Source organism: Microcaecilia unicolor, chromosome 1, assembly GCF_901765095.1.
Source record: "Microcaecilia unicolor chromosome 1, aMicUni1.1, whole genome shotgun sequence".
Classification (NCBI taxonomy): domain Eukaryota; kingdom Metazoa; phylum Chordata; class Amphibia; order Gymnophiona; family Siphonopidae; genus Microcaecilia; species Microcaecilia unicolor.
Window position 1 is genome coordinate 4,530,934 of NC_044031.1, and position 72,089 is coordinate 4,603,022.

Sequence of the window (72,089 nt, forward strand, 5' to 3'; positions counted from 1 at the left end):
GAGGTTCCAAATGGCTAATAAGCCTAGCAGCAGCTGAGGCTCAGATGCAGCAATCACCAGGCAACTACGGGTGCTGTGTAGGTCCAAACAAAGCAAGCAAATCTGGCAGCCCGGAAGATCCGGACCAGACTGGGCTGAAATCTGGAACGGGTGACAATAACCAGACAGTCCATTGCAGCCACCAGGTGACGAAACATGGGCACAACCGTGACATTATTTTATAGACCTCTTTTCATATCACCCCTCAGCCGTCTTTTCTCCAAGCTGATTTGCCCTAGCCGCTTTAGCCTTTCCTCATAGAGGATGACTGTCTTATCCACTTTATCATTTTCGTCACCCTTCTCTGTACCTTTTCTAATTCCACTATATCTTTTTTCAGATGCGGTGACCAGAATTGAACACAATATTCGAGGTGCGGTCACACCATGGAGCGATATAAAAGCATTATAACATCCTCATTTTTGTTTTCCATTCCTTTCCTAATAATACTTAACGTTCTATTTGCTTTCTTAGCCGCAACCGCACATTGAGCAGAGAGTTTCAACGTATCATCAACAATGACGCCTAGATCCCTTTCCTGGTCGGTGACTCCTAACGTGGAACCTTATATTATGTAGCTATAATTCGAGTTCTTCTTTCCCACATGTATCACGTTGCACTTGCTCACATCTGCCATTTAGATGCCCAGTCTTGTAAGGTCCTCTTGTAATTTTTTCACAATCCTCTTTGATTTAAGAACTTTAAATAACCTTGTGTGTTCAGCAAATTTAATTGCCAAACACAGAAAAGGAAGGTCCGAATCTCCCGTAAAATCAAACACAAACCACAAAAAATTGCGGAAGATGAACCAAAACAGACCAGAAGGAGTACGAGCACCTCATTAGTTACTCCTATCTCTAGATTATTTATAAACATGTTCAAAAGCAGCTGTCTTGGCACAGACCCCTGGGGAACCCCACTATCTACCCTCCTCCATTGAGAATACTGATCATTTAACCCTACTCTCTGTTTTCTATCTTTTAACCAATTTTTAATCCACAATAGGACACTATCTCCTATCCCATCAATATCCTCTGTGGTTTTTCATGAGGTACTTTGTCAAACACCTTTTGAAAATCCAGATACACTATATTGACCAGCTCACCCCTTTAAAGAAATGTAATGGATTGGTGAGACAAGATTTCCCTTCACTAAATCCATGTTGGATTTGTTTCATTAATCCATGCCTTTGAATATGCTCTGTAATTTTGTTCTTATAATAGTCTCTACCATTTTGCCCAGCACCTATGTCGGGTTCACCGGTCTATAATATCCCTGATCTCCTCTGGACCTCTTTTTAAAAATTGGCGTTTCATTGGCCACCCTCCAATCTTCCGGAACCATTCTTGATTTTAAAGAATGGTTGATTTTAAACTAACAAAAGTTCCGCAAGTTCATTTTTCAATTCTATCTGTACACTGGGATGAATACCATCTGGTTCAGTCGATTTGCTACTCTTCATTTTGTCAAATTGAACCATTACATCCTGCAGGTTTATAGAGATGTCATTCAGTTTCACCGACTCGTCAGCTTTGAATACTCTACTACTACTATTTAACATTTCTAAAGCACTACCAGGGTTGCGCAGTGCTGTACAATTAACAAAGAAGGACTAGTCCCTGCTCAAAGGAGCTTACAATCTAAAGGACAGAAAGTGCAGTCAATCAAGACTGAGGCAGTCTAGATTTCCTGGATAGAGGTACAATGGTTAGGTGCCGAAAGCGGCATTGAAGAAGTGGGCTTTGAGCAAGGATTTGAAGATGGGTAGGGAGGGGGCTTGGCGTATGGGTTCAGGGAGTTTATTCCAAGCATAGGGTGAGATGAGGCAGAAAGGGTGGAGTCTGGAGTTGGCGGTGGTGGAGAAGGGTACTGGGAGGAGGGATTTGTCCTGTGAGCGGAGGTTACGGGTAGGAGCGTAAGGGGAGATGAGGGTAGAGAGGTAGTGAGGGGCTACAGATTGAGTGCATTTGTAGGTTAGGAGTATATCAGTCTAGGCGGAAGATAAGACGCGCAGCAGAGTTCTGAACGGATTGAAGGGGGGTTAGATGGTTAAGTGGGAGGCCAGTGAGGAGTAGGTTGCAGTAGTCAAGGCGAGAGGTAATGAGAGAGTGGATGAGAGTTCGGGTGGTGTGCTCAGAGAGGAAAGGGCAAATTTTGCTGATGTTATAGAGAAAGAAGTGACAGGTCTTGGCTGTCTGCTGGATATGGGCAGAGAAGGAGAGGGAGGAGTCGAAGATGACTCCGAGGTTGCGGGCAGATGAGACGGGGAGGATGAGGATGTTATTGACTGAAATAGAGAGTGGAGGGAGAGGAGATTTGGGTTTGGGTGGAAAGACAATGAGCTCGGTCTTGGCCATGTTCAGTTTCAGGTGGCGATTGGACATCCAGGCAGCAATGTCGGATAAGCAGGCCGATACTTTGGCCTGGGTTTCCGCAGTAATGTCTGGTGTGGAGAGATAAAGCTGGGTGTCATCAGCATAAAGATGATATTGGAAACCATGAGATGAGATCAGCAAGCCCAGGGAAGAGGTGTAGATTGAAAAATGAAGGGGTCCAAGGACAGATCCCTGAGGAACTCCAACAGAGAGCGGGATGGGGGTGAAGGAAGATCCATGAGAATGTACTCTGAAGGTACGGTGGGAGAGATAAGAGGAGAACCAGGAGAGGGCAGATCCCTGGAACCCAATTGAGGATAGTGTAGCAAGAAGTAAATTATGACTGACAGTGTCAAAAGCGGCGGATAGGTCGAGGATGGAAGTAGTGATCTTTGGATTTGGCAAGGAACAGTCATTACAGACTTTAGTGAGTGCCGTTTCTGTCGAGTGTAGAGGCCGAAAACTGGATTGAAGTGAATCGAGGATGGCATGAGAGGAGAGAAAAGCAAGGCAGCGGCTGTAAATGGCACGTTCAAGTATCTTGGAGACGAAGGGTAGGAGGGAGATGGGGCGGTAGTTGGAAGGGCAGGTAGGGTCTAGTGATGTTTTTTTGAGGAGTGGTGTGACTACAGCATGCTTGAAGGAGTCAGGGACAGTTGCAGTGGAGAGAGAGAGGTTGAGGATATGACAGATGGGGGGGGTGGCAGTAGGAGAGATGGTGTTTAGTAAGTTAGTGGGGATGGGATCAGAGGAACAGGTGGTGCATTTCGAGGAGGAAAGAAGGTGGGCGGTTTCCTCCTCGGTGATATCAGGAAAAGAGGAGAAGGAGGCCTGGGTTGGTTGGTTGAGGGAGTGGGTTAAAGGGTGAAGAGGAAGAGGTGGCTTGGTAGTGAATTCGAGGTTGATCTTCTGCACCTTGTCGCGGAAGTAATCAGCCAGTGATTGAGGAGAGAGTGAGGGGGGGGGGGGGGGGAGCGGAGGGCACTTTGAGGAGGGAGTTAAGGGTGGCGAAGAGACGACGAGGGTTGGAGCCAAGAGAATTAGTCAATTGGGTGTAATAGTCCTGTTTGGCAAGGAATAGGGAGGACTGGAAGGAGGATAGTATGAATTTGTAATGAATGAATTCGCTATGGGATGCGAGATTTCCTCCAGAGGCGTTCAGCTGATCAGGCGCAGGTGCGAAGGTATCGGATGCAAGGGGTCAGCCAGGGCTGGGGATTAGTACGCCTTGTGGGACGGGAGATGGATGGTGCAAGGGTGTCCTAGAGCAGAGGAGAGAGAGTGACATTGTAAGTAGAGATAGCCTTGTCGACAGACTCAGAGGACATGATGGAGGGGAGGAGATTAGAGATACTAGAGGATAAGGTGGGAGGGTCGACAGCCTGGAGATTCCTGAAAGTAGTGGTTAGTGTTGGGCGGGACTGAGGGGGAGGGTGATGAAGTGTGAAGGTGATCAGGTGATGATCTGAGAGAGGAAGAGCAGAGGTGCAGAAATTGGAGGGTGAGCAGGTAGAGGAGAGGACGAGGTCAAGACAATGGCCAGTTTGGTGAGTAGGGGTGGTGGAGCTCAGCTGGAGATTGAAGGAGGATGTCAGAGTGAGTGAGGAACTGAGAAGCATAAGGGTCGGATGGGTCGCCAGCGTATATGTTAAAGTCTCCAAGAATGAGGGACGGAGATGAGGGTTCTAGAAAAACAGAGAGCCAGGCATCGAAGTCAGTAAGGAATACCATTTCTGGCACCAGTAACATAGTAACATAGTAGATGACGGCAGAAAAAGACCTGCACGGTCCATCCTGTCTGCCCAACAAGATAAACTCACATGTGCTACTTTTTGTGTATACCTTACCTTGATTTGTACCTGTCCTTTTCAGGGCACAGACCGTATAAGTCTGCTGATGATCGCTGCTGTGTACTGTAAGCAACAGCAGCTGCCAAAACAAAGACACGCTCTAGTCTTAAAGTCGCACTTAGATCCGGGGGATCCCGCAGACCCGGCTTCTACATCATCCCGGTGCACAGAGGGAGCACCCACCGGCCGAGTTGCGAGGGACCTACGACGTAGAATGGGCCCACACGTCATCACACTGCATGAGCTGACCATCGCAGCGAAAGCAGCTCCCCCTGAGTGGGACCCAGCCGAGCCACCTATCAAATATACCCATCGAACTACTAACCACAGGAAGTTGATCTGTGAAGATCCCAGCCCAAACGACTGCCACCTGTTAGACAACCAGCTTGCAACTCTACCCCAACCGGTACCACTGCGCCCTTGCTAACGGATCCTCTTTGCCTCCAACCATCAGAACGGTGTCCAAAGCAACAGAGCTCTGCGCCAAGGACATCACCCCCAAGCAGCTGACTGTGAGTGACCTACCTATCACCTACCTATTCCCAAATTGACACCAAAATGAATACAATCAAAATACTAACAATCTACTCCCTTTCACTGATTCACCTATCACCAAAGGCTCATCAAACACACCACACCTCACCAAACTGACACCCATCAAACTAAAGGAAGACTATCTAAATACGGACAACACCAACAAAACGGAAGGAACGATCACAATAAACACACACCACCCAAGGAACGGCAACTAACAAAAATCTACATATCATCAAACCTAGCAGCCCCATACCAAAATATCCAAGTGGGCTACATTAATGCTAGGTCCGTAGTTAACAAAACAACAACAATATCAGACTGGATCAGCTCAGAAAACCTCGATCTTATCTTCATCAACGAAACATGGATTCACGATCAAAAGGACCCCATTATCCTTGAACTATGCCCTCCAGGTTACAAAATCACCCAATGGACCAGAACGGAAAAGAGAGGAGGAGGCATAGCTATAATCTATCGAACTCAATTCACCACAGAAACCATTGCTGAATCCATAACACCCCAACTAGAAATTGCATCATTCAGAATCCATAACAAATCCCTGACCAATCATCTGAACTGCATCCTGTTTTACAGACCACCCGGTAACTGGAACGAAAGCCAACCTATTTTTATGCAAAGACTTCCTACAATCCTGGGATCTCAAATGGCCCCACATGCAAGCTACCCACATTAAAGGTCACACACTAGACTCTTATCACACAAACTGTCCACAGATCATAACCTAATAATAACAGACATCAAATGGACAGAAACACCTTGGACCGACCACTACAAGTTGAACCTATCCCTAAACTGGCGGAAGAAGGGACTAAACCATACACCAGCACACACAACTTACACCACGAGAGGGCAAATATACCCACAATTATTCTGGCAACTGATATATGACAATGAATGGGAAACACAAACGGACTCCATACACTACCTCGATCAGTGGGAAGATAGATGCAGAAGCGTACTAAACGAAATAGCACCACTAAAGACAAGAATATCAAGAAGACAAAACTCGATACCATGTTTCAATGACGAATTTAAAAAATGTAAAACACAATCCAGGAAACTTGAACGAGCATGGAAAAAAACAAAAGATGAACACACACTCAATACATGGAAACAAACACATAGAAAAGACAAACCAAAAGTTCCTATTACAAAACTAAAATAGGACCGGATTACAAAGACTTGAAGAAACTATTTCAAATCAAAAATAAGTTATTAGATACCACTCCTATCACCATGACCAACACAAGACATGCCGCCCGCCGACAAACATGCTAATTACTTTAACGAAAAAATAATAAAATTACGCAGCACACTTCCTTAGCACAACACCGACATCGAAAACTTCTTCAACGACCTGGACCTAATCCCTGGTGGATGCCCAACTGACCGTATCTAGTCAACATTTACTCTCCTCACCATTGAATCAGTTACAAAAGCAACTCATAGGTTTGCCAACACCCACTGCAAACTGTATACATGTCCTAGTCATTTACTCAAATCTTCCCCTGACCGCTTAATGGCAGATCTCACATACCACTTAAACTTCAGACTACAACAAGGTCTCTTCCCCGAGGAATATGGTAACATCCTACTCACCCCAATACCTAAAGACGCTAAGAAAAACACAAATGACCTAACTACTACTACTACTACTACTATTTAGCATTTCTATAGCGCTACAAGGCGTATGCAGCACTGCACAAACATAGAAGACAGTCCCTGCTCAAAGAGCTTACAATCTAATAGACAAGAAATAAAGTAAGCAAATTACCTAACAATTACCGCCCAGTTGCGTCTATCCCACTAGTAGTCAAATTGATGGAGAGTTTGGTGACCAAACAGCTTACGGAATACATGGACAAGTTCTCAATACTACACAACTCACAGTCAGAATTCTGCCCCCACCACAGTACCGAAACTGTCCTAGTCACCCTCTTGGCCAAATTCAAGCAAGAAATAGCCATAGGTAAAAGTATACTTCTACTCCAATTCGACATGTCAAGTGCATTTGACATGGTCAACCACAATATACTACTAAGACTCCTTGGCCACTTTGGGATTGATGGAAATGTACTTAACCGGATAAAGGGTTTTCTAACCACCAGAACTTACCAAGTAAAATCAAACTCAAACATATCACCACCGTGGAAAGCTACCTGTGGAGTACCTCAAGGATCACCATTATCACCAATACTCTTCAACGTGACGATGATCCCACTGGCAAAGTCCCTATCCAACCGAGGCCTCAACCCGTTCATCTATGCAGATGACGTCACAATCTACATTCCCTTCAGTCATGACTTAACAGAAATAACCAATGAAATCAATGACGGTCTAAACATCATGGACTCCTGGGCAAACTCATTCCAACTGAAACTGAACACTGAAAAAACACACTGCCTCATCCTCTCATCTCAACATAACAAGTACAAACCCACAACCATAAATACCCCAGAACACACCCTCCCTACCTCAGACAGCCTAAAAATACTCGGCGTCATAATCGACCGCAACCTTACCCTTGAGAACCAAGTAAACTCTGTAATAAAGAAAATGTTTTACTCAATATGGAAACTCAAACGAATAAAACCTTTTTTTCCCAAGGGAAATATTTCGAAACCTAATACAACCAATGGTCCTAAGCCATACAGACTACTGCAACGGAATCTACATAAGTACATAAGTACATAAGTAGTGCCATACTGGGAAAGACCAAAGGTCCATCTAGCCCAGCATCCTGTCACCGACAGTGGCCAATCCAGGTCAAGGGCACCTGGCACGCTCCCCAAACGTAAAAACATTCCAGACAAGTTATACCTAAAAATGCGGAATTTTTCCAAGTCCATTTAATAGCGGTCTATGGACTTGTCCTTTAGGAATCTATCTAACCCCTTTTTAAACTCCGTCAAGCTAACCGCCCGTACCACGTTCTCCGGCAACGAATTCCAGAGTCTAATTACACGTTGGGTGAAGAAAAATTTTCTCCGATTCGTTTTAAATTTACCACACTGTAGCTTCAACTCATGCCCTCTAGTCCTAGTATTTTTGGATAGCAGTGAACAGTCGCTTCACATCCACCCGATCCATTCCACTCATTATTTTATACACTTCTATCATATCTCCCCTCAGCCGTCTCTTCTCCAAGCTAAAAAGCCCTAGCCTTCTCAGCCTCTCTTCATAGGAAAGTCGTCCCATCCCCACTATCATTTTCGTCGCCCTTCGCTGTACCTTTTCCAATTCTACTATATCTTTTTTGAGATACGGAGACCAGTACTGAACACAATACTCCAGGTGCGGTCGCACCATGGAGCGATACAACGGCATTATAACATCCGCACACCTGGACTCCATACCCCTCCTAATAACACCCAACATTCTATTCGCTTTCCTAGCCGCAGCAGCACACTGAGCAGAAGGTTTCAGCGTATCATCGACGACGACACCCAGATCCCTTTCTTGATCCGTAACTCCTAACGCGGAACCTTGCAAGACGTAGCTATAATTCGGGTTCCTCTTACCTACATGCATCACTTTGCACTTGTCAACATTGAACTTCATCTGCCACTTGCACGCCCAATCTCCCAGTCTCGCAAGGTCCTCCTGTAATCGTTCACATTCCTCCTGCGACTTGACGACCCTGAATAATTTTGTGTCATCGGCGAATTTAATTACCTCACTAGTTATTCCCATCTCTAGGTCATTTATAAATACATTAAAAAGCAACGGACCCAGCACAGACCCCTGCGGGACCCCACTAACTACCCTCCTCCACTGAGAATACTGGCCACGCAATCCTACTCTCTGCTTCCTATCTTTCAACCAGTTCTTAATCCATAATAATACCCTACCTCCGATTCCATGACTCTGCAATTTCTTCAGGAGTCTTTCGTGCGGCACTTTGTCAAACGCCTTCTGAAAATCCAGATATACAATATCAACCGGCTCCCCATTGTCCACATGTTTGCTTACCCCCTCAAAAAAATGCATTAGATTGGTGAGGCAAGACTTCCCTTCACTAAATCCGTGCTGACTTTGTCTCATCAGTCCATGTTTTTGTATATGCTCTGCAATTTTATTCTTAATAATAGCCTCCACCATCTTGCCCGGCACCGACGTCAGACTCACCGGTCTATAATTTCCCGGATCTCCTCTGGAACCCTTCTTAAAAATCGGAGTAACATTGGCTACCCTCCAGTCTTCCGGTACTACACTCGATTTTAGGGACAGATTGCATATTTCTAACAGTAGCTCCGCAAGTTCATTTTTTAGTTCTATTAATACTCTGGGATGAATACCATCAGGTCCCGGTGATTTACTACTCTTCAGCTTGCTGAACTGACCCATTACATCCTCCAAGGTTACAGAGAATTCGTTTAGTTTCTCCGACTCCCCCGCTTCAAATATTCTTTCCGGCACCGGTGTCCCCCCCAAATCCTCCTCGGTGAAGACCGAAGCAAAGAATTCATTTAATTTCTCCGCTACGGCTTTGTCCTCCCTGATCGCCCCTTTAACATCATTTTCGTCCAGCGGCCCAACCGACTCTTTGGCCGGTTTCCTGCTTTTAATGTATCTAAAAAAATTTTTACTATGTATTTTTGCTTCCAACGCTAATTTCTTCTCAAAGTCCTTTTTTTGCCCTCCTTATCTCCGCTTTGCATTTGGCTTGGCATTCCTTATGATCTATCCTGTTACTTTCAGTTGGTTCTCTTCTCCACTTTCTGAAGGATTGTTTTTTGGCTCTAATGACTTCCTTTATCTTACTGTTTAGCCACGCCGGCTGACGTTTAGTCTTTTTTCCCTTTTTTCTAATACGTGGAATATATTTGTCCTGAACCTCCAGGATGGTGTTTTTAAACAGCATCCACGCCTGACGCAAGTTTTTTACTCTGCGAGCTGCTCCTTTCAGTCTTTTTTTCACCATTTTTCTCATTTTGTCGTAATCACCTTTTCTATAGTTAAACGCTAGCGTACTTGATTTCCTAGTTTCACTTCCTTCAATGCCAATATCAAAACCGATCATATTATGATCACTGTTATCAAGCGGCCCTCGTACCGTTACCCCCTGCACTAGATCATGAGCACCACTAAGGACTAAGTCTAGTATTTTTCCTTCTCTTGTCGGCTCCTGAACTAGCTGTTCCATGAAGCTGTCCTTGATTTCATCAAGAAATCTTATGTCCCTTGCGTGTACAGATGTTACATTAACCCAGTCTATATGCGGGTAATTGAAATCCCCCATTATTATTGTGTTGCCCAGTTTGTTTGCGTCCCTGATTTCCTTTAACATTTCCGCATCCGTCTGTTCGTCCTGGCCAGGCGGACGGTAGTACACTCCTATCACTATCCTTTTCCCCTTTGCACATGGAATTTCAATCCACAGTGATTCCAAGGAGTGTTTTGTTTCCTGCAGAATTTTCAATCTATTTGATTCAAGGCTCTCGTTAATATACAATGCTACCCCTCCACCAATCCGATTCACCCTATCACTACGATATAATTTGTACCCCGGTATGACAGTGTCCCACTGGTTATCCTCCTTCCACCAGGTCTCAGAGATGCCTATTATATCTAATTTTTCATTTAGTGCAATATATTCTAACTCCCCCATCTTATTTCTTAGGCTCCTGGCATTCGCATATAGACATTTCAAACTATGTTTGTTGTTCCTAAGTACATCATGCTTAGTACTTGGCAGTATTAATTGGCAATCTTTTGTCTGATTTTTATTGTTATTTAAGGATACCCGATCTACTACAATCTCTTTTGCAACCTCACTATCAGGATACTCTATCTTCCCTGTTATGGTGATATCTTTGAAAGATACCTTATCCCGAACCATGCTCTTTTGAGCGACTGTCGGCCTTCCCCCCATTTCTAGTTTAAAAGCTGCTCTATCTCCTTCTTAAACGCCGATGCCAGCAGCCTGGTCCCACTCTGGTTAAGATGGAGCCCATCCTTTCGGAATAGGCTCCCCCTTCCCCAGAATGTTGCCCAGTTCCTAACAAATCTAAAGCCCTCCTCCCTGCACCATCGTCTCATCCACGCATTGAGACTCTGGAGCTCTGCCTGTCTCTTGGGCCCTGCGCGTGGCACAGGTAGCATTTCAGAAAATGCTACCCTGGAGGATCTGGATTTCAGCTTTCTACCTAAGAGCCTAAATTTGGCTTCCAGAACCTCTCTCCCACATTTTCCTATGTCATTAGTACCCACATGTACCAAGACAGCCGTCTCCTCCCCAGCACTATATAAAATCCTATGTAGGTGACGCGTGAGGTCCGCCACCTTCGCACCAGGCAGGCAAGTCACCAGGCGATCCTCACGTCCACCAGCCACCCAGCTATCTATATGCCTAATGATCGAATCACCAAGTACAACAGCTGTCCTAACCTTTCCCTCCCGGGCAATATTTGGAGATATATCCTCGGTGCGAAAGGATAGTACATCCCCTGGTGGGCAGGTCCTGGCTACAGGAGTACTTCCTACTTCACCAGGGTGATGCTCTCCTTCTAGGAGACCTCCCTCCTCCAAGGTAGCACAGGGGCTACCTGACTGGAGGTGGGACTTCTCTACAACATCCCTGTAGGTCTCCTCTATGTACCTCTCTGTCTCCCTCAGCTCCATCAAGTCTGCTACTCTATGCGGGATGTAAAGAACAACTCGCAAAAAATCTCCAGACTGCCCAAAACACAGCTTCCAGGCTGATATTTGGTAAAACACGCTTCGAAAGCGCCAAACCCCTCCGAGAAAAGCTACACTGGCTCCCAATCAAAGAACGGATCATCTTCAAAATCTGCACCTTGGTCCACAAAATTATCTATGGCGTAGTCCCAGGATACATGACAGACCTCATAGATCTACCAACCAGAAACAGAATCGGATCATCACGATCATACCTAAACCTACATTACCCAAATTGCAAAGGACTGAAATACAAAATAACTTATGTATCCAGCTTCTCCTACCTAAGCGCACAACTATGGAATGGATTCCCAAAAGCTGTGAAAACAATCCATGACCATCTAAACTTCAGGAAATCACTAAAAACCAACCTCTTCAAAAAGGCTTACCTCACCGATCCAACGTAAATCCCCACACCCAGCAACACAACATAACCAATGATCGTACTGGACAATATACAATCTTCATCCCTTCCATCATCATAGTGCCTCATACACACCTACCTCACTTTGACCACAATATAACCTGTATTTGTTATCAACTGACTGGCGAACGCCTTTACGGTACTATGTAAGCCACATTGAGCCTGCAAATAGGTGGGAAAATGTGGGGTACAAATGTAACAAATAAGTAAATCTAATATAATAAAACGCACCGTGAACGTTCTGAAGACAACGTTCTGAAGCCACTCAAACACTCCCTGGCTGTAGGGTTCGTGGATTCATGGTGTGAAGCCAGCCAGCCGTCTCTGCCCCGCCCTCGCGTCAAACGTCATGACGTCGAGGGCGGAAAAAAAAACAAACAATTCCGGCAGCGCAGCGTCAGGGAAGGAGGTGGCGCTCCCGACGTCTCTAGCCTTCCCTTCGCTGTGTTCCGCCTTCTTCTGACGTCAAGGATGATGTCAGAAAAAGGCGGAACACAGCGAAGGGAAGGCTAGACGTCGGGAGCGCCGCCTCCTTCCCTGACGCTGCGCTGCTGGAACCGCCACGGAGGTAAATTTAAAAAGAAGAAAAAAAAAAGGGATGTTGGGGGGAGAGAAGAGGGTGGGCAGTAAAGTTGAACAATGGGAGCGGGAGGGCAGGGGACAAACGACAGCATGGATGCGAAGGGGGGGCATGGATGCGAAGGGGGGGGAGAAGAGGGCGGGCCAGGCTGGGACATGGGAGAGAGAGGAGCATGGATGCGAGGGGGGGTCATGGAAGGGAGAGAGGGGACTTGCTGGGAAAGGATGAATGGAGGCGGCAGGGGACAGAGGAGCATGGATGGGCATGGATTGGGAGGGCAGGGCTCAGGGAGAGAGGGGAATTGCTGGAAAGGGATGAATGGAGGGGGCGGGGCAGGGGACAGAGGAGCATGGATGGGCATGGATTTGGAGGGCAGGGCTCAGGGAGAGAGGGGAATTGCTGGAAAAGGATGAATGGAGGGGGCAGGGGACAGAGGAGCATGGATGGGCATGGATTGGGAGGGCAGGGCTCAGGGAGAGAGGGGAATTGCTGGATAGGGATGAATGGAGGGGACAGATGGGCATGGATGGATATGGATTGCAGGGCAGGGCTCAGGGAGAGAGGGGAATTGCTGGATAGGGATGAATGGAGGGGGCAGGTGACAGAGGAGCATGGATTGGGAGGGCAGGGCTCACACTCTCTCTCTCATATACAATGTCTTTCTGACTCTCACTCTCACACACTCTGTCTCACACTGTATCACATTCACTCTCTATGTGCCACACAGTCACTCACACACTTGCTTGGTCTCATACACTCACTCTCACAGAGAATCTGTGTCTCACACACACTCTCTCTCTTGCCCACACACACACACTCTCTCTCACACTGTGTCTCACATACACACTTGCACACACTCTCATTCTCACACACACACTCTCTCACAAACACACTCACACCCAGACTCACTCTCTCTCTCACACACACACACACACTCACACTTTCACTCTGACTCTCAAACAGTCACTCTCACATACACTCTCCCAAACATACACACTCCGAGGAAAACCTTGCTAGCGCCCGTTTCATTTGTGTCAGAAACAGGCCTTTTTTACTAGTAAATCAATAAATGGTGATTAATTTCCTGCTTATTGTACTAAATCAAATTGTATAAAAATGAGAGAGATCTATGTGGGGTGGGGGGGGGGGGGGGGGGGGAACGCTTCCTTGTTCTCAGGGCAGTGAACTGGCTTGGAGACAAGGGGATCTCTCTAATCATTTCTTTTCTGTATTTCAGATTTGCAGTAGCCTCTGCTTGAGCCACTATTTACTTGTCTCCAGAATAAACTTCTAAGTATTATTTGTCTTATTAGTGTAGGAAATCCAGGGACATCAGCACTCCAGCCGTAGTCAGTTAAGGTAGGTTGTGTGGGATGATTGTCTAACATGTGATAATCATAAGCAGACCCCCACACCCACAAATTTCGGCACACATGTTACAGAATAGCGCCAGTTCTGCACCTAACTTACCCCCAGGGGCGTAGCCAGACTTCGGCGGGAGGGGGGTCCAGACCCCTAGGTGAGGAGGCATATTTTAGCCCCCCCCCGGTGGCACCGCCAACCCTCCCCTGCCACCGCCACCACCAACAACAACTTTGACCCCCCCCCCCGCCGCCAACCCTCTCGACCCCCCCCCCGTCCCGCCGCCAACCCCCAGCCTCCACCAACCGAGGTACACTTCTTCCGGCGCATGGCGACGGCGGGTTGGCGGCAGGAGGGGGGTCAAGAGGGTCATCGGCAGGGGGGTCCAGGGCCAAATCTACGGGATCCCAGGCCCCTGTGCCCCATGTAGTTACACCACTGCTTACCCCACCCCCTTTTACTAAGCCATGGAAACAAACACATAGAAAATACAAATCTATATATATATAAAACTCACCCTCAACGTTCTATTTGCACTGACGTCACTGAAGCCAGGTTCGTAAGTTTGAAGCTCTGAAGCCACACAAAATCACAGTCTGTGGGCCCCGCCCTCGCGTCAAACGTTATGACGTTGAGGGCGGAGCACATTCTCAGCTCCAACGTACTTGACCTTGGTGGCTGTTACTTCAGTTCGTAGAGTCAGTGAGCTCCAAGCCTTGGTAGCCCATGCTCCTTATACAAAATTTCATCATAACACAGTAGTCCTCCGTACGCACCCTAAGTTCTTGCTGAAGGTGGTGTTGGAGTTCCATCCGAACCAGTTAATTTTCTTGCCAACATTTTTTCCCCGTCCTCATACCCGCCCTGCTGAACGTCAGTTGCACACATTGGACTGCAAGAGAGCATTGGCCTTCTATGTGGAGCGGACAAGCCCCTTCAGACAGTCCGCCCAAATGTTTGTTTCTTTCGACCCCAACAGAAGGGGAGTGGCTGTCGGGAAACGCACCATTTCCAATTGGCTAGCAGATTGCATTTCCTTCACTTATGCCCAGGCTGGGCTGACTCTTGAGGGTCATGTCATGGCTCATGTTGTTCGAGCCATGGCAGCGTCAGTGGCCCACTTGAAGTCAGCCACTATAGAAGAGATTTGCAAGGCTGCGACGTGGTCATCAGTCCACACATTCACATCTCATTACTGCCTTCAGCAGGATTCCCGACGCGACAGTTGGTTTGGGCAGTCGGTGCTGCAGAATCTGTTTGGGGTCTAGAATCCAACTCCACCCCCCCAGGCCCATTATTTTGTTCTGTTCCAGGCTGCACTCTCAGTTAGCTGTTTCTTCGTAGGTCAATCTCAGTTATGTCCTCGCCATTGCGAGGCCCAATTGTTTTGAGTGAGCCTGGGGGCTAGGGATACCCCACATGTGAGAACAAGCAGCCTGCTTGTCCTCGGAGAAAGCGAAGATACTTACCTGTAGCAGATATTCTCCGAGGACAGCAGGCTGATTGTTCTCAGCAACCCACCCACCTCCCTTTTGGAGTTGTTGTTTTTTTTTATTCTTTATTTGCTTTTGATATAACTGAGGCGGGAATGGACGCGCGTGGGCTGGAAGATGGCCGTGCAAGCGCAGTGCATCAGTCCCGCGCTTTGCTGGCTGTCGCAAAGCTCTTTATTTATTTATTTATAACATTTGTATCCCACATTTTCCCACCTATTTGCAGGCTCAATGTGGCTTACATAGTTCCATAAGTGGTGATTACCAGTTCCGGATAGGAGAAATACATAGTTGAGGTAGAGGGACAGAGTGGGTTAGGTTACAGGAGGAACGTTCATCTTATGATAAGAGCTGAAGGTAATAGTTTAAATTTCATTCATGACAAAAATTAACTTGAACAATTAGGAACATTAAACAACAAATCAAGATAATTTAGCAAAAAACAGTTAAGATATAAAGAATACATGTTGTATACGTTTTATTAATTTGCATTTAGGATGAATTGTTATTGTTTGCTTCCTTAAATAAATAAGTTTTCAATAGTTTACGGAAGTTCACTATCCAGCTCATTTTCGAAAGAGAAAGGCGCCCATATTCCGACCCAAATCGGGAGATGGGCGCCTTTCTCTCATGGGCGCCCAAATTGGTATAATCGAAAGCCGATTTTGGGTGCCTCCAACTGCAGTCCGTCGTGGGAACGAACAAAGTTGATGGGGCGTGTTGGAGGCGGGACTGGGGCGTGTTTATCGGCCGAGGAGAGATGGGCGCGCTCGGCCGACAATGGAAAAAAGAAAGGCGTTTTTAGCAAGAATTTAGGGTACAACTCGTTCTATATGCCTTAGAGGGGAAAATATGCCCTATAAAGCGCTGTTATGTTTTTTTAATCTGTGGATAAATAAGAAATCATCAACAATCTCAGGATTCAGTCTAGCTCTCCTGTCTTCCACAGTCCTTCCTGGAATAGAAGTTGTCTTCTTAGAAGATGTGTTGGTAGCAGGATGTACAGGATCCCCCATGCAAAGTTTGCTACTTGTGGCCAGTATGTTTGCTTGTTTTTCCGAAAAATCAAAATATCTTTGTAGGCATCACTCAAACATAAATAACAGTCCAGTTCATTAACAGGCTTCAAAGTAGAAAATGACACGGGGACAAAGTTTGTCCCCTGTCCCCGTCCCTGTGGGCTCTGTCCCCGCCCCATCCCTGCGGTTCCCGTCCCCGTGTCATTCTCTAGTCCAGGGATCAAAGAGCAATATGAGAAAAGAAATTATTACAAGTTTTTGTAGAGTAAATTAAATTCAATGTCATGGAGAATTTTCCACAGGTTTCCATGTTTTACTCACAGACCCACATTTTCTTATTTTTATAAATTATACATATTGGACTAGATTCAATATCTAGCACCCAAAAAAATCAGTGCCAAAAAAAAAGCATGTACAGGTATTCTATAAGTTGCGTCTAAAGTGAGGCGTGTTTTATAGAATTAAAGCTTATGGCCGGGAATCGTGCCTCACTTTAAGCGCAGCCATTTGCCTAAATTAAACGCCCTTCCCCCCCCTTATTTATAAGTTATGAGTGGAAATTCTCAGAATGCTCTTGAACCACCCGTGACCTTCCCAATCCCAAGCCCGCAGTTCAGACTCATGCGTACATTAGAATTAAAGCCAATCAGTGCCAATAATCATTTGTTTGGAATCGGGTGCCAATTATCAGCGCTAATTAGCTAGTTATTCAATTACAGTGTGCACACAACTTGGAAGCGCCATATAGACAATCAGGGGGATTGCGCTCCACCAGAAGGTTGGATTCAAACATGTTCCCCCAGATTCTACAAAGTTGCACACCCAAATTTCCGACTAGCCCATGTGGGAAGCTTTAAGGGGGCTTGGGCCCTGATGTTTGTATGTTCGGAGCACCCCTCTGAATAATGAAACAAGGTTTACCTGTAAGATTCATTTATTCCCCCCCCCCCCATAACTATTCTGTGTGCTGATTACAGCCCTTGCTCACAGGCTGCAGGGTGAAATTGTGAAATAACCTAAAATATCTACAGCTCCCACACTTCCCTTATCAGACTGGGTCCAAACATGTTTATGCACCAAAGTGTGACAAGATGGGCAGTCATGAGAGGGAAAATTGGGAGGGGTTAGAAATCTTCTTGAGACCAGGGAGAAGGAAAAACAGGATGTGAAAGGAAACTGTTCATTCATGCATTTCTGCTTATGACAATAGCCCCTCAACAATTCATAACAGACCTCACGAATCACTTGAACTATATGTTACAAATTGGACTCTTCCCAAAGGAGAAAGGAAACATTCTACTCACCCCATACCCAAAGACGTAAAGAAGAGTGCTAGTGAACTAACCAACTACAGGCCAGTAGCATCCATCCCCTTAATAACCAAACTAACGGAAGGGATGGTAACCAAGCAACTCACAAATTATTTAAACAAATTCTCAATATTACATGATTCCCAATCAGGATTCCAGGTCTAACCACAGTACGGAAACGGTACTAGTTACTCTCATGAACAAATTTAAACAAACGATCGCAACTGGCAAAAACATACTACTTCTACAATTTGATATGTCTAGCGCCTTCGACATGGTTGATCACGGAATACTACTACATATCCTCGAGAATTTCGGAATTGGAGGCAATGTTCTTAATTGGTTCAAGGGGTTCCTAACCACACGATCATACCAAGTGACATCTAACTCGACTACTTCAGCCACATGGATAGCTGAATGTGGAGTCCCACAGAGATCCCCCCTCTCACCGACCTTATTCAACTTAATGATGATCCCCTTGGCAAAACTACTATCAAACCAAAACCTCAACCCGTACATATATGCAGATGACGTAACGATCTACATCCCATTCAAACAAGATTTAAAGGAAATTTCCAATGACATCAACCAAAGCCTACATATCATGCACACATGGGCGGATACATTTCAATTGAAACTCAATGCAGAAAAAACCCAATGCCTAATACTCACCTCACAACACAACACGAACAAATTCACTACCATTAACACACCAAAATTGAATCTTCCAATTTCGGACACCCTAAAAATTCTTGGAGTTACCATTGATCGACACCTAACACTTGAGAATCACGCGAAAAACACTACCAAGAAAATGTTCCACTCAATGTGGAAATTAAAAAGAGTAAGACCTTTCTTCCCAAAGAACGTCTTCCGCAACCTGGTACAATCAATGGTTCTCAGTCATCTAGATTACTGCAATGCACTCTACGCTGGCTGCAAAGAGCAAATAATCAAAAAACTTCAGACAACTCAGAATACTGCAGCTAGACTCATATTCAGCAAATCAAAATATGAAAGTGCTAAACCCCTATGAGAAACGCTACATTGGCTCCCACTCAAAGAACACATCACATTCAAAATATGTACCCTAGTTCACAAGAATCATCTACGGAGACGCTCCAGCCTAAAAGTCAGACCAGATAGACCTACCACCCAGAAATGCCAAAAAATCATTCCTTAATCTTCACTTTCCCAACTGTAACATAGTAACATAGTAGATGACGGCAGAAAAAAGACCTGCACGGTCCATCCAGTCTGCCCAACAAGACAAACTCATATGTGCTACTTTTTGTGTATATTTTACCTTGATTTGTAACTGTCATTTTCAGGGCACAGACCGTATAAGTCTGCCCAGCACTATCCCCGCCTCCCAACCACCAGCTCCGCCACCCAATCTCGGCTAAGCTCCTGAGGATCCATTTCTTCTGAACAGGATTCCTTTATGTTTATCCCACGCATGTTTGAATTCCGTTACCGTTTTCCTCTCCACCACCTCCCGCGGGTCTAAAATACAAACTAACACATGCGTCAACCTTTTCCTACCTGAGCACACAATTCTGGAACGCGCTACCGCGCAACTTAAAAACGCACTATGAACTAACTAACTTCAGCAGACTACTAAAGACCCATCTCTTTAGCAAGGCATACCACAAAGATCAACAAATATGAACCCAATACAAATATCCAGAACTGTCTTACAATTTTTTGCTTGTAAACTACTAAAATGTTTTATCATGATCATGTTTACTTGTTAAACTACTATTATGTTCTATCATTGTCATGTTACCCAAAATCCTTCTATAATGCTAAATGTATCTTTTCCTACATGCTTCCACTATTCATGATGTATTGTACGCCACATTGAGCCTGCAAAGAGGTGGGAAAATGTTGGGTACAAATGTAACAAATAAATCAATCAATCAATCAATAAATGGTGATTAATTTTCTGCTTATTGTACTAAATCAAATTGTATAAAAATGAGAGAAATCTATGTGGGGGGGGGGGGGGCGCTTCCTTGTTCTCAGGGCAGTGAACTGGCTTGGAGACAAGGGGATCTCTCTAATCATTTCTTTTCTGTATTTCAGATTTGCAATAGCCTCTGCTTGAGCCACTATTTACTTGTCTCCAGAATAAACTTCTAAGTATTATTTGTCTTATTAGTGTAAGAAATCCAGGGACATCAGCACTCCAGCCGTAGTCAGTTAAGGTAGGTTGTGTGGGATGATTGTCTAACATGTGATAATCATAAGCAGACCCCCACACCCACAAATTTTGGCACACATGTTACAGAATAGCGCCAGTTCTGCACCTAACTTACCCCCAGGGGCGTAGCCAGACTTCGGCTGGAGGGGGGTCCAGACCCCTAGGTGAGGAGGCATATTTTAGGCCCCCCCCCCCCGGTGGCACCGCCAACCCTCCCCTGCCACCGCCACCACCAACAACAACTTTGACCCCCCCCCCCGCCGCCAACCCTCTCGACCCCCCCCCATCCCGCCGCCAACCCCCAGCCCCCGCAAGCCGAGGTACTCTTCTTCTGGTGCATGGCGACGGCGGGTTGGCGGTAGGAGAGGGGGTCAAGAGGGTCATCGGCAGGGGGTTCCAGGGTCAAATCTACGGGATCCCAGGCCCCTGTGCCCCATGTAGTTACACCACTGCTTACCCCACCCCCTTTTACTAAGCCATGCTAGTGGCTGCCATGCGCTAATGCCAACACAGCCCATTAACTTTGAATGGGCAGTATCAGCGTTGCGTGCGGCTTAGTAAACAGGAGAATTAATTGTTAAATTAAGCACCAAGGCCTTTAGTACTGATAATAGCTCTTAAGAGGCATTAATCAGTACTAATTAGCGCTAACTTGTGGTTACAGCATACAACTACATAAGAATATAAGAACAGCCATACTGGGTCAGACCAGTGTCACAGTCTTTCTCGGTTGGTCATAAGTACATAAGCATCGCCATGCTGGGACAGACCAAGGGTTCAACGAGCCCAGCACCCTGTCACCGACAGCGGCCAAAAGAACAAGCAATTTGTCCCGCCCATCCTAGAAATACTGTATTATTCCCTCGTCCATTCAATAACATTCTATGGCTTTTTCCTCCAGGAAGCCGTCCAACCCTTTTTTGAAGTCCGCTAAGTTAACCGCCTTAACCACCTTTTCTGGCAGCGAATTCCAGAGTTTAACTACGCGTTGAGTGAAGAAAAATTTCCTCTGATTCGTTTTAAATTTACCACATAACAGAAAAGGTGTCAACTGAAATGCATCTGCCCAGGAGTGCATGATATGTAGACTTTGGTTGATGTCGTTGGAAATTTCTTTTAGGTCTTGTTTGAATGGGATGTAGATCGTTACATCATCAGCGTATATGTATGGGTTGAGGTTTTGGTTTGATAGTAGTTTGGCCAAGGGTATCATCATTAGGTTGGTATTGGCGTGCTTTATCTTAGGCTGGTATAAATGGGCATGCCAAAATTTGCCGAATGATGTGTGTAACTGACAGTATTCTATAACTTATGCCTGTTACTTGGCCCATCCATGCTGCTTTCATGTACCTGCCCACCTTGAAGTTACACGCTATAGCACATAGGTGTTACTTGAATAGCACCTACTGCATTACACACGAAACATGCAATTAAAGGAGCCTTTGAAATGTGTAAGTGGCACATAACTAGGCATGAACTTATAGAATTGTCCCTATAATGCCATAATTTGAAGATATTCAATACTAATTCAATGAAGATACAGTCAACACTCAATTTAATGAACTAATTGGGGAGAGGTGGTGTCTTAAATCAAAATGTAATACAATCAGTGTAATACAATCAGTTTTCATATTCAAAACCACAAATGTAGCTATATGTGAACAAATTACATATCATGCATTAACTGCTCTTACTTATGGGGTCCCTTGCTTCTAAATCTATCTCTATAATATTATGCCAAGAGGAACTCAAATGTTGTTCTCCCAGCATGTGTCTGCCTTGGAATCCAAACTTCACTTATTTTAATTTATTTTAACTGGACCTCAATGCATCCACCCTTCAGGTGAACAAGAACGCCAAAGTTGTCAATGGAGCTGATCCTATCACAGGTCCTTTTTTCGGGCCGCAAGGGAGTGAGTCAGATGGCAGACGAAGTGGGCTGGAACTCCCCAAATGGTGGGGACCTAATTTGGGTGATAAAATCCATCATTGTGGAACCAGCAGAGCTGGAATCGGGTCAAGAAGGGCCTCCAGTGCTAAGCTAAGTGGAGTTGCCTGATGATGTAGAGAAGCCCAGCAATCAAGGAGGGGACTGGATGTCAGGTGACAGGCCAGTCCATAAGATTTTTACATAAAGAAAGAGTGGTGAGCGGGGAATTGACAGAGGCCACAGAGACACTCCTGTGTGCAAGGGAGGATCCTTCTTTGGCCAAAAGGGACTGAATCACTCCTGATTGCTGTAATCAATGTAATCCTTAGGTATGGAGGGAGTCCTTGGCAGGGCCTGGGTATATCTACAGGAAGATTGGTGGTGGAATGAGGACTTTGCTGACTTCAGCAAAATGAGGGAATACCTGAAGAAAGAGCCGATGGGATGGGAAGACATATGAGAAGTGGAAAGGTAGTGGTCCAGGCTGAAAGGAGCTATAAATATGGCTACTAACCTTTATGTAAAGAAAGTAAATAAAAGCAAGAGAAAAAGGAAACCGATATGGTTCTCCAAGCAAGTGGCTGAGAAAATAAAGGCTAAAGAGTTGGCGTTCATGAAATACAGAAAAACACAAGAAGAGGAACACGGGGAGGAATACTGAATGAAACTGAAAGAAGCCAAGAGAGAGATACGTCTGGCAAAAGCGAAAGAACAAATGGCTAGAAATGTAAGGAGGGGTGACAAAAATTTGTTCAGGAATATTAGTGAAAGGAGGAAGACTAAAAATGGAATTGTGAGATTGAAAGATGCTGTGAACTGCTATGTGGAGAATGATGAGGAAAAACAAATACTTCTGTGTTCATGAAAGAAAATTCTGGAGAAGGACCACAATTGACTGGCAAAGATACATTTGAGAATGGAGTGGATATAGCATCATTCATGGAAGAAAGTATTTATGAACAACTTGAAAAATTGAAAGTGGGCAAAGCCGTGGGACCAGACGGGATCCATCCCAGGATATTGAGGGAGCTCAGAGAAGTTCTGGCGGGTCCTTTTAAAGATTTGTTTAATAAACCCTTGGAAATGGGGGAGTTTCTGGCGGGTCCTTTTAAAGATTTGTTTAATAAATCCTTGGAAATGGGGGCGTTTCCTTGGGATTTGAGAAGAGCGGATATGGTTCCTCTTCACAAAAGTGATAACAGAGAAGCAACTGGAAACAACAGGCTGGTAAGCCTCACTTTGGTTATTGGAAAAGTAATGGAAGTAATGCTGAAGGAAAGGATAGTGAATTCCCTGGAATCCAGTAGGTTGCGAGATCTGAGACAACATGGTTTTACCAAAGGTAAATCGTGCCAAATGAATCTGATTGAATTCTTTGACCGGGCGACCAGAGAATTGGATCAAGGACATGCGCTAGATGTAATCTACTTAGATTTCAGCAAAGCTGACACGGTTCCTCATAGGAGGCTCTTGAATAAACTTGACAGGCTGAAGTTAGGACCCAAAGTGGTGAACTGGATTAGGAACTGGTTGATAAACAGACGCCAGAGGGTGGTGGTTAATGGAATTCACTCAGAGGAAGGAAAGGTGAGCAGTGGAGTGCCTCAAGGATTGGTGCTGGGGCCGATTCTGTTCAATATATTTGTGAGCAACATAGGCGGTCGGTGGCCCAACTGTTTGGGGAGGCTAAAGGGGGCAGGGTTAGGGGTGGGGCTAGGGGTGGAGCTTAAATCCATAATTGTCTGATAACACAGAAAAAAATAAATAAATACAAATAAAAGTCACAATTAATACCTTTTATTAAATTTAGATATTAGATATGTATCATAAGTCAAAGAATAAAGTGGTTGCTCAAAGCATATTCTTAGCACAATCATTCAACTGCAAAACACTATGCACAACTTTGTGCAAAAACACACTCAGAACCTTACTGTACCATAAATATTACACTGGGCAGAACCTAATACACCAATATACCACCCATACGGAAAATGCAGATCGTCAACAATATGAAACAAGGGATCATATCATCACAATTCTCATGTACAGCCACAAAACACCCTAATTCATGTTTAATGTGGGATAAAATGCCATAAATAAGTAAATAAAAATAAACTTTTAATGTTGAGCACCTGATTCTCAAAGTGGACATATTCCAAACACTATAATGAAAATAAAACAATCGTTTCTACCTTTGTTGTCTGGTTGTCCGATTCTGCTGCTATCTGTTCTCAGTGCAGGTCAGGAAGTCATCCTCCTTAAATATCTCCCTGGCACCCAGCCAACCCCCCCCCCCCCCCTGCTATCCCAGCAGTAAGGTAAACAAACCATAAACCAATTTCTACAATTGGTTACACAAGGCTAGATGGCTTTCACTGCAGCTCCTGCTGTGAGGATGGGGGTAAATCAACAATTTAAACCTCTCAGAGCACAGCAGGGGAGGCTTAGCCTGTCCAAGCCTCTTATACCGGGCGCCTATGCCTCTAGGCAAGTCTCCTACTCTTGTTATTCTCCAATAATTTCTAGGACACTGGGCCACACTCCCAGGAGTCCCACAGTTCCTAGAAAGCACCCACATACCTAAACCACAAACCGCCAGGATTCTTAGTCCAGGACAACAAAGCCAATAAACTGACAGGTTTATTATCAAAGTGGAACAGTGAACTAGGAAAAAATAGTGGTGAAATCAGCAAGCAATAACTGGTAACAGAATAAGGATCAATATTAAAGCAATCTAAACACTTTGTCACTACCTGGGCAGCACCTTGGGAGTTTCAGGAAAATAACTGCTCACAGATCTGAACAGGGTCTCAGGGCAGAGAGGTTCACCTTCTACACTCCCTAGCTGAGACGGGGGGGAAAATCCAGTACCTCCTGGCTGGATTGTGAACTACAGGGCTCATCAGAGCCCAGACCATTAACTTTTGAAAGAAACTGGCCAATAGCGGGGCAGGATACCTTTTCCTCAGGGCTTAGGCTAAAAAGAAACAGTCTTCTCTGCAACCGCCTTAGAACACAGAACAAACACCACCTGCTGGCTAAACAAGAGAAATACACGGCATGAAAATTATTACAATTCACAGGCTTGAAAACCCGCTGTTTCGCCACACTTGTATTTTAAATTTTGCAGAAAAAGCATGACTTATAGCACATTACAAGAACAAATGAGGCATTGAATATGAGGGGCATAAGCTTTGTTTATTTCAAGACTATTCAGCCGATGTGGCAGGGCACTGGAGGGCCATGGAACCATATTGCACTGAGTTATTTCAGAGAGGGATGAAATTTGCTTTGCAATTCCTGGTGAAGGTACGCCTTACTCATCATAACAAACAAATGTATTTTAACTAGTTCTGTACCGAAAAGAATATTTTACTATTCAGCTGAATACAAATGAAAAATGTTATTCCACAAAATACCAAATACAAATAGTGGACTTTGAGCTTTAACACAATAAATAATAAAAGAAGCAACATGAATCAGAGATCAACAGGCTTATTTTCGAAAGAGAAGGACGCCCATCTTTCGACACAAATCGCAAGATGGGCGTCCTTCTCACAGGGTCGCCCAAATCGGTATAATCGAAAGCCGATTTTGGGCGTCCTCAACTGCTTTCCGTCGCGGGGATGACCAAAGTTCACGGGAGCGTGTCGGAGGCTTAGCAAAGGCAGGACTGGGGCGTCCCTAACACATGGGCGTCCTCGACTGATAATGGAAATAAGAAGGGCGTCCCTGATGGACACTTGGACGACTTTACCTGGTCCTTTTTTTTCTTATGACTAAGCCACAAAAATGTGCCTTAAATGGACCAGATGACCACTGGAGGGAATCAGGTATGACCTGCCCTTACTCCCCCTGTGGTCACTAACCCCCTCCCACCCTCAAAAGGTTTTCTTTTCCAGCCTCAAATATCATACCCAGCTCCAGGGAATGCTGGAGGCGAGATGATGTCAGGAGGAGAGAATCGCGGGACATCGAGGGGAGGAAGGGGAGGGCAGGGCAGAGGAGAATTGATGGACATGGGTGGGATGGGAGGACAGTCATAGGCGCCCCGTATAAGAGGCTTGGGGAGGCTAAGCCTCCCCAGCCCAACCATGACCTTCCCCTGGCTGCTGCGCCCCCAAACACAGGGCTGCAGCAATGCAGCCAGGCAGCTCTCGGACGGTCCCTCCGCTCCTTCCCGCCCTCAGCTCCCTGATCGACAACCCTCCTCTCCGTTCCTCCCCCCCCCCCTTGCTCGTTTTTAACCTTTTTACTTTCAGGCGCAGTGACAGCAGTGAAGAGGACAACACAGCGGGCTTGCCTCCAGCTTCTCCCTTCCCTCACACAGTGTCTTGCCTTCTGCGATGATGCATTTCCTGTTTCCGCGAGGGTGGGACACTGTGTGAGGGAAGGAAAAAGCTGTGTTATCCTCTTCACTGCCATCGCTGCTCCTGAAAGTAAAAGGGTTAAACGCGTGGGGGGGGGGGAAGGACAGGGAGCTGAGGGAGGGCAGGGAGAATCGCAGGACATGGATGGGACGGCAGGGGGAGAGAAGAAGTGGCTGAAATTGGAGAGGAGGGCAGGGGGAGAAGAGATCGCTGGACAGGAGAGGAGGGGAGGGCAGGGGGAGAGAAGAGATTGCTGGTGTATAATTATGGTACAGCTAGAGACCCCCCCACTGGAATGGTGGAGGGCCCAGTCATAGAGCTCAGGCTATTACAGAACTTGGCTGAGTCAGAAGTCTGATGGCTGACATAACTGGGAGCTTACTGGAAAAGTATGGCCTAGTTTGTAGCCCAGATTGAGGCCTAAAAGTTAAGTTAATAGATATGGAAACAAAATGGAGGATTTCAACACAAAATGGAAGCCCGTATCTGTTACAAAGTGGAATTTTCTCTAATGTAAGTTAGAAAAACAAGTTGAGCAATGAGTGAGTCATAGCAGGTGCAGAGAAAATAGGGAACTAGCTGTTCCAGAGAGGAGGGAGACTTTCCTGTGAGCAGGGTCTTGCTTAAGATTTGTGGTTAAGCGAGCTAAAGACAAAACCATGTTAGCAAGATAGAAGCTACTCATTAGCATGAGCCAATCAGTGACAACCATGACATTAGCATAGATCCAATCAGGTATATCTACTGTCATATTATCCATATCCTGAGGGTACCTATAAAAATCCGGGTATTTCCTGGTTTAAGTTAGAGAGAAAAGGGTTGCCACTCTCTCTCCAAGGGAAACCAATGTGTCCAGCAGAATTAACAAATTACCTAATTGCTTTCCCTTGTAAAACCTCTAATTGGTAAAAGAAATTATAAAAGATTAGCAAATAATTAACACCTGTTTGCAACTTATTATATTCCTATAATTAATTGATTGTACATGCCTGTTGTCAATCACTGATTTGACTTATACCTTGGCAAATAAACTCCTTATCCCAAATGATGATTTGTGGGCTTCACTTAATGATGAAAGGCTGTAAGTATAAATGCTTTTGCTATATCAGGCTATCTTTCGCGGCATTGTATAACTTGTAACCTAAATCCAGTTTGTCATAAGGGTGGTGTCTATTCCTTGCCAGTGCTGAGAGGCGGACTAATGCGGGTCCCTTAGACCTAACGTCTCTCTCAGTGGCAATTCCTCTTAGAACTTCACAACTCCCTGATTGCCCCAGTACTAGTGCTATTTAGAGATGGAGTCAGACTAAGGTCACTCTAGCCTTCTTGGAGGGGGCTTGGGACCCCCCAATTCTCAACATTGGTGACCCTCCGTTCGATTTCAACACGCCACCAGAATTTTTGTCAAAGTGGGGGTTACTTATAGCTCTTGACTAAAATTCTGTTGTTTTATCTTCCAATTGAATCCCCACTGAGCCCCCACCTCCTTTCCTGCCTCTACACTTCTGCTTTTCTATTTTTCTCTGTAATACAGACTTTAGATCTCGTACGGAGAGAGTGTCCCTTCCCTGCCCTCCGAGAGATCTGGGTTTATTTCCTCTGTGCTGTACTTAAACCTCTGAGAGGTACTTAACCTCTACCTTTCATGGTCTCTGATTCTGTTTCTGGCCAATATTGATTTCTCCCCATCCCTGTTAGAAACTTTCCTGATGTGTTTTTGTGAAAGATTTACAATTCTTTACCAGCTTCTTAGCTGCACGTTGCCATTTCCTGCTTCACATTTAAAACTGCGTAGTAAGTCTTGCTTCCTTATCTTTCTGTTACTGTAAGCCTCTGTGGGCACTCTTTTACCCCCCCTTTTTTTCCTTCCTGTCATACAGCTTTATTCCTATGCCTGCCTGCCTGTTTTGGAGACCCCCGTCTGAAACTTTCATAATATTATAAAAACTGTTTCTGTTGCCCGGTTTCGTTTAAACTCAGAGATAGATTTTTTTTTTTTTATGCTGCAAGAGACAGCTTGGTAGATCTTATCGTGTTCCACAATGTAGTTATAAAGTTTTGATATTGGCATTGAAGGAAGTGAAACTAGGAAATCAAGTACGCTAGCGTTTAACTATAGAAAAGGTGATTACGACAAAATGAGAAAAATGGTGAAAAAAAGACTGAAAGGAGCAGCTCGCAGAGTAAAAAACTTGCATCAGGCGTGGATGCTGTTTAAAAACACCATCCTGGAGGTTCAGGACAAATATATTCCACGTATTAGAAAAAAGGGAAAAAAGACTAAACGTCAGCCGGCGTGGCTAAACAGTAAGATAAAGGAAATCATTAGAGCCAAAAAACAATCCTTCAGAAAGTGGAGAAGAGAACCAACTGAAAGTAACAGGATAGATCATAAGGAATGCCAAGCCAAATGCAAAGCGGAGATAAGGAGGGCAAAAAGGACTTTGAGAAGAAATTAGCGTTGGAAGCAAAAATACATAGTAAAAATTTTTTTAGATACATTAAAAGCAGGAAACCGGCCAAAGAGTCGGTTGGGCCGCTGGACGAAAATGGTGTTAAAGGGGCGATCAAGGAGGACAAAGCCGTAGCGGAGAAATTAAATGAATTCTTTGCTTCGGTCTTCACCGAGGAGGATTTGGGGGGGACACCGGTGCCGGAAAGAATATTTGAAGCGGGGGAGTCGGAGAAACTAAACAAATTCTCTGTAACCTTGGAGGATGTAATGGGTCAGTTCAGCAAGCTGAAGAGTAGTAAATCACCGGGACCTGATGGTATTCATCCCAGAGTATTAATAGAACTAAAAAATGAACTTGCGGAGCTACTGTTAGAAATATGCAATCTGTCCCTAAAATCGAGTGTAGTACCGGAAGACTTGAGGGTAGCCAATGTTACTCCGATTTTTAAGAAGGGTTCCAGAGGAGATCCGGGAAATTATAGACCGGTGAGTCTGACGTCGGTGCCGGGCAAGATGGTGGAGGCTATTATTAAGAATAAAATTGCAGAGCATATACAAAAACATGGACTGATGAGACAAAGTCAGCACGGATTTAGTGAAGGGAAGTCTTGCCTCACCAACCTAATGCATTTTTTTGAGGGGGTAAGCAAACATGTGGACAATGGGGAGCCGGTTGATATTGTATATCTGGATTTTCAGAAGGCGTTTGACAAAGTGCCGCACGAAAGACTCCTGAAGAAATTGCAGAGTCATGGAATCGGAGGTAGGGTATTATTATGGATTAAGAACTGGTTGAAAGATAGGAAGCAGAGAGTAGGATTGCGTGGCCAGTATTCTCAGTGGAGGAGGGTAGTTAGTGGGGTCCCGCAGGGGTCTGTGCTGGGTCCGTTGCTTTTTAATGTATTTATAAATGACCTAGAGATGGGAATAACTAGTGAGGTAATTAAATTCGCCGATGACACAAAATTATTCAGGGTCGTCAAGTCGCAGGAGGAATGTGAACGATTACAGGAGGACCTTGCGAGACTGGGAGAATGGGCGTGCAAGTGGCAGATGAAGTTCAATGTTGACAAGTGCAAAGTGATGCATGTGGGTAAGAGGAACCCGAATTATAGCTACGTCTTGCAAGGTTCCGCGTTAGGAGTTACGGATCAAGAAAGGGATCTGGGTGTCGTCGTCGATGATACGCTGAAACCTTCTGCTCAGTGTGCTGCTGCGGCTAGGAAAGCGAATAGAATGTTGGGTGTTATTAGGAAGGGTATGGAGTCCAGGTGTGCGGATGTTATAATGCCGTTGTATCGCTCCATGGTGCGACCGCACCTGGAGTATTGTGTTCAGTACTGGTCTCCGTATCTCAAAAAAGATATAGTAGAATTGGAAAAGGTACAGCGAAGGGCGACGAAAATGATAGTGGGGATGGGACGACTTTCCTATGAAGAGAGGCTGAGAAGGCTAGGGCTTTTCAGCTTGGAGAAGAGACGGCTGAGGGGAGATATGATAGAAGTGTATAAAATAATGAGTGGAATGGATCGGGTGGATGTGAAGCGACTGTTCACGCTATCCAAAAATACTAGGACTAGAGGGCATGAGTTGAAGCTACAGTGTGGTAAATTTAAAACGAATCGGAGAAAATTTTTCTTCACCCAACGTGTAATTAGACTCTGGAATTCGTTGCCGGAGAACGTGGTACGGGCGGTTAGCTTGACGGAGTTTAAAAAGGGGTTAGATAGATTCCTAAAGGACAAGTCCATAGACCGCTATTAAATGGACTTGGAAAAATTCCGCATTTTTAGGTATAACTTGTCTGGAATGTTTTTACATTTGGGGAGCGTGCCAGGTGCCCTTGACCTGGATTGGCCACTGTCGGTGACAGGATGCTGGGCTAGATGGACCTTTGGTCTTTCCCAGTATGGCACTACTTATGTACTTATGCTTCTTTTCCCTCTCAATACCCCCCCCCCCCCCTCCTGTTGGAGACTGTAAGTTTCTCTGTTTTCAGTCACCATACTGTTACAGGGCTTTCAAATTTATTTTGTGTAAATCTCATGGACTACTTATTGATTGCTATGCTAAATTCTTTTCTCTGAACTATCTGTCAGCGTTCAGTTTAGCTCAGCCTTATACAACTGCTTACTCATTGGTTAGCAATGCTTGTCTATCAATCTCTAAGTCCCACCCACTTCCCCATTTTCTGCATGTCAGATATTTTTTCAGACTTTTATGCTTGCACTGCGGTGCTCAAGTTTCGTGTTTTAAATTTGTGGTCATAGCTACACAACTTTTTTATTTCTCCACTTTATCTTTAAATACAAAATGCTTTCCTGTATCTTTCCTGTTGTACTCCAGGTATAACTGTATGAATGAATTTATTTTTATTGTTCGCCCCGGCCTTGCTCATTTTTTTTTTGTTGTCACTGCTCCTCTTTAATGCTCTTGAGTTTCCTTCTCGTGGGTTGTTGAGTGGAAAATATATTGTCTAGTGAATGATGAACGTGAAATTTTTTCACATTTTTGGTTCTGGCTAATGAGTTCCAACTTATGACTTTTTTTTTACCACTTCTATGATAACTCTCAGGGGTTCTTCCCTGGGACATGCTATACTTTTATTGTTTTTTTCTTATATAACAGTGTTATGCTATCACCATTGGCTTTGATACCGATGCCCGGGGCTTACACCCATTTGAGGGTCACAAACCCTTTAATGGATGACGGTATCTCAATTAGTAGGAGCAGACTTCCATTCCATTTTCGGAGTGGCCTGCGGATTCGGCATTATTGCCCACGTAGGAGTTGCTTATACACATGACCGCTGGGGACAATAAAGAGACGTCTAAGACTTTGGTTGCGATTGTGTATAGGTTGACTAGGGCCTTTCCATATTTTGGGACGGTTAGGTAATGTGGGATGCTGCCTACCCATAAATTCTTTTTAGGTCGGTTAGGTTATGTGAGACGCTGCCCAGCCATGAAATTTTTGCATGCTTTGTAGTTGTGTGGGATGCCGCCAAAGCTTTAAAGGTCCATTGGAGTGGTTAGTCGCGCGAGATACCCTAATCAGCGGAACTCCGTTGGACCGCTGCTCTTCAACTCATGAGACCTGGTTCGCTGGTTTTTTGGGTTCTTTTTGGGAGTGTTTGCAATGTCCCTTTTTGGGGGCTCTATCATGGGTTGATACTCATGGCTGACAACTGGGAACTTGGCAAGCAGGGAAACCGGGTTTCTTTATGCTTTTAGAAGCACACTCTGGGGAGTAGTTTTTATTAATTAGGGGTAGAGTAGTATAGATATATAATAGTTGACACCATTCACCTTTGGTACTTTTTTCTTCAACTCTCCTTTCCTTTTTGTGACTTTCATTTGTCTGTTAATTTAATCTGCGGTAAAAGCATTGAGCTTTCCGCCAATTAGTAATTTTTATTTTGGGTCCCTATGTTGGAGTACATTAGCAGATGCGTGCGTATGATTGTGTTATGTCTCTGCATGTTCTACTATCAGGATAATCATTGCATGTTTTTGTAAACTGTTAGCACATTATCATTTCTAGATCTCCTTGTTATCCCTGAAGCTGCCTTTTGAACCACTAACCTTGTACCAGGTTCTAGGTCTGGTCAATATATATATTATTACTCTAGTTCATTTTTCTATAGCATGTTACAGGTCTGAAGCTTATTTGTAGACCACTTGCTCACTAGGTCCCGTTATTATACATATTGGGTGAGGTTGTTCACTACCCATTATATCATATCTTCCTCTCCGCACCCAACACCAGATACTGGTGATCTGACATCTATTCTGATCTCTGGTAAGGACTTTCCGTCTGAAACAAACCTTTCTATTTTGCGGTTAACCTCCCTATGCCACCGAGAGCTCGGAAGGGCATAGTGATCCCGCCAACGGTTCTCTTTCTCAATTGATTTTCTGCACTGGAGATTACATTGCACGAATCGTGAGTATATTTTCATTTATTGCATGTGTTACTATTAAGCTTGCCGTTGTATACTTTCATGGCCTGTTAGATTAGCTGTAATTTAAGTGTTTTATTTTGCCAAATTTAGGATTAAGATTTTGTCCTCAGTACACAGGGACACCTCTGTATGTGGGACAATAACTGTGTCTGTGTATGAGTGTGGTTTTCCTTTTCTGTCTGTGTGCTGTGACTTGTGATTGGCTACTGGAATATTTATTTTTATGTTTTTTGTTTTGAAACCCTAAACAATTCCTTAACCGTGCACAATTCCAATGATTGGTTTTAAACTACATTTAGAAATATCTCGCTTCCTCTTCTGAACTTTAAGTTTTCTACGTATCAGGATTAGGTTACAGTTTTAATTTTACGTCTGTATGTCTGTATGTTTCTGTGTGTCCTGTGATAAATAGCATAAACTAAACCACCTAGTTATTAAGGAATCATTTCTTTTAAATTAGTGCTTTAAGGTTACTCTGCGAGATTGCCTATCAACTGCAGTGGTAGTAAATCTCAAAGGAGTGTTTTTTTTTCCAGGATTGTATATTATTTCATTTAAGCAATGTTGTTTGATTTGTGACGTGATGTTAAATACCTGATTGTTTTTGACTTCTGGTAAATTGCTTTCACTAGAAATGCAAGCACTTTTTAGTTTTAATTTTATAGGTGTGTGTCCGTGTATGTGTTCTTTGAAAATTGCATAATTATTCCAGATATTTCCTATGAAAGGTTCTATATTATATGCCATCTAAAACACTGTTTATTTGTGACGTTGTTTAAAATAACTAGTGCTGATGTTCACTTCCTGGCTCTCTATTGGGGATGTGTTCCGTAAGAATGAATTAACTGTTTTAATTTTTCTTTTCACGTCTTATCTACTACTTTCAAACTTCCTTCCCTGCCTCTTAAAGATTTATAGTTTTCAGATACGGCGCAGTTAAATTTCATTTCTGGATTCCATAATACTACAGTGCCTGCCTTATTATCTATGCAATAGGGTTCAGAGATTAACCCTTGCATAACATAACTAACTGGTAAATCAGAACTAAAGAAATTCAGGTTGCTATTATTTCAGAGCTATGTTCAGATAAGACTGGTTACAATTGCCAATTTCCTCTTCATTGAGAACCGTACCTCTGGAAGCAGATAAAGTAATAACCTTCTTTTTCCTCTCCTGAAGTATTAATTCTATGAAGACTAATCACACCAGCATGAAGTTTTAATACGAAAACTTAAACTTACAGTTTTTGTCTGATGTATAGTCCTATTTTCAGTCACCATAATGTCCAATGCTTGCAGTGAGCAGTAAACTCAAATTAGACACAGGAAGCACCGTTATTTCATGATTTCCTTAGGACCGAATGACAGAGATTAACCCTTGTAGTTCTTATTTTCTCTTAAGTTCATCTTTACAAATGCTTTGAACTCAGTATATGATACAGGAATTCATTACGTGTTTCAGATTTTTAATAACTAGATGGGTTTTTCTGTGGTCCTGTGTTATCCTTGCTACTCTTTGTTTAGAATTCAATTTACAATGTAGGCTTACAAGCTGTTCCATTTATCATACTGGTCTATATGAACATATCCTAATGGTCAATTTGTGCATTTATTACATTAATAAAAATTGTTATTATATCCTTGATTTTTGAATTTTACTAAAATGTTTTAAGAAATGTTCCTACTTGTCTCCTGCTTATAAAGCTGCTCCTCCTCTGTAATTTAAAATATACTCCAAATTGTAAATTGATTCCTGGGAATATATAAGCTTATTTTTAGCTATCCCTCTGAATGTGAATCTTGATATGCTGTCATAATTTAGGGCCCAAATTGTGAAAGCATAGAAAGGATCAGTTTCGAATTTAATATAATTTTCATTTTCCAAATTGGCTGTGAACTATTACAGAGGACTATAGGTTATTGTCCTTCTCAATTGACCTATTTAAACTTTGTAAAGGTCACGTGAGGAGGCCTCATAGAAATATATAGTTTCTACATTTCTGATATTGGCTTTTCTCTATCTCTCTAAATATCATATTTTCCTGGAGCAGACTCTGACCACAATGTTTCCTCAGACTCTGCTGACTTCCTGTGCCAGCAAAATCTAAACTACAGAGAGAGAAAAAAAATTGTTTTCTATTTGTAACTTGTGATTTTATGTATTGAGACTATGCTCCACCTACTGGTGCCCCAAGGAACTAACAATGCATTCTTTGATTTTTCTTTCTAATGGTCCTGTACTGAGATTTGACCACTAGATATTACTTCTTGTATTAGCTCTATTTATTAGGTTTTGTAGGTTGAGTGAAGACTGCTAATCCAAATCCTGATCTACCGCCTCTATTCCAGTTTGGTACTTCTGCTAACACTGACCTCTGGCAAGGAAAAGAAGTGCTAACTTCTCCAATGAGAATTTTCTTTTGTCCAAATGATGTCATTAACTTAGACCTTCTTGGTTATGCTCTTAAATATTCTGCTGTATTAAATATTTTTACAGGCTCATCTTTTCCAGAACATACATGTCCCTTTACGTATGAGCTATCTATTACAACAAACAGCGACCGTGATTCCAGAAGATACTTCCATCACCTGGACTAGTTATGAGTTTTAAATTTCCGCACATTAGTCTTCTGCTTTGACTATGATTATTTCCTAAGCTACCCTTCTTTCTGAATCATCTAACTCGTAAGTCCTGCTGGCCTCCTGCAGCTGAGGGCCCAACCCTTGGTGAATGTTAGTCATCGCAGGTGAAGATTCCATACCTATTGGCGATAGATTTCAATGCATTGCCCGTGCCTTTTGCCTATTTTTGTTCACCATATTTTTGACCCTCCATACATCACTAACTCGAACAATCAATTTTTATTGTTAGTTTTTTTGTACCCTTTTCTTTTGTTTCATAAACTTTACCATTGTTATTGGATCATCTCTTCGTAATAATTACCAATCTGTCTTGCACATTATACAAGCCAGAAGTGGGGATACATTCTGCAAATCCTAATTCCTTGTATTAAGACTGTCACTTCTACTGATTCCTTGCCCAAGCTGCTGTGAAAATCCAGCCCTGTTAGATCTTCCAGATCTCCGTCCAGATTCTTCTGCACTTCCACCACCTCAACCATGATCGATGAAAGAGAATTCAGAACTGATACTTAATTTGAGATTTACAGTTGCTGTTTATGGACATTATGGACTCATATTTTGTTTTATTTCCAGTTTAGCAATAATCCTGAATGAAAAGTTCAATTTTATTTTTGTTTTTTTGTTATTCCCTTTCTAGCTAATGACACACTCTCTATTATGAATGGACAGTCAGAATTGAACTATAATTGTCTTTATTTTCTCTTGTTGTATTGGTTTTGAAACTCTTTTCTGTCATTTCTGTTTATGTAATTTAAATTGAGGTTGATATTGCTCAGATACAAGGGTAACATCAAACCCTAATACTGGCTATGATATCATAATGTAGGTGTAAACCCTGTTAGTATCAACCAGTTATGCAATTGTTTAACTCTGGTATAGGCTTACTTAAGTTGCATGTCTTTCTGTAGGTTTGACTAAGCTCCAAGTGGGGTAACGGATATATAAAATGCTTCCCATACTTCCAGGTCATTATGCATACAGTGGGGGAAATAAGTATTTGATCCCTTGCTGATTTTGTAAGTTTGCCCACTGACAAAGACATGAGCAGCCCATAATTGAAGGGTAGGTTATTGGTAACAGTGAGAGATAGCACATCACAAATTAAATCCGGAAATCACATTGTGGAAAGTATATGAATTTATTTGCATTCTGCAGAGGGAAATAAGTATTTGATCCCTCTGGCAAACAAGACCTAATACTTGGTGACAAAACCCTTGTTGGCAAGCACAGCGGTCAGACGTCTTCTGTAGTTGATGATGAGGTTTGCACACATGTCAGGAGGAATTTTGGTCCACTCCTCTTTGCAGATCATCTCTAAATCATTAAGAGTTCTGGGCTGTCGCTTGGCAACTCGCAGCTTCAGCTCCCTCCATAAGTTTTCAATGGGATTAAGGTCTGGTGACTGGCTAGGCCACTCCATGACCCTAATGTGCTTCTTCCTGAGCCACTCCTTTGTTGCCTTGGCTGTATGTTTTGGGTCATTGTCGTGCTGGAAGACCCAGCCACGACCCATTTTTAAGGCCCTGGCGGAGGGAAGGAGGTTGTCACTCAGAATTGTACGGTACATGGCCCCATCCATTCTCCCATTGATGCGGTGAAGTAGTCCTGTGCCCTTAGCAGAGAAACACCCCCAAAACATAACATTTCCACCTCCATGCTTGACAGTGGGGACGGTGTTCTTTGGGTCATAGGCAGCATTTCTCTTCCTCCAAACACGGCGAGTTGAGTTCATGCCAAAGAGCTCAATTTTTGTCTCATCTGACCACAGCACCTTCTCCCAATCACTCTCGGCATCATCCAGGTGTTCACTGGCAAACTTCAGACGGGCCGTCACATGTGCCTTCCGGAGCAGGGGGACCTTGCGGGCACTGCAGGATTGCAATCCGTTATGTCGTAATGTGTTACCAATGGTTTTCGTGGTGACAGTGGTCCCAGCTGCCTTGAGATCATTGACAAGTTCCCCCCTTGTAGTTGTAGGCTGATTTCTAACCTTCCTCATGATCAAGGATACCCCACGAGGTGAGATTTTGCGTGGAGCCCCAGATCTTTGTCGATTGACAGTCATTTTGTACTTCTTCCATTTTCTTACTATGGCACCAACAGTTGTCTCCTTCTCGCCCAGGGTCTTACTGATGGTTTTGTAGCCCATTCCAGCCTTGTGCAGGTGTATGATCTTGTCCCTGACATCCTTAGACAGCTCCTTGCTCTTGGCCATTTTGTAGAGGTTAGAGTCTGACTGATTCACTGAGTCTGTGGACAGGTGTCTTTCATACAGGTGACCATTGCCGACAGCTGTCTGTCATGCAGGTAACGAGTTGATTTGGAGCATCTACCTGGTCTGTAGGGGCCAGATCTCTTACTGGTTGGTGGGGGATCAAATACTTACAGTATTTCCCTCTGCAGAATGCAAATAAATTCATATACTTTCCACAATGTGATTTTCCGGATTTAATTTGTGATGTGCTATCTCTCACTGTTACCAATAACCTACCCTTCAATTATGGGCTGCTCATGTCTTTGTCAGTGGGCAAACTTACAAAATCAGCAAGGGATCAAATACTTATTTCCCCCACTGTATGTCAAAATCCATGCATGACCTTTGTTAATATAAATTTTCCTAGGATTGACCATTTTTGCTGTATTAGGCAACCTCATACTTGCTATCCACTTTTTAGTGCTCATGATTGGATGCTAATGATGCGTAATAGTAAGGTCCAGGCATTCCGACCTGTTTAAGGATTCTGAATACCTACAACCTAAAACAGCCTGCAATCTGAGTGCTAACCATATATTTGTTGAGCCACCATAACAATGCTTAATCAAAACCACTATTCCTTCCGAGGACCACTGAAATAGATACATTAGATTATCTCCCCATGCACTATGCAACAGATACAATAGGAGCCATAGAAAGACCTGAAAGTATTTATTTGCATGATCCACCTGAAATTGCCATTACCCACATACCTATACTTCATGAGATTTTGTAGATGAACTCATGGATTTGTCCCATTCATAAAACCTTTCTCACTACAGGTTTGAGTGAGTCGCAAGAGAGATGACATCAGGATTAAGGCCCAAGGGATTGGGTAATATAAAGGGAATTCCATATGCCCCAAATAATATATCACCTGAGAATGAAGTTTCCTATCTTGCACCATACCTTCTAGCAATTTGTAAGACCAAAAGTCGCCCTCTCATTTGATAGCTTGCCACCTTCTGGAATGGATGATGACAAGCTTGACGAGCTTTGTGTCACCCCTCCCCAGAGGGGGTGACAAGTGGGGAATGTATAATTATGGTACAGCTAGAGACCCCCCCACTGGAATGGTGGAGGGCCCAGTCATAGAGCTCAGGCTATTACAGAACTTGGCTGAGTCAGAAGTCTGATGGCTGACATAACTGGGAGCTTACTGGAAAAGTATGGCCTAGTTTGTAGCCCAGATTGAGGCCTAAAAGTTAAGTTAATAGATATGGAAACAAAATGGAGGATTTCAACACAAAATGGAAGCCCGTATCTGTTACAAAGTGGAATTTTCTCTAATGTAAGTTAGAAAAACAAGTTGAGCAATGAGTGAGTCATAGCAGGTGCAGAGAAAATAGGGAACTAGCTGTTCCAGCGAGGAGGGAGACTTTCCTGTGAGCAGGGTCTTGCTTAAGATTTGTGGTTAAGCGAGCTAAAGACAAAACCATGTTAGCAAGATAGAAGCTACTCATTAGCATGAGCCAATCAGTGACAACCATGACATTAGCATAGATCCAATCAGGTATATCTACTGTCATATTATCCATATCCTGAGGGTACCTATAAAAATCCGGGTATTTCCTGGTTTAAGTTAGAGAGAAAAGGGTTGCCACTCTCTCTCCAAGGGAAACCAATGTGTCCAGCAGAATTAACAAATTACCTAATTGCTTTCCCTTGTAAAACCTCTAATTGGTAAAAGAAATTATAAAAGATTAGCAAATAATTAACACCTGTTTGCAACTTATTATATTCCTATAATTAATTGATTGTACATGCCTGTTGTCAATCACTGATTTGACTTATACCTTGGCAAATAAACTCCTTATCCCAAATGATGATTTGTGGGCTTCACTTAATGATGAAAGGCTGTAAGTATAAATGCTTTTGCTATATCAGGCTATCTTTCGCGGCATTGTATAACTTGTAACCTAAATCCAGTTTGTCATAAGGCTGGTATCTATTCCTTGCCAGTGCTGAGAGGCGGACTAATGCGGGTCCCTTAGACCTAACGTCTCTCTCAGTGGCAATTCCTCTTAGAACTTCACAACTCCCTGATTGCCCCAGTACTAGTGCTATTTAGAGATGGAGTCAGATTAAGGTCACTCTAGCCTTCTTGGAGGGGGCTTGGGACCCCCCAATTCTCAACACTGGGCAGGACAGGAGGAGAGGGGAGAGAGGAGAATTGCTGGACATGGATGGATGGAGGGGAGCCAGAAAACAGCAAGGCAAGCGATCTGCAAAATCCAACGTGGAAAACAAACCAGCAGATCAATATAATGTCCAAACAACTTTATTGAAGATACCGTATGTAAGACAAATGCCCGACACAGGCCGTGTTTCGCCCAACAATAGGGCTGCATCAGGGGCTATAATAAACAACAAACATATCGGATTATAAAACATAGAGAATCATAGAAAATATGTTTGTTGTTTATTATAGCCCCTGACGCAGCCCTATTGTTGGGTGAAACACGGCCTGTGTCGGGCATTTGTCTTACATACGATATCTTCAATAAAGTTGTTTGGATGGAGGGGAGGGCAGGGGAGAGAGGAGAATTGCTGGACATGGATGGATGGAGGGGGCACGGGAGAGAGCAAATTTGCTGGTTATGAATGGATGGAGGAGAGGGTAGGGGAGAATGGAGAATTGCTGGACATGGATGGATGGAGGAGAGGGCAGGGAGATTGGAGAGTTGCTGGACATGGATGGAGGGGAGGGCAGGGTAGAGAGAAATTTGCTGGATATGAATGGATGGAGGAGAGGGTAGGGGAGAATGGAGAGTTGCTGGACATGGATGGATGGAGGAGAGGGCAGGGGAGATTGGAGAGTTGCTGGACATGGATGGATGGAGGGGAGGGCAGGGGAGAGAGGAGAATTGCTGGACATGGATGGATGAATGGAAGCAGGGGAGAGAGGAAATTTGCTGGATATGGGTGGATGGAGGAGAGGGCAGGGCAGGGGAGAATGCAGAGTTCCTGGACATGGATGGAGGGGAGGGCAGGGTAGAGAGAAGAATTGCTGAACATGGGTGGATGGAGGAGAGGGCAGGGGAGATTGGAGAGTTGCTGGACATGGATGGATGGAGGGGAGGGCAGGGGAGAGAGGAGACTTGCTGGACATGGATGGATGAATGGAAGCAGGGGAGAGAGGAAATTTGCTGGATATGGGTGGATGGAGGAGAGGGCAGGGGAGAATGGAGAGTTCCTGGACATGGATGGAGGGGAGGGCAGGGTAGAGAGAAGAATTGCTGAACATGGGTGGATGGAGGAGAGGGCAGGGGAGAATGGAGAATTCCTGGACATGGATAGAGGAGAGGACAGGGGAGAGAGGAGAGTTGCTGGACATGAATGGATGGAAAATCCACACAGGAGTGAAACCGTTTATCTGCACTGAGTGTAATAAAAGCTTCAGTCGGAAGGGACACCTCACAAAACACCAAAGAATCCACACAGGAATGAAACCACTTAACTGCACTGAGTGTAATAAAAGCTTCAGTCGGAAGGGACACCTCACAAAACACCAAAGAATCCACACAGGAGTGAAACCTTTCATCTGCACTGAGTGTAATAAAAGCTTCAGTCATAAAACAAACCTCTCAAAACACCAGAGAATCCACACTGGAGTGAAACCGTTTATCTGCACTGAGTGTAATAAAAGCTTCAGGGAGATGGGACATCTCGCAAGGCACCACAGAGTTCACACAGGAGTGAAGTCATTTACGTGTACTGAGTGTGGTAAGACCTTCATTGACAAGGAGACACTCACTATGCACCAGAATAGCCACTGAGGAGTAAAACCATTTCCATGTTCTGATTGTGGGAAAAGCTTCACTGATAAGGGAAATCTCACAAGGCACCATAGAATTCACACGAGAGTGAAGCCATTTACATGTAGTGAGTGTGGTAAAAACTTCAGTGATAAGGGAAATCTCATAAAACACCAGAGAATCCACACAGGAATTAAACCATTCATCTGCACTGAGTGTAATAAAAGCTTCAGTCATAAAACAAGCCTCACATTACACCACAGAATCCACACAGGAGTGAAGCCGTTCATCTGCACTGAGTGTAATAAAAGTTTCAATCAGAAGGTAAACCTCACAAAACACCAGAGAATCCACACTGGAGTAAAGCCTTTTGCATGTACTGAGTGTGGTAGAAGCTTTACTGTGAAAGAAGCACTCAGAAGACACTGGAAAATCCACACAGGCATCAAACCATTCATTTGCATTGAGTGTAATAAAAGCTTCAGTCAGAAGGTAAACCTCACAATACACCAGAGAATCCACAAAGGAGTGAAACCATTCATCTGCACTGAGTGTAATAAAAGCTTCAGGCAGAAGGTAAGCCTCACAATACACCAGAGAATCCACACAGGAATAAAACCGTTTATCTGCACTGAGTGCAATAAAAGCTTCATTCATAAAACAGGCCTCACAAAACACCGGAGAATCCACACAGGAATGAAACCATATACATGTAGTGAGTGTGGTAAAAGCTTCAGTGATAAGGGAAATCTCATAACACACCAGCGAATCCACACAGGAATTAAACCATTCATGTGCAGTGAGTGTAATAAAAGCTTCAGTCAGAGGCACTATCTTACCAGACACCAGAGAATCCACACATGAATGAAACCATTCATCTGCACTGAGTGTAATAAAAACTTCACTCATAAAACAAGCCTCACAAATCACCAGAAAATCCACACAGGAGTGAAACCATTAATTTGCACTGAGTGTAATAAAAGCTTCCGTCAGAAGGGACACCTCACACAACACCAGAGAATCCATACAGGAGTGAAACCGTTTATCTGCACTGAGTGTAATAAAAGCTTCAGGGAGATGGGACATCTCGCAAGGCACCACAGAGTTCACACAGGAGTGAAGTCATTTACGTGTACTGAGTGTGGTAAGACCTTCGTTGACAAGGAGACACTCACTATGCACCAGAATAGCCACTGAGGAGTAAAACCATTTCCATGTACTGAGTGTGGCAAATGCTTCAGGTTGAAGAAATACATGATACAGCAGCAGAGAATCCACACAGGAGTGAAGCCATTTTCATGCACTGAGTGTAATAAAAGCTTCTGTTAGAAGGTAAACCTCAAGAACCTATAGAAATGATAAGTAGTAGTAGTAGAAACCACCGAATGATCCACACAGGAAGGTACATATAAATATCTAGGAGTGGAGGAAGAAACGACTAGAAAGCTGAAATGGCCGAGAAAAAATCAGTAATGACTATTCTAGGAGACTTCCTGCACTCTCATATTGTTTTGGTATTTCAGACTGGCCTCTTAAACACCTGCAAAAACTAGGGGGCCCTTCTACTAAGTTGCGTAGACGCCTACGAGCACCCAATGTGCATCAATTTGGAGTCATCACCCGGCTACCGCGTGGCCTGGGCGGTAATTTCAAGAGCCACGTGATAGTCCATTTGCTCACGGCTTAGTAAAAGGGGCCCTCAATCTTTATATTTTTTACACCACAGAGCTCATTGGACTCCTATTAAATCCTTTAAAAGAAAATGATCTCTCAATGATTTATGTTGGTCTTGCTATATCAGAAAGGTACATTTTGGCTGGATATGTGGCCTAAAATATTAGATCTCTTACAACTTTCTATCTCGTTATCTATCTTTTAAGCATTTGGGGGCCATTTTACAGAGCGGCAGTAAGCCCAATGCAGGCTTACCGCTCACTCTTCCGGGACTGCCTGTGGTAGTCCCACCCTGAGGAAAAAGAAAACCCCCGGAAATGACTTGCTCAGCGGTAATTGGGCATCACCGTGGCATCACCAGCAGAGGGAGACTGAGAACACTAAAACTTAAACCAGTATAAGGTAGCAGCCAACCCCCAAGCAGAATTCCTACAATTGGAACATTCTATAAACCATCTCCTCAATTCCCACAAATCCTTCCTTAAAGAACGTACAATGCTCTCTCATTACGCTTCGATCTACTACAAGACATTTCAATTAAATAAAAGAAACTATAGTCTAGCCACTCAACAAGTATGGGAAAAGGATTTGAACACCCAAATACCAGAGGAATTATGGAACTCATTTTGGATCCATGGCCCTAGAGCCTCTGTCCGCTTCAATCACACAATCCTTGTATTTCATTTCTCATCGTTCACTTTGGACTCCGTCGGATGAATGTTCATGTTCAAAGCAATTGGTTCACTTTCACATATGTTATTTGGAGTAAAATATCTGCTATCCTTCACTTGCCAACTACTATCTCCTTGAAATTTATTATCTGGAAATCAGTTATCCTACCTGAAATATCTGCTGAATCAGACAAATTACCATTTGAATTTCTAATATCTGTTGCCTTTAAACTCGTTAATCACTGGAAGGATAACTCACCTCTTTCTTTCCAAATGTGGTGGAATTGAGTTATGTGGAGGGGCATAATCGAACGAAAACGTCTATCTCCATGGGCGTTTATCTCCGAGAACGGGTCCGTGAAGAGGTGGACCGAACCGTATTTTCCAAAAAAATAGACGTCCATGTTTTATTCGACAATTTGTGAGCTGGGCGTTTTTGTTTTTCAGCGATAATGGAAAATGAAAGCGCCCAGCTCAAAAACGAATAAATCCAAGGCATTTGTTCGTGGGAGGGGCCAGGATTCGTAGTGCACTGGTCCCCCTCACATGCCAGGACACCAACCGGGCAACCTAGGGGGCACTTTTACAAAAACAAAAAAAAGGTAAAAGAGTTCCCAGGTGCATAGCACCCTTCCCTTGTGTGTTGAGCCCCCCAAATCCCCCTCAAAACCCACTGCCCACAAGTCTACACCATTACTATAGCCCTAAGGGGTGAAGGGGGGCACCTACATGTGGGTACAGTGGGTTTGGGGGGGTTGGGCGACTAAGCATTAAGCAGCACAATTGTAACAGGTGGGGGGGGGATGGGCCTGGGTCCACCTGCCTGAAGTCCACTGCACCCCCTAACAACTGCTCCAGGGACCTGCATACTGCTGCCAGGGAGGTGGGTATGACATTTGAGGGTGAAAATAAAAAGTTGTGAAACATCATTTTTTTGTGGTGGGAGGGGGTTAGTGACCACTGGGGGAGTCAGGGGAGGTCATCCCCGATTCCCTCCGATGGTCATCTGGTCATTTAGAGCACTTTTTTGGGACCCGTTCGTGTGAAAAAAGGGTCCAACAAAAGTGTCCTAAATGTTCGCTAAAAACGCCTTTATTTTTTCGATTATCGCCCTAACGCGTACATCTCTCCTCGGCCGATAACCACGCCCCAGTTCCACCTTCGCCTCACCTCTGACACGCCCCCATCAACTTTGTCCGCATCCGCGACGGAGTGCAGTTGAAAACATCCAAAATCGGCTTTCGATTATACCGATTTATTCGTTTTTGTGAGATAAACGTCTCTCTCCCGATTTGGGTCGAAATCCAGGCGTTTTTCTCTTTCGATTATAAGGTGGATTGTATAATATGATGAAAACCCACCTTTTCACTGCTGCTTTTAGCCCTTAGCCACTACTCAGTTACCCTCCCCTTGTCCCTTCCTTCCTTCTCACCCAGTACTTCCCTCACCCGTAACTGTCTTGTCTGTCTGTATTATTTAGATTGTAAGCTCTTTTGAGCAGGGACTGTCTCTTTGTGTCAGGTGTTCAGCGCTGCGTGCGTCTGGTAGCGCTATACAAATGCTAATAATAATAATAAGAAGAACTATGAAAATAATTTAAGATGTACTTTCCAGAAATCTAGTAAGTTGTTAAGGAAGGGATCCTCAGGAGCTTAGCCTAGAATGGGTGGCAGAGCCGGTGGTTGGGAGGCGGGGCTAGTGCTGGGCAGACTTATACGGTCTGTGCCGGGGCTGGTGGTTGGGCGGCGGGGATAGTGCTGGGCAGACTTATACGGTCTGTGCCAGAGGTGGTGGTGGGAGGCGGGGATAGTGCTGGGCAGACTTATACGGTCTGTGCCAGAGCCGGTGTTTGGGAGGCGGGGCTGGTGGTTGGGAGGCGGGGATAGTGCTGGGCAGACTTATACGGTCTGTGCCGGGGCTGGTGGTTGGGAGGCGGGACTAGTGCTGGGCAGACTTATACGGTCTGTGCCGGGGCTGGTGGTTGGGCGGCGGGGATAGTGCTGGGCAGACTTATATGGTCTGTGCCAGAGGTGGTGGTGGGAGGCGGGGATAGTGCTGGGCAGACTTCTACGGTCTGTGCCCTGAAAAGGACAGGTACAAATCAAGGTAAGGTATACACAAAACGTAGCACATATGAGTTTATCTTGTTGGGCAGACTGGATGGACCGTGCAGGTCTTTTTCTGCCGTCATCTACTATGTTACTATGTTTAGTATATAAATCACAAAGGTCAGCCACTTTGTTATTTGAGAGAGTATTTATACTTGGAATCCTGGATATACATTCACTGTGGTCATGCTTTCTCTGTGACTTTTTTATATCTGAATTTAGCTATATATTTTTGTATTTTCAATTATATTCAATAAAATATTTAAAAAAGCCTCCATTGCATTAGAATCTCTCACCTGCATTATTATTAGCATTTTAATAATAATATATTGATATTCTGAAAACGTATGGTTTATTACAATTTTTCTATACAGAGAAGGGTGACGAAAATGATAAAGGGGATGGGACGACTTCCCTATAACAATAAGGAATGACAACTTGGATAGAGCAGCTGATAGATTTGGCTGCTTTGTTTTGGGTGAACTGGGATGACGACTGTGCTGAGGAGAGGGAAAGGGAGTCTAACCTAATTGGGTTCAGCTTTTTGACGTCATTGTGTTCCTGAGGGGAGGGAGAAGGAGGGCTGTGGTGGTGCTGCATAGGAGAGATGAATAGGGGTCTTGCAAGGAGAACTGCAGCTGGAGTGAGTGATGGACCTGGGGAGGCAAAAGACAGGAGGGAATTTCAGGCTTTAGGATGGGGATCATTCTTTGCAAAAACACTACAATATGCACACTCACACTCACAATGTCCTCCACTATCCTTCCTCAGGAGTCTTTTGACCAATCAATGCAAAAACACTACAATATGCACACTCACAGGCAGGTACAGACACATGCAATGTCAGACTAAACACACACACACTCATTTCTGTTACTGTCCTGGAAGCTGTTTTCTCTGCAGCATCTGAGTGAAACATCCGGCCACAGGTGGCAGCAGCTGATGTGTCTCAAGATAAAGAGGGAGTTGGTGCTGCAGCCCAGGAAGAGACTCTATGATGTCACTCACAAGGAGGGTAGATTGAGAACAAGGAGGTTAGATTGAGAACACAGCATGAGAGGGAGACCACGCCCCTTCCATTGTTTGGTCACAAGACTCAGGCAGGAGGAGTGCAGGACAAGATCCCGCCCCTCCGACACTGTGATTTGTCAGATTCCACCTAGGGCGGTCCTAATGGTCCAGGGGTTCCTTCCTGCTTCTCTCCACGTGGAGACCCTGAACCTGATTCCCAACAAAGCCCAGGGATAAAGGGAGGGAGTCAGGGCTGGTGGTGTAGAGAAGGGACCCTGGGCTGCAGCTGGAGAAGGGCACTTGGGGTTTGTGCTGAGCAGGTAGGAGACTGGCAGGAGGTGGGCAGCAGGGGATGCAGTGCCAGGCAATGCCACACACAGAAGGCTCTTCTTCCTCATTCTCCTCCCCTCACTGGCACTGCTCAATCCATTCCTGGGGCTCTTTATTCTCTGCAGCTTTTCTTCCTGATTTCCTTCTCACACAGCAGCTGCTCCTTTATTTGATATGTAAACTGCTTTGATTGTAACCACAGAAAGGTCGTATATGAACTCCTGGCCCCTTCCCCCTTTTGCAGTTTGTTTTCTTGTGGAGCAGAGATGAATCACTTGTTTATTCTTTCCAAAAATGCAAGATCTTGCCAGGTACCTATGCCCTGGATTGGCCACTGTTGGAAACAGGATGCTGGGCTTGATGGACCTCTGATCTATTGCAGCATGGGAATGCTTATCTTACAGTATGTTATAAATAAAAGACAAAACAGCAGATCATAGGGGTTCAAAATAAAACTATCTAAAATGTATTCACTACCCATAAAATATTAAATACATAAATAGTTAAAAGCTTGACAGGGACATGTTTTACACTACCAGGGTCTTCGTCAAGGAATACAGAAAAATATTTAATATGGATCATAAATATATAAATTGTACTAACACAGCTACAAATGGTGATTCAAATCATTTAAAATATGTGCTAAAACCCCCCCTGGCAACTATAAACCACAGAGCTCAGCCAAAAAACAGGCATATAAAGGTCTCCATCAACTCCATGCAAAAAACACACCTAACAGTATTGAAGAATAGCCAATAGCCATTTAACACAGATGCCAATGGTGACTCTGCAGAATTCGTACACTGAGCCCTTCTCCCCCCCCCCCCCCCCCCCCACCCCCAGTGTGCACCTGCCCTCCTGTGGCACCGCTCTCCTTGTTCCATTTCATTTCTTGTCCCCTACCTCCCTGGGGCTCATCATGGTATCAGGCGAGTTCCCACCTGGAGGACAGGTCCCACCAAGGACTCCCCCTCCTCCCACCCTCCCCGGTCATTTCCCACCCTCTCTGGCTTTTTTACCGATCGTCTCTTCTTTCTTACGGCTGGAACGAGGAAGTTAGAGCAGCAAACGGATGTGCACAGAGGACAGAATCACTTGTCATAGGTAGAGCATTTGTTATAAATCGTAATCAGCGTGTCATTTTGAAGGACTGAATTAGGTTGAAATCTAGTTTGGGGGATGTGTGGGGGTCATTTCCCCCCCTCCCCCACATGAACTACACTTTAATTTTAACTATTTGTTTACTTATGACATTTAGATCCCGGATTAAACATGAATGAGGTTGAAACCTAGTTTGGGGGCTGGGGGGGCATTTGTGCCCCCCACATGAACTGCATGTCTGGAAGGGGAAAAGGATGTGTAAAAGATAATGTTGAGGGGGGGGGGGGTGAAGGGGTACGATCTGGAAGAGAAAAGAGAGGGAGATTACTTTACTTATGTGTTTTGTATTTTTTGAGATATGGGTGGGAATTGTCCACAAGAGAATTGGTGGGTGGGAACTGTCCAGGCGGAACTGACCTAGAATCCTCATCACAAACAGGAGGAGGAGAGCATCTGCATGTTGGTCTGTGTCCTGTTCCTTTGCCGCACTGGCTCTGACTGCTGAATTTGAGCCTTGGGGGACACCGTAGAACCTCACGGTTCAAATTCAGCAGTCAAAGTCGTTGTGACAGAGGCGCAGGATCTAGCCGGCATCAATCTTCTTGCTTCTTCATCTGTGTAGAGCATTGGGGAAGAAGGGAAATGAAAGGTAATGAACAGGACAAGTTAGGTGGTGCAGCGAGAGGGCAGGTGCATACTAGGGGTGGAGGGAGAGATTGGGGAGTGAGGAGAGAGAGAGAGGAGATGAAAAGGGCAAGTTGAGGAGGGGGTGCTGCAGGAGGGATAAAGAGGAAAAGCTGGGGGTGTCACGGGTGAAACATGGCTGAATTTTGGGGATTCCATAGGACGGGAGGAGTTCTGTATGGGAGGGAGGGAGACAGCTGGCGATATGTATTGGCAATATTCACAAATGGGCAGATGATCAAAGAGCAATTCTCTCTGTTGCTGGGCGAGGGGTTGGGTCAGGGTTCCTGCGGGGGCTGCTGCATTGGGGGGGAATGGGGACCTGCTAGCATGCAAATGTTTAGCGTGCTGGTCGCATAGGTTTAGCATGCATTTACATGTTACTTATGCTAAGAGCCCTGTTTTGCATGCTAGTTGCGTTCAGAGCCTGCAAGCGCGTTGTTTCACTCGCTCGGTTGCTCTGATCATGGGGTGTGTATAATTATAGTACAGCAAGAGGCCCTCACTGGATGCCCACCGGAAGGGTGGAAGGCCAGATTTTAGGACTCAGGCTGGAAAAATACCAGCTAGGTTTAAAAATCTATGACTGGCTGAGCAAGGACTTGCTTTTCCTGTAAGTTAATATGTGTTCTAGCTTAAGACCTATCCACTGGAATAGTGGTGGGCCAAGCTACATAGCTTTAAACAGCTGAAAAGCACTGACTAGGCCTGATAACAAGCTGATGGCCTTATAGCAGAGAGCCTGCAAGAGCAGGACTGCTTGGTGAGTCCTAATGAAACCTGGTGCAACTTCCAAATTGAGTGTAACACACATGATGTAGAAATTAAAGACAGAAATGATAAGAAGATTGGTTCATAACACGGAGTCTGTCTTTATAAGATGGCACTCAGATCACAAGATGATATGAACCTGATATATCCAAATTTAGATATCTTCATAAAAAAAAGTTGTTTTGTTCATGTTTGGATGTTTGGATACCCGTATCTAAGGAAGTGTTTACAAAAAGGGAAATTGCACAATAACTTGCAATAGCTAAAACGGAAAGATGGGCACCTGGCCGGAGGGCATGACTCATAGATTAAGCAAGATTAGAGAAAAAAAGTGTCTTGCCATAGACTTGTATTAGGACCAGATACTATATAAGAGAAGGGCATCTAGGACGCAGAGCTCCGGTCAGTTGAACCCAGAATCTGTCTGCTGAATGTACCTGATGAAAGCCTGATTTGGGTAAGATTAAAAAGACTATTTCTGTAACTCAACTGTTTCTGTCTTTGCTTCAATTTATTCTCTATCTTCCATCTGTTTTACAGAATAACACACACATAAGTAAGACTTCTCACTGTAACAGTTTTATAGTCATTTTATAGATTTTAGGTGGGAACATACATGGCCAACTTAGATCCTAATAGACAGAAAGCTGTGGTCATGGGAATTAGATTTGAACTAAGCCTTCTGATGCCTCCTCAATACCAATTCCCTTGGGAAGGGATACCACCGGAATTCAGGGAGGCGTTCAAACAGACTGTGGAGGCACAAACCTTCTCTATACCTCCGTGGAAAAGGGTCTCCCCGGGGCGTAGAGAGGGACATTAAAACAGGTGGTAGCAGTGGAGGGTGTGAGCTGGGGACTATGAGGGTTGGGGGGTATTCTGAGAGAGCTGTGGAAGTATATGTGCTAAGGACAAGAGAGATTTCAGAAAGAGAACCAGTGTGTGCAGTATGAGAGAGCTCTGGGTGTTTTTACTGCTGGGGAGGGGGGCTGCAGATTGACAGAGGTATGGGATTTGTGTGCTGTGGGAGGAATGGGGAGGTGGGATTCTTGGAATGAGTAAAAAAAGAAATAAAGGTTGGGGCAGAGAAACCTGCTGGGTGTAAGGGGGGGGTCAGCCTTCTTAGGGAGGGGTTCATACTAGTTGGAGACTGAGATTACTGAGGGGATGGGGTAATCAAGCCTGAGCTGGGAGACAACTTAGGCAGAGTCAGTCCTGGAGAACAAAAGAGATGGATGTTAATGCCGGGGGGGGGGGGGGGGAATTCTACACAAAAAGATAGATAAAGCTGAATTTTTAAAAATCTGCACAGTTACAACCCCAAAAACAAAGGCAGGAGCTGAAATCTGACTGTATTTCTGGTTTGTGTTTCAGATGCGGGTGACATTTGAGGACGTCTCTGTCTCTTTCTCCCAGGAGGAGTGGGAGTATTTAGATGAGGAGCAGAAGCAGCTTTGGAGGGAGGTGATGAAGGAGAACTATGAGATCCTGATGTCTCTAGGTAAGGGTTTCCCGTTATTCTTACTGACTGGCAGTGGGTGAGTCTCACTACAGGAAGCCGGTGTGACTGATAATGAGTGATGGCGAGATGACATTAGTACCTGGGGTGGGTCTGTTTCTAAGATTCTTCTGTTTTTATTGGAGTATTGTTTAGATTCCTGTCTGTAAAACCTTCAATAACTATGACTCTGGCATTCTTAGGGTATCCTATACTTTGTTTTTCACAATTGCTCACTTGGTGGGACTTGGGTGTGATTGTGTTTGATGACCTTAAGGTAGCCAAACAGGTAGAAAAGGCAACGGTCAAAGCCAGAAGGATGCTTGGGTGCATAAGGAGAGGGATGCAGTTCTGGAGACCACACCTACAGAAGGAGTGGAGGAGTAGCCTAGTGGTTAGTGCAGTGGACTTTGAACCTGGGGAACTGGGTTCAATTCCCACTGCAGCTCCTTGTGACTCTGGGCAAGTCATTTAACCCTCCATTGCCCCTGGTACAAAATAAGTACCTGAATATATGTAAACCGCTTTGAATGTAGTTGCAAAATACCACAGAAAGGCGGTATATCAAGCCCCATTTCCCTTCCCTTCCCTACAGAAGGATATAAACAGGATGAAGTCTGTCCAGAGGGCGGCTACAAAATTGGTAAGCGGTCTCCGTCATAAAACATAAAGAGACAGGGCCATGAACTTCAACATGTATACGCTGGAAGAGAGGAGGGAGAGAGGGGATATGATAGAGATGTTTAACTACCTCAGTGTTGTCGATATACAGGAGGCGGTGAGCTTTTTTCAAATGAAGGAAAACTCTGGAATGAGGGGACATAGGACGAAGAAGAGGAAACAGGCTTAGGAGGAATCTACGAAAGTATTTGTTCACGGAAAGGGTGGTGTCTGCTGTTTGGGCCTGTTGGTGCTGGGTCTCAGAACCAAAAACCCAACGCCTCACCCCCACAAATTCCCCAACTGATTTCTTAGCACCACCGGCTGGGAAAGTACCAAAAACAACTGTATAAACAAAAGAAGCTTCTTACATTACCCAAGAACATGAGAAGCAGAGTAGTGAGGGAACATAAAAGGGGGGAGCCATGGAAAATGGTCGCATATTCCTTAATCTATTGAGATAGACTTAAGGAAGATGTTCATCGACCCCCCCCCCCCCCCCTTGTTCCAGACCAGGCAGTTATATATGCTGAAGTACAAAGAACTGGTTCTCAGGAACACATCACTACTACTACTACTTGACATTTATAGAGCGCTACTAGTGTTACGCAGCGCTGTACATAATAACGAAGAAGGACGGTCCCTGCTCAGATGAGCTTACAATCTAAAGAACGAAATGTCAAGTTGGGCAGTCTAGATTTCCTGGGTAGAGGTTAGGTGCCGAAGGCGACATTGAAGAGGTGGGCTTTAAGCAGAGATTTGAAGATGGGCAGGGAGGGGGCTTGGCGTATGTGCATGGGGGGGGGGGGTGAGGCGAGGCAGGATCATCATACAGGATGTCATTTGTTTCTTACAAAAGGCACATAAACATTTATATATTGCATTTCCTTAAAAGGAACATCCTCAATAAAAGCAATCTTTACTCCCTTCCCATCCGACCCCCCTGCAATTCTCCCATCCTGTCCTGACTACAGGATTCTTGTCTCTCTCTCTCCTCTGCCAGGTACTCCGCCCCCCTGTCATATGGAAATTAGTTAAAAGTCTCCTAGAGGAAGGTAGGGGAGGGGTGAGATACTTGCAGATGGCCTGCTTAATATCATTGTACAAAGACCAAAAGGTGCTTTGAAATATCAACTTGAATATAATCATATATTCTGTATTCATCCCTGGTAGTGATTAGCTTGGAAATGTATTCCCAACAGGGAGGGGGTGGAAAATTTACAATTAATTATACAGATTTTTTTATTGAACTCGTTAAACTGCTGTTCTCCTACAGTACTATACAATGCTCTGTTTTTAAATTTATTTAGAAGAAGATGACCCTAAGAACAGTAATGCAGAGACACATAAATGGAAGCTCAGTGAGAAGCCTGAAGAGGAAAAGATGTTCTCAGAAAGAGAGAAAGAAGAGACTTCGTCCTGTTCTGACTGGGGAGAAAAGGGAAAAAATCAAAATAAACTAAAACCTTCAACAGGAAGCTCAGCTCCGTGTGAACATTTTACCAGTAATATCACACAAACAGTGGAAGAACAGACAAACCAGATGAGAGTTCAGAAATGTTTGTGTGATGGATGTGAGATATTCCTTAATGATCATTTAACTCTGAAATCACATCAGAGATCCGATACTGAAGAGAGACCATATACAGGTACGGACTGTGGGAAAACCTTCAGTCAAAAGAGAGAACTACAGCAACTGCAGAAAACATGCATAAGAGAGACACACTGTATAGGTTCTGAGTGTGGGAAAGATTTCAGTAGGAAGAAAGAGAAACATGAGAACAATAATACAGAAACTAGAGTGTGTACAACGACAGTAGATGAGAAAACCTTTATCAATAAAGGAAGCGTTACAAAATACCAGAAAAATGACACTGATGAGGGATTATCTGCATGTTCTAGTCGTGACAAAAGCTTCAGTCAGGAAGAAAATGTCATAAGAAATGCAAAATTCCAGCCAGAACAGATACTAGTTTCAAGTGCTGAATGTAAGAAGAAATTCAGCCATAGAGAAACATTCACAGATCATAAAACACCTCAGACTGGTGAAGAATCAATGACTACTACTAAACCTGAAAAAGTCTTTTGCAGAAAGACAGACCTCTCAAACTACCAGAAAATTCAGAAAAATGAAAACTTGTGTACTTCTGCTGACAGTGGAACAAGTGCTTGCTGGAAAAGAAACCACCCAATGCACAAGAGAAACCACAAAGGAATGAAACTACTTAACTGTACTGAGTGTAATAAAAGCTTCAGTCAGAAGGGAAACCTCACCAGACACCAGAGAATTCACACAGGAATGAAACCATTCATCTGCAGTGAGTGTAATAAAAGCTTCAGTCAGAAGGAATACCTCACCAACCACCAGAGAATCCACACAGGAGTGAAACTGTTTATCTGCACTGAGTGTAATAAAAGCTTCACTCATAAAACAAGCCTCACAGAACACCAGAGAATCCACACAGGAGTGAAACCATTCATCTGCACTGAGTGTAATAAAAGCTTCACTCATAAAAGAAACCTCACAAAACACCAGAGAATCCACACAGAAATGAAACCATTCATCTGCAGTGAGTGTAATAAAAGCTTCAGTCAGAAAACAAACCTCACAGAACACCAGAGAATCCACACAGGAGTGAAACCATTCATCTGCACTGAGTGTAATAAAAGCTTCACTCTTAAAAGAAACCTCACAAAACACCAGAGAATCCACACAGGAATGAAACCATTCATCTGCAGTGAGTGTAATAAAAGCTTCAGTCAGAAAACAAACCTCACAGAACACCAGAGAATCCACACAGGAATGAAACCATTCATCTGCAGTGAGTGTAATAAAAGCTTCAGTCGGAAAACAAACCTCAAAGAACACCAGAGAATCCACACAGGAATGAAACCATTCATCTGCAGTGAGTGTAATAGACGTTTCAGTCATAAAACAAACCTCACAGAACACCAGAGAATCCACACAGGAGTGAAACCATTCATCTGCACTGAGTGTAATAAAAGCTTCACTCATAAAAGAAACCTCACAAAACACCAGAGAATCCACACAGAAATGAAACCATTCATCTGCAGTGAGTGTAATAAAAGCTTCAGTCAGAAAACAAACCTCACAGAACACCAGAGAATCCACACAGGAGTGAAACCATTCATCTGCACTGAGTGTAATAAAAGCTTCACTCTTAAAAGAAACCTCACAAAACACCAGAGAATCCACACAGGAATGAAACCATTCATCTGCAGTGAGTGTAATAAAAGCTTCAGTCAGAAAACAAACCTCACAGACCACCAGAGAATCCACACAGGAGTGAAACCATTCATCTGCACTGAGTGTAATAAAAGCTTCACTTATAAAATAAGCCTCACAATACACCAGAGAATCCACACAGGAGTGAAACCGTTTATCTGCAGTGAGTGTAATAAAAGCTTCAGTCAGAAAACAAGCCTCACAGAACACCAGAGAATCCACACAGGAGTGAAACCGTTCATCTGCACTGAGTGTAATAAAAGCTTCACTTATAAAACAAACCTCACAGGACACCAGAGAATCCACACAGGAGTGAAACCGTTCATCTGCAGTGAGTGTAATAAAAGCTTCACTCATAAAAGAAACCTCACAGTACACCAGAGAATCCACACAGGAATGAAACCATTCATCTGCAGTGAGTGTAATAAAAGCTTCACTCATAAACCAAGCCTCACAGAACACCAGAGAATCCACACAGGACTGAAACTATTCATCTGCACTGAGTGTAATAAAAGCTTCACTTATAAAATAAGCCTCACAATACACCAGAGAATCCACACAGGAGTGAAACCATTCATCTGCAGTGAGTGTAATAAAAGCTTCAGTCAGAAAACAAGCCTCACAGAACACCAGAGAATCCACACAGGAGTGAAACCGTTTATCTGCACTGAGTGTAATAAAAGCTTCAGTTGGAAAAGAAGCCTCACAGAACACCAGGGAATCCACACAGGAGTGAAACCATTCATCTGCACTGAGTGTAATAAAAGCTTCACTCATAAACCAAGCCTCACAAAACACCAGAGAATCCACACAGGAGTGAAACCGTTTATCTGCACTGAGTGTAATAAAAGCTTCAGTTGGAAAAGAAGCCTCACAGAACACCAGAGAATCCACACAGGAGTGAAACCATTCATCTGCACTGAGTGTAATAAAAGCTTCACTTATAAAATAAGCCTCACAATACACAAGAGAATCCACACAGGAATGAAACCATTCATCTGCACTGAGTGTAATAAAAGCTTCACTCATAAAAAAAACCTCACAGTACACCAGAGAATCCACACAGGAATGAAACCATTCATCTGCACTGAGTGTGATAAAAGCTTCACTCATAAAATAAGCCTCACTATACACCAGAGAATCCACACAGGAGTGAAACCATTCATCTGCAGTTAGTGTAATAAAAGCTTCAGTCAGAAAACAAGCCTCACAGAACACCAGAGAATCCACACAGGAGTGAAACCATTCATCTGCACTGAGTGTAATAAAAGCTTCAGTAGGAAGGGACACCTCACAATACACCAGAGAATTCACACAGGAGTGAAACCGTTCATCTGCAGTGAGTGTAATAAAAGCTTCAGCCGGAAAACAAGCCTCAGAGAACACGAGAGAATCCACACAGGAATCAAACCATTCATCTGCACTGAGTGTAGTAAAAGCTTCAGTCAGAAATCAAGCCTCACAGTACACCAGAGAATCCACACAGAAGTGAAACTGTTCATCTGCACCGAGTGTAAGAAAAGCTTCAGTCATAAAACAAGCCTCAGAGAACACCAGAGAATCCATACAGGAAAGAAACCATTCATCTGCACTGAGTGTAATAAAAGCTTCAGTCAGAAATCAAGCCTCACAGTACACCAGAGAATCCACACAGGAATGAAACCATTCATCTGTACTGAGTGTAATAAAAGCTTCAGTCGGAAAACAAGCCTCACAATACACCAGAGAATCCACACAGGAGTGAAACCGTTTATCTGCACTGAGTGTAATAAAAGCTTCAGTTGGAAAAGAAGCCTCACAGAACACCAGGGAATCCACACAGGAGTGAAACCATTCATCTGCACTGAGTGTAATAAAAGCTTCACTCATAAACCAAGCCTCACAAAACACCAGAGAATCCACACAGGAGTGAAACCGTTTATCTGCACTGAGTGTAATAAAAGCTTCAGTTGGAAAAGAAGCCTCACAGAACACCAGAGAATCCACACAGGAGTGAAACCATTCATCTGCACTGAGTGTAATAAAAGCTTCACTTATAAAATAAGCCTCACAATACACAAGAGAATCCACACAGGAATGAAACCATTCATCTGCACTGAGTGTAATAAAAACTTCACTCATAAAACAAGCCTCACAGAACACCAGAGAATCCACACAGGAGTGAAACCATTCATCTGCACTGAGTGTAATAAAAGCTTCACTCATAAAAAAAACCTCACAGAACACCAGAGAATCCACACAGGAGTGAAACCATTCATCTGCACTGAGTGTAATAAAAGCTTCACTCTTAAAAGAAACCTCACAAAACACCAGAGAATCCACACAGGAATGAAACCATTCATCTGCAGTGAGTGTAATAAAAGCTTCAGTCAGAAAACAAACCTCACAGAACACCAGAGAATCCACACAGGAATGAAACCATTCATCTGCAGTGAGTGTAATAAAAGCTTCAGTCGGAAAACAAACCTCAAAGAACACCAGAGAATCCACACAGGAATGAAACCATTCATCTGCAGTGAGTGTAATAGACGTTTCAGTCATAAAACAAACCTCACAGAACACCAGAGAATCCACACAGGAGTGAAACCATTCATCTGCACTGAGTGTAATAAAAGCTTCACTCATAAAAGAAACCTCACAAAACACCAGAGAATCCACACAGAAATGAAACCATTCATCTGCAGTGAGTGTAATAAAAGCTTCAGTCAGAAAACAAACCTCACAGAACACCAGAGAATCCACACAGGAGTGAAACCATTCATCTGCACTGAGTGTAATAAAAGCTTCACTCTTAAAAGAAACCTCACAAAACACCAGAGAATCCACACAGGAATGAAACCATTCATCTGCAGTGAGTGTAATAAAAGCTTCAGTCAGAAAACAAACCTCACAGACCACCAGAGAATCCACACAGGAGTGAAACCATTCATCTGCACTGAGTGTAATAAAAGCTTCACTTATAAAATAAGCCTCACAATACACCAGAGAATCCACACAGGAGTGAAACCGTTTATCTGCAGTGAGTGTAATAAAAGCTTCAGTCAGAAAACAAGCCTCACAGAACACCAGAGAATCCACACAGGAGTGAAACCGTTCATCTGCACTGAGTGTAATAAAAGCTTCACTTATAAAACAAACCTCACAGGACACCAGAGAATCCACACAGGAGTGAAACCGTTCATCTGCAGTGAGTGTAATAAAAGCTTCACTCATAAAAGAAACCTCACAGTACACCAGAGAATCCACACAGGAATGAAACCATTCATCTGCAGTGAGTGTAATAAAAGCTTCACTCATAAACCAAGCCTCACAGAACACCAGAGAATCCACACAGGACTGAAACTATTCATCTGCACTGAGTGTAATAAAAGCTTCACTTATAAAATAAGCCTCACAATACACCAGAGAATCCACACAGGAGTGAAACCATTCATCTGCAGTGAGTGTAATAAAAGCTTCAGTCAGAAAACAAGCCTCACAGAACACCAGAGAATCCACACAGGAGTGAAACCGTTTATCTGCACTGAGTGTAATAAAAGCTTCAGTTGGAAAAGAAGCCTCACAGAACACCAGGGAATCCACACAGGAGTGAAACCATTCATCTGCACTGAGTGTAATAAAAGCTTCACTCATAAACCAAGCCTCACAAAACACCAGAGAATCCACACAGGAGTGAAACCGTTTATCTGCACTGAGTGTAATAAAAGCTTCAGTTGGAAAAGAAGCCTCACAGAACACCAGAGAATCCACACAGGAGTGAAACCATTCATCTGCACTGAGTGTAATAAAAGCTTCACTTATAAAATAAGCCTCACAATACACAAGAGAATCCACACAGGAATGAAACCATTCATCTGCACTGAGTGTAATAAAAGCTTCACTCATAAAAAAAACCTCACAGTACACCAGAGAATCCACACAGGAATGAAACCATTCATCTGCACTGAGTGTGATAAAAGCTTCACTCATAAAATAAGCCTCACTATACACCAGAGAATCCACACAGGAGTGAAACCATTCATCTGCAGTTAGTGTAATAAAAGCTTCAGTCAGAAAACAAGCCTCACAGAACACCAGAGAATCCACACAGGAGTGAAACCATTCATCTGCACTGAGTGTAATAAAAGCTTCAGTAGGAAGGGACACCTCACAATACACCAGAGAATTCACACAGGAGTGAAACCGTTCATCTGCAGTGAGTGTAATAAAAGCTTCAGCCGGAAAACAAGCCTCAGAGAACACGAGAGAATCCACACAGGAATCAAACCATTCATCTGCACTGAGTGTAGTAAAAGCTTCAGTCAGAAATCAAGCCTCACAGTACACCAGAGAATCCACACAGAAGTGAAACTGTTCATCTGCACCGAGTGTAAGAAAAGCTTCAGTCATAAAACAAGCCTCAGAGAACACCAGAGAATCCATACAGGAAAGAAACCATTCATCTGCACTGAGTGTAATAAAAGCTTCAGTCAGAAATCAAGCCTCACAGTACACCAGAGAATCCACACAGGAATGAAACCATTCATCTGTACTGAGTGTAATAAAAGCTTCAGTCGGAAAACAAGCCTCACAATACACCAGAGAATCCACACAGGAGTGAAACCGTTTATCTGCACTGAGTGTAATAAAAGCTTCAGTTGGAAAAGAAGCCTCACAGAACACCAGGGAATCCACACAGGAGTGAAACCATTCATCTGCACTGAGTGTAATAAAAGCTTCACTCATAAACCAAGCCTCACAAAACACCAGAGAATCCACACAGGAGTGAAACCGTTTATCTGCACTGAGTGTAATAAAAGCTTCAGTTGGAAAAGAAGCCTCACAGAACACCAGAGAATCCACACAGGAGTGAAACCATTCATCTGCACTGAGTGTAATAAAAGCTTCACTTATAAAATAAGCCTCACAATACACAAGAGAATCCACACAGGAATGAAACCATTCATCTGCACTGAGTGTAATAAAAACTTCACTCATAAAACAAGCCTCACAGAACACCAGAGAATCCACACAGGAGTGAAACCATTCATCTGCACTGAGTGTAATAAAAGCTTCACTCATAAAAAAAACCTCACAGTACACCAGAGAATCCACACAGGAATGAAACCATTCATCTGCACTGAGTGTGATAAAAGCTTCACTCATAAAATAAGCCTCACTATACACCAGAGAATCCACACAGGAGTGAAACCATTCATCTGCAGTTAGTGTAATAAAAGCTTCAGTCAGAAAACAAGCCTCACAGAACACCAGAGAATCCACACAGGAGTGAAACCATTTATCTGCACTGAGTGTAATAAAAGCTTCAGTAGGAAGGGACACCTCACACAACACCAGAGAATCCACACAGGAATGAAACCATTCATCTGCACTGAGTGTAATAAAAGCTTCAGTAGGAAGGGACACCTCACAATACACCAGAGAATTCACACAGGAGTGAAACCGTTCATCTGCAGTGAGTGTAATAAAAGCTTCAGCCGGAAAACAAGCCTCAGAGAACACGAGAGAATCCACACAGGAATCAAACCATTCATCTGCACTGAGTGTAGTAAAAGCTTCAGTCAGAAATCAAGCCTCACAGTACACCAGAGAATCCACACAGAAGTGAAACTGTTCATCTGCACTGAGTGTAAGAAAAGCTTCAGTCATAAAACAAGCCTCAGAGAACACCAGAGAATCCATACAGGAAAGAAACCATTCATCTGCACTGAGTGTAATAAAAGCTTCAGTCAGAAATCAAGCCTCACAGTACACCAGAGAATCCACACAGGAATGAAACCATTCATCTGTACTGAGTGTAATAAAAGCTTCAGTCGGAAAACAAGCCTCGCAATACACCAGAGAATCCACACAGGAGTGAAACCATTCATCTGTACTGAGTGTAATAAAAGCTTCAGTCAGAAAACAAGCCTCACAGTACACCAGATAATTCACACAGGAATGAAACCATTCATCTGCAGTGAGTGTAATAAAACCTTTACTCACAAAATAAGCCTCACAATATACCAGAGAATCCACACAGGAATGAAACCACTTAACTGTACTGAGTGTAATAAAAGCTTCAGTCGGAAGAGAAACCTCACACAACACCAGAGAATCCACACAGGAGTGAAACCATTCATCTGCACTGAGTGTAATAAAAGCTTCACTCACAAAATAAGCCTCACAATACACCAGAGAATCCACACAGGAATGAAACCATTCATCTGCACTGAGTGTAATACTAGCTTCAGTCTGAAGCAAAACCTCACAAAACACCAGACAATCCACACAGGAGTGAAACTGTTCATCTGCACTGAGTGTAATAAAAGCTTCAGTCAGAAAACAAGCCTCACAAAACACCAGAGAATCCACACAGGAGTAAAACTGTTTATCTGCACTGAGTGTAATAAAAGCTTCAGTCAGAAAACAAGCCTCACAGAACACCAGAGAATCCACACAGGAGTGAAACCATTCATCTGCACTGAGTGTAATAAAAGCTTCAGTAGGAAGGGACACCTCACACAACACCAGAGAATCCACACAGGAATGAAACCATTCATCTGCACTGAGTGTAATAAAAGCTTCAGTAGGAAGGGACACCTCACACAACACCAGAGAATCCACACAGGAATGAAACCATTCTTCTCCGAGGACAAGCAGGCTGCTTGTTCTCACGACTGGGGTGACGTCCGCGGCAGCCCCCACCAACCGGAAAAAGCTTCGCGGGACGGTCAGCACGCAGGGCACGCCCACCGCGCATGCGCGGCCGTCTTCCCGCCCGTGCGCGACCGCTCCCGCCAGTTCCTTTTTTTACGCGCCTGGAGAGAGTCGTGCCTTCGCCGCTCTCTCTGTTTTCAGCCGCCGGAAAGCCGTTCGCGTTTACCGCGATTCGTAATTTTCTAGTTTATTTAGTGTATTTAGTACACCGCGCGCTCCGGGTTTTCTTTTTCAAAAAAAAAAAAAAAAAAAGAGCACGCGCTCCTTTTTCCCTAGTTTCTAGCGGGGGCGCCGCGTTGCGGCCTAGTGGCCGCGCGGTCGATTTTCTTTTTCGAGGTGTGATTTCCGCCACCATCGACGACTTTAACTTCGCCGACGCGATTTTTCCGTCGATGTCCTCGAAGGTCCCGAGTGGATTTAAAAAGTGTGGTCGGTGCGGCCGGCCGATCTCGCAGACCGACACCCACGCTTGGTGCCTCCAGTGCCTCGGGCCGGAGCACAATATCAAGTCGTGTTCTCTGTGTCTCGGTCTCCGGAAACGGACTCAGGTTGTGAGGCAAGTTCTACGGGACCGTCTTTTTGGAACTTGCGCCGGCCCCTCGACGTCGACCTTGACGGCATTGGTATCGACGCCCGGTCCTTCGGTACCAGTATCGATGCCCGAGAAATCGGCACCGATGGCATCGACCCCAGGAGAACAGGTCCCGTCGGCCCGCCGGTCCTCCGGTGAGGGTAGAGGTGAGAGGCCGCGTGGGCAGTCGGCCCCGGTCACTCCCTCAGCCCGTGGCCCACGGGACCGAACCCTGTCTGACCCGGTTCCTCGAGACCGAGGGGGATCGTCCTCCTCCTCCTCCATACCACCCGGCACCGGTGACGGGCATCGCAAGAAGACTAAGAAGCACCGTCACCGGTCGCCCTCGATGCATCCGGACATCGGAGAGGAGTCGACGCCGAAGCGTCCGCGTCGGGAGGAGAGGTCCCCGTCGGTTGTGGAGGTACCGACGCGTCAGGGTTCCGGCACTTCGGTGCCGTCTCCTGGCCCCCATCAGATCCCGGCACCGACGCCTCTACCGGCCCCACCGCCTTTCCCGGCAGCGGGCCTGGACGAGTGCCTCAGAGCCATCCTTCCAGGGATCCTGGAAGGGCTGATGCGGCAGGCTGTGCGGCGCCGGTCTCGACAGCCACGCAGGTGGAGTCCCCGTCGACGTCGATGGAGGGAGCTTCGTCCCCGCCGGCGCGGGAGTCCACCACTCGACGACACCGAGGCCTCGGTGCCTCGACGTCGAGCCGGGCCCGGTTCAGGACACAGCTACGTGAGCTTATGTCCGATACCGAGGATGAGGCCTCGTGGGGGGAAGAGGAGGACCCTAGATATTTCTCCTCAGAGGAGTCTACGGGCCTTCCCTCGGATCCCACGCCTTCACCGGAGAGGAAGCTCTCGCCTCCTGAGAGTCTCTCCTTTGCCTCCTTTGTGCGGGATATGTCTATTTGCATTCCCTTTCCCGTGGTCTCTGTGGATGAGCCGAGGGCTGAGATGCTCGAGGTCCTCGACTATCCATCACCACCTAGAGAGTCCTCCACGGTGCCGTTGCACAATGTCCTCAAGGAGACACTGCTTCGGAACTGGATGCGACCATTAACTAATCCCACCATTCCCAAGAAAGCAGAGTCCCAGTACAGGATCCACTCTGACCCAGAGTTAATGCGGCCACAATTGCCCCATGACGTGGATTCTGCTCTCAAGCGGGCAGGGAGTTCGAGGGATACCGCCTCGGCGCCCCCGGGGCGGGAGTCTCGCACTCTGGACTCGTTTGGGAGGAAGGCCTACCAATCCTCCATGCTCGTGACCCGCATCCATTTGGATACAGAAAGTGAAGGTGCCTTGGTGCTTTATAACTTTTGCTACGTGAGACGTGGGGTAAGGAATATTGTAGATGAAAATATTCGAGTTATTCCCCAAGTTTCCACGTCATCACTGTGACCCCTGACGCAGGTGCTAGTCACCGAAACACGGCCCGTGTCGGGTCAAGGCTCATTCATTAAAGAACTTTGTTCCATTTTAAAGGCCCGTGGTGCTGTTTTTTTGTTTGGTTCGTGACCCGCATCCAGTCATACCAGCTCTATACGAGCATCCACATGCGGAATAATGTGAAGCAACTGGCGGACCTGGTCGATAAGCTCCCGCCGGAGCAGTCCAGGCCTTATCAGGAGGTGGTCAGGCAGCTGAAGGCGTGCAGAAAGTTCCTGTCCAGGGGTATCTATGACACCTGTGACGTGGCATCTCGTGCTGCGGCCCAAGGTATAGTGATGCGCAGGCTCTCATGGCTGCGTGCCTCTGACCTGGACAACCGCACCCAGCAGAGACTGGCTGACGTCCCTTGCCGGGGGGATAACATTTTTGGTGAGAAGGTCGAGCAGCTGGTGGACCAACTGCATCAGCGGGAAACCGCCCTCGACAAGCTCTCCCACCGGGCGCCTTCAGCATCCACCTCAGCTGGTGGACGTTTTTTCCCGGGCCCGGCAGGCTGCACCCTATTCTTTTGCAAAGTGTAGGTACAACCAGCCGGCCCGAAGGCCTCGTCAGGCACAGGGACAGCCCCAGCGCGCTCGTTCTCTTCAACAGCGTGCGCCTAAGCAGCCCCCTGCGCCTCCACAGCAAAAGCCGGGGACGGGCTTTTGACTGGATCCATGGGAACATAGCCGCCCTCAAAGTGTCCGTACCGGACGATCTGCCGGTCGGGGGGAGGTTAAAAATTTTTCACCAAAGGTGGCCTCTCATAATCTCCGACCAGTGGGTTCTCCAAATAGTGCGGTGCGGATACGCCCTGAATTTGGCCTCCCTGCCACCAAATTGTCCTCCGGGAGCTCAATCCTTCAGCTCCCATCACAAGCAGGTACTTGCAGAGGAACTCTCCGCCCTTCTCAACGCCAATGCGGTCGAGCCCGTACCACCCGGGCAGGAAGGGCAGGGATTCTATTCCAGGTACTTCCTTGTGGAAAAGAAAACAGGGGGGATGTGTCCCATCCTAGACCTGAGAGGCCTGAACAAATTCCTGGTCAAAGAAAAGTTCAGGATGCTTTCCTTGGGCACCCTTCTGCCAATGATTCAGAAAAACGATTGGCTATGTTCCCTGGATTTAAAGGACGCATACACTCACATCCCGATACTGCCAGCTCACAGACAGTATCTCAGATTCCGCCTGGGCGCACGGCACTTTCAGTATTGTGTGCTGCCCTTTGGGCTCGCCTCTGCCCCACGAGTGTTTACCAAGTGCCTCGTGGTGGTGGCGGCGTATCTACGCAAGCTGGGAGTGCACGTGTTCCCATATCTCGACGATTGGCTGGTCAAGAGCACCTCGGAGGCAGGAGCCCTCCGGTCCATGCAGTGCACTATTCAACTTCTGGAGCTGCTGGGGTTTGTGATAAATTACCCAAAGTCCCATCTCCAGCCAACACAGTCTCTGGAATTCATAGGAGCGCTGCTGAATACCCAGACGGCTCAGGCCTTCCTTCCCGAAGCGAGGGCCAACAACCTCCTGTCCCTGGCTTCGCGGACCAGAGCGTCTCAGCAGGTCACAGCTCGGCAGATGTTGAGACTTCTGGGTCATATGGCCTCCACAGTTCATGTGACTCCCATGGCTCGTCTTCACATGAGATCTGCTCAATGGACCCTAGCTTCCCAGTGGTTCCAAGCCACCGGGAATCTAGAAGATGTCATCCGCCTCTCCACCAGTTGCCGCACTTCTCTGCTCTGGTGGACCATTCGGACCAATTTGACCCTGGGACGTCCATTCCAAATTCCGCAGCCCACGAAAGTGCTGACGACGGATGCATCTCGCCTGGGGTGGGGAGCTCATGTCGATGGGCTCCACACCCAGGGTCTGTGGTCCCTCCAGGAAAAGGATCTGCAGATCAACCTCCTGGAGCTCCGAGCGATCTGGAACGCACTGAAGGCTTTCAGAGATCGGCTGTCCTGCCAAATTATCCAAATTCGGACAGACAATCAGGTTGCAATGTATTACACCAACAAGCAGGGGGGCACCGGATCTCGCCCCCTGTGTCAGGAAGCCGTCGGGATGTGGACTTGGGCCCGCCGGTTCGGCATGCTTCTCCAAGCCACATACCTGGCAGGTGTAAACAACAGTCTGGCCGACAGACTGAGCAGAGTCATGCAACCGCACGAGTGGTCGCTTCATTCCAGAGTGGTACGCAAGATCTTCCGAGAGTGGGGCACCCCCTCGGTGGACCTTTTCGCCTCTCTGACCAACCACAAGCTGCCTCTGTTCTGTTCCAGACTTCAGGCCCACGGCAGGCTAGCGTCGGATGCCTTTCTCCTCCATTGGGGGACCGGCCTCCTGTATGCTTATCCTCCCATACCTTTGGTGGGGAAGACCTTACTGAAGCTCAAGCAAGACCACGGCACCATGATTCTGATAGCGCCCTTCTGGCCCCGTCAGATCTGGTTCCCTCTTCTTCTGGAGTTGTCCTCCGAAGAACCGTGGAGATTGGAGTGTTTTCCGACTCTCATCTCGCAGAACGACGGAGCGTTGCTGCACCCCAACCTTCAGTCCCTGGCTCTCACGGCCTGGATGTTGAGGGCGTAGACTTCACTGCGTTGGGTCTGTCGGAGGGTGTCTCCCGTGTCTTGCTTGCCTCTAGGAAGGATTCCACTAAAAAGAGTTACTTTTTCAAGTGGAGGAGGTTCGTCGTTTGGTGTGAGAGCAAGGCCCTAGAACCTCGTTCTTGCCCTGCACAGAACCTGCTTGAATACCTTCTGCACTTATCAAAGTCTGGCCTCAAGACCAACTCAGTAAGGAATCACCTTAGTGCGATTAGTGCTTACCATTATCGTGTGGAAGGTAAAGCCATCTCTGGAGAGCCTTTAGTCGTTCGATTCATGAGAGGCTTGCTTTTGTCAAAGCCCCCTATCAAGCCTCCTACAGTGTCATGGGATCTCAACGTCGTCCTCACCCAGCTGATGAAACCTCCTTTTGAGCCACTGAATACCTGCCATCTGAAGTACTTGACCTGGAAGGTCATTTTCTTGGTGGCAGTTACTTCAGCTCATAGGGTCAGTGAGCTTCAAGCCCTGGTAGCTCATGCTCCATATACCAAATTTCATCACAACAGAGTAGTGCTCCGCACCCACCCAAAGTTCCTGCCGAAGGTGGTGTCGGAGTTCCATCTTAACCAGTCAATTGTCTTGCCAACATTCTTCCCCAGGCCGCATACCCGCCCTGCTGAACGTCAGTTGCACACATTGGACTGCAAGAGAGCATTGGCCTTCTACTTGGAGCGGACGCAGCCCCACAGACAGTCCGCCCAATTGTTTGTTTCTTTCGACCCTAACAGGCTAGGGGTCACTGTCGGGAAACGCACCATCTCCAATTGGCTAGCAGATTGCATTTCCTTCACTAACGCCCAGGCTGGGCTGGCTCTTGAGGGTCATGTCACGGCTCATAGTGTTAGAGCCATGGCAGCGTCGGTCGCCCACTTGAAGTCAGCCACTATTGAAGAGATTTGCAAGGCTGCGACGTGGTCATCTGTCCACACATTCACATCACATTACTGCCTCCAGCAGGATACCCGACGCGACAGTCGGTTCGGGCAGTCGGTGCTGCAGAATCTGTTTGGGGTGTAAATCCAACTCCACCCTCCAGGACCCGAATTTATTCTGGTCAGGCTGCACTCTCAGTTAGTTGTTCTTCGTAGGTCAATTTCTGTTATACCCTCGCCGTTGCGAGGTTCAATTGACCTGGGTTCTTGTTTTGAGTGAGCCTGAGAGCTAGGGATACCCCAGTCGTGAGAACAAGCAGCCTGCTTGTCCTCGGAGAAAGTGAATGATACATACCTGTAGCAGGTGTTCTCCGAGGACAGCAGGCTGATTGTTCTCACCTACCCTCCTTCCTCCCCTTTGGAGTTGCGTTTTCATCTTTGCTTGTCATTCAACTGGCGGGAGCGGTCGCGCACGGGCGGGAAGACGGCCGCGCATGCGCGGTGGGCGTGCCCTGCGTGCTGACTGTCCCGCGAAGCTTTTTCCGGTTGGTGGGGGCTGCCGCGGACGTCACCCCAGTCGTGAGAACAATCAGCCTGCTGTCCTCGGAGAACACCTGCTACAGGTATGTATCATTCACTATCTGCAGTGAGTGTAATAAAAGCTTCAGGCATAAAGGACACCTCACAATACACCAGAGAATCCACATAGGAATGAAACCATTCATCTGCACTGAGTGTAATAAAAGCTTCAGTCAAAAGGGAAACCTCACAAAACACCAGAGAATCCACACAGGAATGAAACCATTCATCTGCAGTGAGTGTAATAAAAGGTTCAGTCAGAAAACAAGCCTCACAATACACCAGAGAATCCACACAGGAATGAAACCATTCATCTGCAGTGAGTGTAATAAAAGCTTCAGTCAGAAGCAATACCTCACAATACACCAGAGAATCCACACAGGAATGAAACCATTCATCTGCACTGAGTGTAATAAAAGCTTCATTCAAAAGAGACACCTCACAAAACACCAGAGAATCCACACAGGAATGAAGCCATTTAGATGTTCTGAGTGTGGTAAGAGCTTTATTAACAATGAAACACTCACCATGCACCAGAATAGCCATTGACGAGTAAAACCATTTCCATGTACTGAGTGTGGCAAATGGTTCAGGTTGAAGAAATACATGATAATACACCAGAGAATCCATGCAGGAGTGAAGCCATTTAGATGTTCTGAGTGTGGTAAAACCTTCACTGAGAAGGGACATCTCGCAAGGCACCACAGAGTTCACACAGGAGTGAAGCCATTTACATGCACTGAGTGTAATAAAAGCTTCAGGGAGAAGGGACATCTCGCAAAGCACCACAGAGTTCACACAGGAGTGAAGCCATTTACGTGTATTGAGTGTGGTAAGACCTTCGTTGACAAGGAAACACTCACTATGCACCAGAATAGCCACTGAGGAGTAAAACCAATACCATGTACTGAGTGTGGCAAATGCTTCAGGTTGAAGAAATACATGATACAGCACCAGAGAATCCACGCAGGAGTGAAGCCATTTAAATGTTCTGAGTGTGGTAAAAGCTTCACTGAGAAGGGAAACCTGACAACGCGCCATAACATTCACATGAGAGTGAAGTCATTTACATGCACTGAGTGTAATAAAAGCTTCTGTTAGAAGGTAAACCTCAAGAACCTATAGAAATGATAAGTAGTAGTAGTAGTAGAAACCACCGAATGATCCACACAGGAAGGTTCATATAAATATCTAGGAGTGGAGGAAGAAACGTCTAAAAAGCTGAAATGGCCGAGAGAAAATATCAGTAATGACTATTCTAGGAGACTTCCTGCACTCTCATATTGTTTTGGTATTTCAGACTGGCCTCTTAAACACCTGTAAAAACTAGGGGGCCCTTTTTACTAAGCTGCGTAAACGCCTACGAGCACCCAATGTGCGTCAATTTGGAGTCATCACCCGGCTACTGCGTGGCTTGGGCAGTAATTTTGATTTTTACGTGTGTCTACTATGCCAGAAAATTATTTCTATTTTAGGTGCAGGGTGGAAACCAGACGGTAATCATCATTCTACGCATGTAGACCATTACCACCCGGTTAACGCTTGAGACCCTACCACTAAGTCAGTGGGTGGTGGTAAGGTTTCATGGCCAAAATGTACGTGCGCCAATTTATGGAGCAGCTGGTTCAGGAACCAACAAGAGGGGGAACAATTCTAGACCTAGTGCTTAGTGGAGCATGATCTGGTTCAGGAGGTAATGGTGCTAGGGACGCTTGATAACAGTGATCATAACATGATCAGATTTGATATAAGCTCTGTGGTAAGTACACGCAGGAAATCCAATATGTTAGCATTTAACTTTCAAAAAAGAGACTATGATAAAATGAGAAGAAGGGTGAAAAAAAGGAGCAGCTGCAAAGGTCAAAAAATTACATGGGGGCTGGGGGGGGGCAGAGCAATATGGCTGAGAGGACACAGGAGAATCTGCTCTATCGTGCCTTCTAAGCATAAGGGTAAGGTGAGATTTTATTCCCCTGAAGCCACCTCTATCCCTCTTGGTCAACTGAAGTTGGATTCATTTGTGCTCCCGCAGCGGGCAGGAAATGAGGGTGAGATCCCAGCTCAGTACTGGACGCAGGGAGAGTCCCAGCTTTCGGGAGAGACATCTTTGTTCCCCTCAGACCAGGTTGTTCCACCACTTCGACAACAGCAGACTGTAGAGGAGGCTGTGAAGACTCCAAAGAAAGATGTGACGTCTTCAGCAGCCGCTGTGGGGGATTCTCCTGGGTCAAACCACCGGGTCTTGTTTCTGACTATCCCTTTTTGTTGGATGGATATTTTGGTTTGTTCACCCACTGGCACCCTTGGATCGTAATCCAAAATTACAACCCATTGATCCCATTACAATCTGCTACTAAAGGATTGCTGGAAGTACCCTCATCTATCGAGAGTCTCTCTTTAGAATTGCTGGACCAACTCTATGGAATGCTCTACCGGATTCAGTTTGCAATACATCATCTTATTTGGCTTCCAGAAAACTACTGAAAGCACATTATTTTGTACAAGTTTTCCCTAGATGAGGATGTTGACAGTATGCTCATTTTTTAAATATTTTGTTACATTTGTACCCCATGCTTTCCCACTCATAGCAGGTTCAATGTGGCTTACATATTATATACAGGTACTTATTTGTACCTGGGGCAATGGAGGGTTAAGTGACTTGCCCAGAGTCACAAGGAGCTGCCTGTGCTTGTAGTGGGAATTGAACCCAGTTCCCCAGGACCAAAGTCCACCACGCTAACCACTAGGCCACTCCTCCAGATATTATATGTGATCAGATTTGATATTTGATCTACAAAACTGTCCACTCTGCAGATTTCACTTACCTAAGAACCAAATGGTGGAACTCCTTAGCACCCAAAATAAGAAATATACAGGAATATACTAGATTCCGCAAAATCCTCCAATCATTCCTATTCAAACAAACCTTCACAAAGAACGACCATATCTCAACATTTAATTATTACCTGAAGTGGTTATTACTCTATTTACCATTAACTTTCTCTTTGCTTCATGTACAATTTCTCATTCATAAAAGATTTTCTAAATGTTAAACATCCATAGCTATCCCAGTATGTTTATGATATTGTATTGTAAAATTGAATTCTTACAACAAATTACTTTCTTATGAATTATTCTTTGTTATGTATCTTATACAGTTTATTGTAAGCCACATCGAATTCAAATTTGTTTGGGATAATGTGGGATAAAAATGTCATAAATAAATAAATCCATAATTACATTTTTGAAGTCCAAAGGAGCTATTTTCTCGCTGTTTTCGTTGTTGAGTGTGATTCCTTTTACCTTCAGGTGGGTCTCCCTTCTGGATAACCTGTACCCGTATGTTTTAGGATCGGCTGAGACAAACTCTGTGATATGCTCACCCCTAGAGATCTCACTCTTTAATTCACTTAAATAGTCACTCAAAAGAGGATTCCACTTACCCTCCTTGCTCACAAAAATCAGAGTCTGTGTCGACAGGGCTCTTGTAAAGCGTGAAGAGCCCTGTACAGTTCTAACCTGCATGCGCAGTTGTAAAAGAGGCTATAAAAAACCCCCAAAACAAAAGCGCATTTCCTTTTCTACTTAACACAATAAAAAGACATCCGCTATGCACATTTCCCAAAGTTAACATATTCCATTTAAAACATTCAAAGTAAAATGATTTTCCTACCTTTATTGTCTGGACATTTTATTTTTCCATCGTGTTGGTTCCAATTTCTGTCTGTCTTCTGCTAATTCTTCAAGCGGTTGTCCATTTGTCTTTTTTCTCCTGTCGTTTCATTTCCTCATGACACCTACCTCTGAAATATTGATCCTTCCATTTTAGCTCTTTCCTTTCTTTTTTTTTTTTCTTTTCTGCCTCTTTACACTCAAATTTCATCCTCTTTCTAAATCTTTTCCTTCTTCTTACTTTTCAGATATCTATCACATTTCTATCTCCTTTCACCCACTAGCTCTCCCATTCCCCATCTCTCTCCTTCTCAGCCTTCCATCTTTGATCTACACGCCATTACCATATTTCTACCCCCTGTGATCACTATTCTCTCATTTTTTCCTTGCCATCTCTCCACTCCCTGGGCCTCTCCCCCATGCTTTCCACCATTCCCAGTGTCTCCTTCCCTCCACCCTTCCAGCCCAGCATCTGTTCCCTCTTTCTACCCTGTAGCCTGATATTTCCCTATCCCTTTTACCTCCCATCGCCAGCATCTTCCTGTCCCATCTCTCCCCCCCTCCCCCATTGTCCAGCATTTTTCCCTTTCTCTTCCCTACCATCCATTGTCTATCTTC

At 44.8% G+C, this 72,089-nt stretch overlaps 1 protein-coding gene and 1 pseudogene across 1 annotated transcript; both read left to right on the forward strand.

The window, feature by feature from the left end:
* The first annotated feature begins 4,478 nt into the window (after positions 1–4,478).
* On the forward strand, positions 4,479–56,603 carry LOC115460346 (annotated as a pseudogene).
* Positions 56,604–56,762: 159 nt separating this feature from the next.
* On the forward strand, positions 56,763–58,433 carry LOC115462121 (gastrula zinc finger protein XlCGF26.1-like; the record flags this gene model as incomplete). The annotated part of the gene is made up of 1 exon (XM_030192163.1): positions 56,763–58,433. A coding segment is annotated over one exon (1,671 nt), but the record flags the coding sequence as incomplete, so codon positions are not given.
* Positions 58,434–72,089: the final 13,656 nt, after the last annotated feature.